General features: G+C 49.9%; 4 protein-coding genes across 12 annotated transcripts in view; 2 read left to right on the forward strand and 2 right to left on the reverse strand.

Annotated features, from left to right (window-relative positions):
• Positions 1-5896: 5896 nt before the first annotated feature.
• On the forward strand, positions 5897-28539 carry RFX1 (regulatory factor X1). Of its 9 annotated transcripts, none has more exons than XM_072149739.1 (22): positions 5897-6288; positions 9809-10006; positions 10085-10191; positions 11781-11864; positions 12074-12160; positions 12265-12330; positions 17621-17716; positions 23113-23382; positions 23501-23595; positions 23698-23788; positions 24091-24272; positions 24653-24772; positions 24945-25060; positions 25696-25814; positions 25901-26001; positions 26286-26437; positions 26825-26922; positions 27007-27156; positions 27280-27488; positions 27575-27728; positions 27842-27887; positions 28182-28539. In XM_072149739.1, the coding sequence occupies exons 2-22, from the start codon at positions 9835-9837 to the stop codon at positions 28349-28351; spliced, it is 2685 nt and encodes an 894-aa protein (XP_072005840.1). In that variant the 5' UTR covers positions 5897-6288; positions 9809-9834; the 3' UTR covers positions 28352-28539. The 9 variants fall into 9 exon arrangements, with proteins under 9 accessions (XP_072005840.1, XP_072005833.1, XP_072005841.1 ...); XM_072149732.1 differs by having other exon boundaries at positions 5898-6288; positions 23698-24010; XM_072149736.1 differs by lacking the exon at positions 5897-6288 and adding an exon at positions 6426-6506 and having other exon boundaries at positions 23698-24010.
• Positions 28540-32480: 3941 nt separating this feature from the next.
• DCAF15 (DDB1 and CUL4 associated factor 15) lies at positions 32481-38753 on the reverse strand. The gene is made up of 13 exons (XM_072149742.1): positions 38580-38753; positions 37227-37324; positions 36972-37107; positions 35144-35250; positions 34729-34850; positions 34494-34652; positions 33981-34406; positions 33757-33848; positions 33550-33678; positions 33306-33391; positions 33127-33231; positions 32927-33042; positions 32481-32833 (listed from the first exon to the last, which is right to left on the reverse strand). Exons 1-13 carry the CDS (start codon positions 38727-38729, stop codon positions 32778-32780), a joined length of 1782 nt encoding a protein of 593 aa, XP_072005843.1. The 5' UTR covers positions 38730-38753; the 3' UTR covers positions 32481-32777.
• A 4514-nt stretch (positions 38754-43267) lies between these two features.
• CC2D1A (coiled-coil and C2 domain containing 1A) lies at positions 43268-55632 on the reverse strand. The gene is made up of 29 exons (XM_072149743.1): positions 55444-55632; positions 51978-52101; positions 51735-51835; positions 51281-51349; positions 50709-50840; positions 50252-50630; positions 50053-50171; positions 49774-49846; positions 49457-49525; positions 49171-49301; positions 48736-48808; positions 48408-48565; positions 48198-48285; positions 47885-48057; positions 47698-47808; positions 47372-47430; positions 46918-47034; positions 46773-46840; positions 46634-46692; positions 46462-46513; positions 46282-46381; positions 46126-46216; positions 44814-44945; positions 44671-44726; positions 44538-44598; positions 44333-44459; positions 43927-44003; positions 43727-43774; positions 43268-43647 (listed from the first exon to the last, which is right to left on the reverse strand). The coding sequence occupies exons 1-29, from the start codon at positions 55504-55506 to the stop codon at positions 43627-43629; spliced, it is 2931 nt and encodes a 976-aa protein (XP_072005844.1). The 5' UTR covers positions 55507-55632; the 3' UTR covers positions 43268-43626.
• Positions 55633-65226: 9594 nt separating this feature from the next.
• LOC140128210 (uncharacterized) overlaps positions 65227-71755 on the forward strand; it is a 7695-nt gene continuing 1166 nt past the window's right edge. Inside the window, exons 1-5 of the mRNA XM_072149744.1 lie at positions 65227-65245; positions 66193-66229; positions 67413-67600; positions 67815-69749; positions 70882-70985. Coding sequence (XP_072005845.1) covers positions 66205-66229; positions 67413-67600; positions 67815-69749; positions 70882-70985 — 2252 coding nt within the window. The 5' untranslated portion in view covers positions 65227-65245; positions 66193-66204. The remainder of the gene's footprint in view (positions 65246-66192; positions 66230-67412; positions 67601-67814; positions 69750-70881; positions 70986-71755) is intronic.

Here is a 71755-nt window from a genome sequence, read left to right on the forward strand (position 1 = left end):
CTTCATCGCCCTGCCCTTCATCGCCCTGCCCTTCATCGCCCTGCCCTTCATCACCCTGCCCTTCATCACCCAGCCCTTCATCACCCTGCCCTACATCGCCCTGCCCTTCATCGCCCTGCCCTTCATCACCCTGCCCTACATCACCCTGCCCTACATCACATCACCCTGCCCTACGTCACATCACCCTGCCCTACATCGCCCTGCCCTTCATCAGCCTGCCCTTCATCAGCCTGGCCTACATCACCCTGGCCTACATCACCCTGCCCTACATCGCCCTGCCCTTCATCACATCACCCTGCCCTACATCACATCACCATGCCCTACATCACCCTGCCCTACATCGCCCTGCCCTTCATCGCCCTGCCCTTCATCGCCCTGCCCTTCATCACCCTGCCCTTCATCACCCTGCCCTTCATCACCCTGCCCTTCATCACCCTGCCCTACATCACCCTGCCCTACATCACATCACCCTGCCCTACGTCACATCGCCCTGCCCTACATCGCCCTGCCCTACATCACCCTGCCCTTCATCAGCCTGCCCTTCATCAGCCTGCCCTACATCACCCTGCCCTTCATCAGCCTGCCCTACATCACCCTGCCCTTCATCAGCCTGCCCTACATCACCCTGCCCTTCATCAGCCTGCCCTACATCACCCTGCCCTACATCACCCTGCCCTACGTCACATCGCCCTGCCCTACGTCACATCGCCCTGCCCTACATCACCCTGCCCTTCATCAGCCTGCCCTTCATCAGCCTGCCCTACATCACCCTGCCCTACATCACCCTGCCCTACATCAGCCTGCCCTTCATCAGCCTGCCCTTCATCAGCCTGCCCTTCATCAGCCTGCCCTTCATCACCTTGCCCTTCATCAGCCTGCCCTTCATCAGCCTGCCCTTCATCAGCCTGCCCTTCATCAGCCTGCCCTTCATCAGCCTGCCCTTCATCAGCCTGCCCTTCATCAGCCTGCCCTGCATCAGCCTGCCCTTCATCAGCCTGCCCTACATCACCCTGCCCTACATCACTCTGCCCTACATCACCCTGCCCTACATCACCCTGCCCTGCATCACTCTGCCCTACATCACATCACCCTGCCCTACATCACATCACCCTACATCACCCTACCCTACATCACATCACCCGTCCCTACATCACATCACCCGTCCCTACATCACATCACCCTGCCCTTCATCAGCCTGCCCTTCATCAGCCTGCCCTTCATCACCCTGCCCTGCATCACCTTGCCCTGCATCACCCTGCCCTACATCACATCACCCTGCCCTACATCACATCACCCTGCCCTACATTCCCCGACCACACTCCATTCCACCTTTCTTTGCTGGTGACCTAGTTCCTTTCTGATAACTGGACTAAAAAGACCTACAGTAGAAAAACAGAAGATTACATACACTATATAAAAACACAAATATGATGGAGATTGGGACAGGCAGAAGGCAGGGGGGAGGCGTGAATGCATGGCACGTCGTGTTTATCAGATACGATCTGGTCTACAAGTCATAAGTTTGTGCCCATATTCACTAAGCCTCTAAGGTGAATACAGGCGCTAGCCTGCAAGGGGGGGGGGGGATTTTAAGACGGGCGTTCAAAATGCCAATCTTAATTAATTCCCTCCCACTGCTCCTTTGTGGAACATCATTTGAAGAAATCAGTCAAGAAGAGAATTGTGGACTTGCTCAAACGTGGTTCATCCTTGGGTGCAATTTCCAGAAAACCTAAAGGTACATCATTGGTCTGTACAAATAATTATACTCATGTACAGACAATATATAGGAATGTCCAGCCATCATACTGCTCAGGAAGGAGACGGGTTCTGTTTTCCAGAAATTAAAATGTGCTTTGGTCCGAAATGTGCACCAACCCAAGAACAAAAGCAAAAGATCTTGTGAAGATCCTGAAGCTGGTAGGAGTCATTATGTGCTGGCACTCTGCCAGGAAGCAGCCAGAGAATCATGAATCAGTTACCCCAGTTCTGTCAGGAGGAATGGGCCCAAATACCAACCATTGTGAGAAGCTTATGGAAGGAGATCCAAAGTGTTTGACCCAAGTCTCAGGGCAATAGTAACAGATGGTAAGAAAATTATGTAAAGTTCCGACTTTGCAGAATATAATAAAAATGTTTTAAAAATTCTCTCTCTGACATTTGGCAAACATAAATAATTTTGGTTCCTTATTAACCTCAGTAACCGGAAAGATTTAGTCTCAGTTCATGTCCAGCTGTATGTTGGGAACCAGGAGGGGGATCATGATGGATACCAATATTTAAAAAACAAAAAAATGACATTATGAGATCTGACACAAGAGGGGAAATCATTCTGACAAGTGCGCTCCCCATGGAATACAGATGACAGAGCCGCTCTTTGTAAATTATCCGTCTCCTAAATCTAATAACCAATATGGCCGAACTTCCTGATGATCAGCAAAACAAAAAAATGTCAGGCCCCCGCAGGTATAGTCATCCTCCTCCATCACACATCAGAAACTCCTATGCAACAGAATGGAAAATCTATAACAAGGACCTCGGCCTATAAAGTATTGTTCTCAGTATTGGCCTCTTTGTATGGGGAAGAGAAACCCCTCATGTCCCCTAAGGCTCCTGAGGTGGGTGCAGCCGCGCGCCCTGGGATACTACGTGAAAGTAACTTTAAGGAATCGGATAATCCCTTATAGCAGTGGTGGCGAACCTATGGCACGGGTGCCAGGGGCGGCACTCAGAGCCCTTTCTGTGGCACCCGGGCCATTGCCCCAGGACACCAGACAGGACTAAGAATCTTCCCGCAGTTCCAAGCAACTTAAAAGATGCTGCTTTCAGTGAAATCTTGATTGGCACCTGGCAATAAATAAGGGGGGGGGTTTTGGGTTGTAGTTTGGGCACTCGGCCGCTAAAAGGTTCGCCATCACTGCCTTATAGTATATACTTATCTCCAGCCCCACAGCCTGGAGGTTATACTATAACACTGACGTAATATCTGGGAAGAAATCCGATTCTTGCTCTTCACCCCCCTCCAGGCTGTTGTGGAATATCAGGTGTCAGCTGAGGGACTGACGGGGGACCTCCAGGAAACATACTCTCCTGTGTATCACCTTTCGTCAGACGTTACCGTTTTGTCTCAGGTTTTATAACTTTCCTTTTAGGTGTTTTCTCCTCTATAGTAAGTGACGTTGTATCTCTAGTGTATCCAGGGAGCTGTGGTATCAGCCGTACACAATGAATGTGGGTAGTCTCTAGACATGGCCGTACAGCCTAACGGACTGCTAGTTACTTAGGGGACATTCAGTCCTAGATCTAGGGAGTATGGGTTGGTGTCTGTGGTGGGACAATCCCTTTAATACCACATATACCCTTTAATTAATAAAATGCCACATTAAAAAGTTGACAAATATCAGTGAAATGAAAACCACACGTGTCACACGCCATCTGCAGAAGTGACACCAAGAGGTTCTGCAGCTATTGAGGAACTTCAATCCCCAGCACGACGAGTCGGCTTCACACAGACCACAAACCCGCAGGCCCCTCTCCCCTATTCTAGGCAAATTTTCAGAGAATTGACAGATGTGAAGCTACATTCGCGCAGAACCCACAAAGTAAACGTTGCCTCGACATTACGGGAAGTAGCGCCGGAGACGAGAGACATGTGACCCCCCCCGAGAGATCCGGGAACGAGGGACCGGAAAGAGGCGGAGGAGGAGGAAATATCTCAATATCGTCAGGAAGTAGCCGAGAGGAGACGCATAGGAAGCCGGAACACTAAAATAATAATACTAAAACTCTGGCCACACAATGCCACCAGTCGCCTGACCTCAGGGGTCCACCCGTCCTGTAAAATGGGGCACAGGATTGGCCTTCTTGCGTTGCAGGGGGACTAGGGCAAGGTATATGTGCAGCTGTATTCCCAGACACAGGCCTTAGGTACACGCAGCCTTGTGGATGTTCTATGCAGAGCTGTAGGGACATCCCTATAAGATACATGACCTTTAAAGGATTCTTCAGAGGAGTCTACGGGTCATGCAGGCATCTGCTGCACACCCCAGGACATAAGTCACTATATACTATACTATAAGTCACTATATACTATACTATAAGTCACTATATACTGTACTATAAGTCACTATATACTATACTATAAGTCACTATATACTGTACTATAAGTCACTATATACTATACTATAAGTCACTATATACTGTACTATAAGTCACTATATACTGTACTATAAGTCACTATATACTGTACTATAAGTCACTATATACTACAAGTCACTATATACTATAAGTCACTATATACTTTACTATAAGTCACTATTTACTATACTATATGTCACTATATACTATACGTCACTATATACTATACTATAAGTCACTATATACTATACTATATGTCACTATATACTATACGTCACTATTTACTATACTATAAGTCACTATATACTATACGTCACTATATACTATACTATAAGTCACTATATACTGTACTATAAGTCACTATATACTATACTATAAGTCACTATATACTGTACTATAAGTCACTATATACTATACTATAAGTCACTATATACTGTACTATAAGTCACTATATACTGTACTATAAGTCACTATATACTACAAGTCACTATATACTATAAGTCACTATATACTTTACTATAAGTCACTATTTACTATACTATATGTCACTATATACTATACGTCACTATATACTATACTATAAGTCACTATATACTATATGTCACTATTTACTATACTATAAGTCACTATATACTATACTATAAGTCACTATATACTATACGTCACTATATACTTTACTATAAGTCACTATATACTATACTATACGTCACTAGATACTATACATCACTATTTACTATACTATAAGTCACTATATACTATACTATACGTCACTAGATACTATAAGTCACTATATACTTTACTATAAGTCACTATATACTATACGTCACTATATACTTTACTATAAGTCACTATATACTATACTATATGTCACTATATACTATATGTCACTATATACTTTAAGTTACTATATACTATACAATACATCACTATATACTATAAGTCACTATATACTATACTATAAGTCACTATATACTACAAGTCACTATATACTACAAGTCACTATATACTATACAATATATCACTATATACTATACAATAAGTCACTTTATACTATACATCACTATATACTATAAGTAACTATATACTATACGTCACTATATACTATAAGTCACTATATACTTTACTATAAGTCACTATATACTATACTATATATCACTATATTCTATACTATAAGTCACTATATACTATACGTCACTATATACTATCCTATAAGTCACTATATACTATACGTCACTATATTCTATACTATAAGTCACTATATACTATACGTCACTATATACTATCCTATAAGTCGCTATATACTATACGTCACTATATACTATCCTATAAGTCACTATATACTATACGTCACTATATACTATCCTATAAGTCACTATATACTATACGACACTATATTCTATACTATAAGTCACTATATACTATACGTCACTATATACTATCCTATAAGTCACTATATACTATACTACAAGTGACTATACTGTATATAAGTCTAGAAGAGTTAGGTAGCAGGAGGTGCGGTTATTAGACTACGTGGACATTGGGAACTACAACTCCCAGAGGCCCTCGCTCTACGCGCCTGCGCCCTGATAACTGACAGCTGTCCCTAGCCATTCACCGCCTGACAGGAATGCGACTGGGGCCTATCAATATCTGAGGAGGCGGTGACAGTTCCCATGGTACCGCGGGAGGATAGCGCACGAGCCAATAACAAGCTGAAGCCTAACTGACTGACAGGAACTTGACGAATCAGAGCTCGTCGTGTCCAAAAGGCACCGCCCCCTAACCTGACTGACATTTGTTTTTCCGTAAGCGGGACGGTGATTGACACATCCTCCAGCCAATCAGAACGCTTTGCGCTTCGCCTTCGTTGACGACGGGGAAAAAGGGGAGGGAAGGTAGCAACAGTTGCCCGGGTGAGGGACGGAGCGGCCATAGCCACGGTAGTCGTGGCGACAAGAACCCCGGCAACAGGAATCAACAACAACCCCCGCCTCGGCCCCGGTGCTCGCCACATCCCGGTGTATCCGGTGCCTGCAGGGCGGGGTCGTGTTATTCTCCACCGGACACTCCCCGGGAGCCCGCACTGGAGACAAGCAGGAAGCGACCGGTGACGTAACTACAGCAGCACCGCGACACAGACACCGCCGCCAGGTACGTGACCCCTGACCCCGGCGGCGGGAACCGCAACGGCCGATAACCGAGGAACACTCGGTCGTTATGACGACGTCAAACGGTTTGGCGGCCCCTCCCCTTTCCAAGATGGCGGCGGCGAGCGGGAGCGGAGGAGCGCGTCACCATGGAAACCCGAGAAGGAGAGGGGCGGAGCTCTGGCCGAGGAGAAATTTTGCGATTACTGATTGGCCAGTATGGTGAATGGGGCGGAGCCTCGGTTGTACCAACTGGATTCATAATGAAGGGGGGTTTGCTGTTACTAGAAATAACGTGTGTATATGTGATACCAGGGGCGGAGCAGGGATAGACCACTGTGCTGGGGCCCGGGGGGAGCAGCACGTACCATATGGTGGTGTCATCAGGGGTGACCTTCCTATGTATAGCTGCCCTGCAGGGGAGGCCGCAGGAGGCTGCTGCACCTCAGGCCTCATTGTAAGGTCATATGTGTTTACAACAGCGCAATCACCATAGCAACAAGCGAGCCCTTAAAGGGGATGTCACACATGAGACTTGTGAGTGAAGTCAAAGGCACTGAACTGTCATGTCTGACCTCCTGCACTCCAGAGACATGTGTAATGAGTAACCTTTACTGTCACTGTCAATCACTGTGTGTGGGTGGGGTGATCAGGACTCCCACTGTGTGACGGCAGGGTAATCAGGACTATCACTGTCAATCACTGTGTGTGGGCGGGGTAATCAGGACTCTCACTGTGTGTGGGCGGGGTAATCAGGACTCTCACTGTGTGTGGGCGGGGTAATCAGGACTCTCACTGTGTGTGGGCGGGGTAATCAGGACTCTCACTGTGTGTGGGCGGGGTAATCAGGACTCTCACTGTCAATCACTGTGTGTGGGTGCGGTAATCAGGACTCTCACTGTCAATCACTGTGTGTGGGCGGGGTAATCAGGACTCACTGTTAATCACTGTGTGACGGCAGGGTAATCAGGACTATCACTGTCAATTACTGTGTGTGGGTGGGGTAATCAGGACTATCACTGTCAATCACTGTGTGGGCGGGGTAATCAGGACTCACTGTTAATCACTGTGTGACGGCAGGGTAATCAGGACTATCACTGTCAATTACTGTGTGTGGGTGGGGTAATCAGGACTATCACTGTCAATCACTGTGTGTGGGTGGAGTAATCAGGACTCTTACTGTCAATCACTGTGTGTGGGTGGAGTAATCAGGACTCTTACTGTCAATCACTGTGTGTGGGCGGGGTAATCAGGACTCTCACTATCAATCACTGTGTGTGGGCGGGGTAATCAGGACTCTCACTATCAATCACTGTGTGTGGGCGGGGTAATCAGGACTATCACTGTTAATCACTGTGTGACGGCAGGGTAATCAGGACTATCACTGTCAATTACTGTGTGTGGGTGGGGTAATCAGGACTATCACTGTCAATCACTGTGTTTTGGCGGGGTAATCAGGACTCTTACTGTCAATCACTGTGTGTGGGTGGAGTAATCAGGACTCTTACTGTCAATCACTGTGTGTGGGTGGAGTAATCAGGACTATCACTGTCAATCACTGTGTGTGGGGTAAACAGGACTCTCACTGTCAATCACTGTGTTTTGGCGGGGTAATCAGGACTCTCACTGTCAATCACTGTGTGTGGGCGGGGTAATCAGGACTCACTGTTAATCACTGTGTGACGGCAGGGTAATCAGGACTCTCACTGTCAATCACTGTGTGTGGGTGGGGTAATCAGGACTATCACTGTCAATCACTGTGTGTGGGCGGGGTAATCAGGACTCTCACTGTCAATCACTGTGTGTGGGTGGAGTAATCAGGACTCTCACTGTCAATCACTGTGTGTGGGGGGGGTAATCAGGACTCTCACTGTCAATCACTGTGTGTGGGGGGGGTAATCAGGACTCTCACTGTCAATCACTGTGTGTGGGGGGGGGTAATCAGGACTATCACTGTCAATCACTGTGTGTGGGTGGGGTAATCAGGACTCTCACTGTCAATCACTGTGTTTTGGCGGGGTAATCAGGACTCTCACTGTCAATCACTGTGTGTGGGCGGGGTAATCAGGACTCTCACTGTGTGTGGGCGGGGTAATCAGGACTCTCACTGTCAATCACTGTGTGTGGGCGGGGTAATCAGGACACTCACTGTCAATCACTGTGTGTGGGCGGGGTAATCAGGACTCTCACTGTCAATCACTGTGTGTGGGCGGGGTAATCAGGACTCTCACTGTCAATCACTGTGTGTGGGTGGAGTAATCAGGACTCTCACTGTCAATCACTGTGTGTGGGCGGGGTAATCAGGACTCTCACTGTCAATCACTGTGTGTGGGCGGGGTAATCAGGACTCTCACTGTCAATCACTGTGTGTGGGTGGGGTAATCAGGACTCTCACTGTCAATCACTGTGTGTGGGCGGGGTAATCAGGACTCTCACTGTCAATCACTGTGTGTGGGTGGGGTAATCAGGACTCTCACTGTCAATCACTGTGTGTGGGCGGGGTAATCAGGACTCTCACTGTCAATCACTGTGTGTGGGGGGGGTAATCGGGACTCTCACTGTCAATCACTGTGTTTTGGCGGGGTAATCAGGACTCTCACTGTCAATCACTGTGTGTGGGCGGGGTAATAAGGACTCACTGTTAATCACTGTGTGTGGGTGGAGTAATCAGGACTCTCACTGTCAATCACTGTGTGTGGGCGGGGTAATCAGGACTCTCACTGTCAATCACTGTGTGTGGGTGGGGTAATCAGGACTCTCACTGTCAATCACTGTGTGTGGGCGGGGTAATCAGGACTCTCACTGTCAATCACTGTGTGTGGGTGGGGTAATCAGGACTCTCACTGTCAATCACTGTGTGTGGGCGGGGTAATCAGGACTCTCACTGTCAATCACTGTGTGTGGGGGGGGTAATCGGGACTCTCACTGTCAATCACTGTGTTTTGGCGGGGTAATCAGGACTCTCACTGTCAATCACTGTGTGTGGGCGGGGTAATAAGGACTCACTGTTAATCACTGTGTGTGGGTGGAGTAATCAGGACTCTCACTGTCAATCACTGTGTGTGGGCGGGGTAATCAGGACTCTCACTGTCAATCACTGTGTGTGGGGGGGGTAATCAGGACTATCACTGTCAATCACTGTGTGTGTGGGCGGGTAATCAGGACTATCACTGTCAATCACTGTGTTTTGGCGGGGTAATCAGGACTCTTACTGTCAATCACTGTGTGTGGGTGGAGTAATCAGGACTCTCACTGTCAATCACTGTGTGTGGGGTAATCAGGACTCTTACTGTCAATCACTGTGTGTGGGTGGAGTAATCAGGACTCTCACTGTCAATCACTGTGTGTGGGCGGGGTAATCAGGACTCTCACTGTCAATCACTGTGTGTGGGTGGGGTAAACAGGACTCTCACTGTCAATCACTGTGTGTGGGCGGGGTAAACAGGACTCTCACTGTCAATCACTGTGTGTGTGTGGGGTAATCATTGTGTGTGACCATTAGTGCCATATGTTTTGTCTTCTAGGGTAAGCGACTGGTTCAGCAGCCACAATGGCTACCCAGGCCTATGGTGCAGAACTACAGGCGACTCCGCCAGCCTCAGCCCAGAGCACCTCCCAGCAGTATGTGGAAGAACTGCAGGTGACCCCTCCAGCACCCACGCCTCAGGCGGCCGGGCCTCAGACCATAGCCCCCCAGCAGTACATAGTGGTCACAGTATCCGGTGAGTTTCTGTAGAAGATAAGTAAAATGACGGGTTCATGTAGGGGAAATTCATGCTTTATCCTTTCCTCTCTTCCAGAAGGTACAATGAGAGCCAGCGATGGGGAACTGAGTCCTGGAGGGTCCGCAACCACTCAGACTGCTGTGCCCACCCAGGTCGTGCAGCAGGTGCAAGCAGCTCAGCAGGTAGTGGCCCGTGTGCAGGGATATATAGAAAATCCTAGAGCTGGGGTTCCTCTTGTGTCACGTCCTCATTATTTTCAGTATCTCTGTTTGCTGCCAGAGAATGGAAACATCCTGGTCACACAGCTGCAGGCTGCTACATTGTAGGTCAGAGCCGGCTGTATTGTGTGCGGGGGCTCTGATCAGAAACACAGACAGCAAGCAGAGATCCTGAGAAGGATGAAGAATGAAAATGTATGAGAAAGGTGCAGCAACTAGACCAATGCTCTCTCCCCCATAGCTCCTGTGTGCCTATTGGGGGTAGTAGTCCTGTGATCTGTCACATAGGAGTCACCACCTCTCAGAACACATCCAGTGACATCTTTCTGCTCCGCCATAATATCTCCTCCACCGCTCCTTTTATTTATTTTTTAATATTTTTCTGAAAATCTCATGTACAAGAATACTAGCAACAACCTCTGTATCTTCTCTTCCTTCTGTCATTCTGCTGTACGTCTCTTCTCTGACTTGAGTTTTCACCTCCCTTTTCTCTATTTTATGCTCCCTTGTGCAATATATTTATCCTGTACGCTATAAATGCCACCTCTCTTCTATACTGTATATCCTACCTTGTCTGTACACTATAATCTCCTCCTCTCTGCTGGAGGATTCACCTGTACACTATAAGCACCGCTCTGCTCCTTCTCGTCACTATAGGCTCCTCCTCTTTACTGTAGCCTCTGCTCCTCCTTGAATTTTCACTCCTCCTTTGCACTATAGGCTCCTCCCCTTCACTGAATGCTCTGCTCCTTCTCTAAGCGATAGGCTCCTCCTCTTTACTGAATAATCCCTTCCTCCTTTGCACTATAGGCTCCTTCACTGAATGATCTGCTCCTCCTCTGCGCTCTAGGCTCCTCCTCTTTACTAAATTCTCCACTCCTCTTCTACGCTATAGGCTCCTTTTCTCTTTCCCTATTCCTTTCCCTCTCTTCACTCTATGCTCCTCCTCGTCAATGAATGCTCCGCTCCTCCTCTGCGCAATGGGCTCCTCCTCCTCTGCGCAATGGGCTCCTCCTCTGAGCGCCGGGCTCTCTTTGTATTCTATTCTCCATCTCTCTCCTCTTCTTCTCTATACTCCAGCTCTGCACTATAAGCTGACTGTATGTCCCACCTCCTCTGCACTATAAGCTGACTGTATGTCCCACCTCCTCTGCACTATAAGCTGATGGTCTGTCCTGTATATCCTACCGCCTCTGCACTATAGGCTGACTGTATGTCCCACCTCCTCTGCACTATAGGCTGACTGTATGTCCCACCTCCTCTGCACTATAAGCTGACTGTATGTCCCACCTCCTCTGCACTATAGGCTGACTGTATGTCCCACCTCCTCTGCACTATAGGCTGACTGTATGTCCCACCTCCTCTGCACTATAAGCTGACTGTATGTCCCACCTCCTCTGCACTATAGGCTGACTGTATGTCCCACCTCCTCTGCACTATAAGCTGATGGTCTGTCCTGTATATCCCACCTCCTCTGCACTATAACTTCCTCTGCTTTCCTATGCTGCACTTTCCATCACACACCTACTAATCCTCTGTATCTCCACTCACAGAGACTGCTGGTACAAGCCAGGGTCCAGCCCAAAGTGACTGCAGTGTCCCCCCTGCAGCTGGCTGGAGCATCTGTACCCCAACAAGTATGTCACTGTGCTCCCACCCCCATGTTATCATCCATCTCGTCCTATGGTGGTCTCACCCCCCAGAGCCTGATATACATACATGTGTGATTTGTGTGCCCCCCTGTAAGCCCCCTCACATCCGTGCTGTGCTGTCCTTCACACCCTCCCATACAATGCAGAAATGTGAATATCAGAGCCCTGCGCCTTCTCTCTCCCCTCTCCTATAGCGCCTGGTGGTGCAGAGTGCTCCAAAGGCGGCTCAGGTCTCTCTGGCAGTACACACGGTGCAGCAGCCGGCACACTCACCACCAGAGGTAAGTGCTCCCCCTGTCTGTAGTGCATGGCCAGTCACTCATGTCTCCCCAGGGATGTAATTCGATTTCTTGGGATAATTCTTTTCTTGTGCTTCCTATTACAGAGTGACAGCTCCGGCCTGAAGAGCGCACAGAGCGCACCCCTGCAGGTGCACGCCACCCCCCAAGAGGTGAGACCACCACCATTCCTACTCTAGTAATAAATCACAATCCCAGGGGACGGGTCTGTATGTTACACCCCCAAGAGGTGAGACCACCATCATTCCTACTCTAGTAATAAATCACAATCCCAGGGGACGGGTCTGTATGTTACACCCCCAAGAGGTGAGACCACCATCATTCCTACTCTAGTAATAAATCACAATCCCAGGGGAGGGGTCTGTATGTTACACCCCCAAGAGGTGAGACCACCACCATTCCTACTCTAGTAATAAATCACAATCCCAGGGAACAGGACGGGTCTGTATGTTACACCCCCAAGAGGTGAGACCACCATCATTCCTACTCTAGTAATAAATCACAATCCCAGGGGACGGGTCTGTATGTTACACCCCCAAGAGGTGAGACCACCATCATTCCTACTCTAGTAATAAATCACAATCCCAGGGGACGGGTCTGTATGTTACACCCCCCAAGAGGTGAGACCACCATCATTCCTACTCTAGTAATAAATCACAATCCCAGGAACGGGTCTGTATGTTACACCCCCCAAGAGGTGAGACCACCACCATTCCTACTCTAGTAATAAATCACAATCCCAGGGGACGGGTCTGTATGTTACACCCCCAAGAGGTGAGACCACCATCATTCCTACTCTAGTAATAAATCACAATCCCAGGGGACGGGACTGTATGTTACACCCCCAAGAGGTGAGACCACCATCATTCCTACTCCAGTAATAAATCACAATCCCAGGGGACGGGTCTGTATGTTACACCCCCAAGAGGTGAGACCACCATCATTCCTACTCCAGTAATAAATCACAATCCCAGGGGACGGGTCTGTATGTTACACCCCCCAAGAGGTGAGACCACCATCATTCCTCCTCTAGTAATAAATCACAATCCCAGGGGACGGGTCTGTATGTTACACCCCCCAAGAGGTGAGACCACCATCATTCCTACTCTAGTAATAAATCACAATCCCAGGGGACGGGTCTGTATGTTACACCCCCCAAGAGGTGAGACCACCATCATTCCTACTCTAGTAATAAATCACAATCCCAGGGGACGGGTCTGTATGTTACACCCCCCAAGAGGTGAGACCACCATCATTCCTACTCCAGTAATAAATCACAATCCCAGGGACGGGTCTGTATGTTACACCCCCAAGAGGTGAGACCACCATCATTCCTACTCTAGTAATAAATCACAATCCCAGGGGACGGGTCTGTATGTTACACCCCCCAAGAGGTGAGACCACCATCATTCCTTTTTTTTGATCAAATAAGTTTTTATTGAACATTTGCACTTTTTACATACATTAAAACAACACCCCCCCATCCCCGGTTACACATATGGTCTCAAAAACACAACATACTACAGTGTACATAATGATCTCTGTACAGAAAGGAATAAGCCTGGTTATCAATATGCATCTTCTATGCATTGTTCAGATACAACAGCACATTTTAATAGCCAATATATCATGACATAGCTCCCGGCCACTCTCCCAAATCTTTTCAAATTTTTTAATAGCCTTCCTCTTAAGATAAACCCCTTTTCCATTTGAATAAGCCTAAGCATTTTGTCCTTATATTTTTTTTTAAAGTAGGCGGGTCTGGGCTCAACCATTTCTGAGCAATCAGCTTCCTCGCCTGGTATAATGATCTTTTGAGCGCTAACCTGAGACTCTCATTACCCGGTAATTCCTCGACATATCCCAGGACACATTGTAGAGGATTCTTGGGGATTGTCAACTGGAATATGCTTTCCAGATATGTGAGCACTCTACTCCAGAAGCGACCCAGGAATGCACAGCCCCAAAACATGTGCATGTGATCAGCTGGGCCCTGGGCACATCTGGGGCAAGTGTCATCCTGCCTAATTCCAATGCGGCATAGGAAGGAAGGGGTTCTATATACCCTGTGAATGAGGTAAACATGTGAGATTATTAGGGCTTCAGATGTGGACACCTGAGGAACAGATGATAAAATTCCTTCCCATTGGTCATCTGAAATGGGACCTAAATCCACCTCCCATTTTTGCTTTAAATTAAGAGGGAAGTTCTTTAGATAAGCTTCCAGCAGATGGCTATACAATAAAGAGATCAGACCAGAAGTCTCCCCCCTAGCGGCTGTTATTGTGATCACTGGAGCAGTGTTGTGGTCACTTGTGTATCCCATGCATGGCGTATCTGTAAAAATTTGTAAAACTGGGTATGAAACTGCTCCTGCAAATCAGAGAAGGCCTTGAATGTGCCCTCTGAACGCAATTAATGGACGAATTTCACGCCTGCCTGTTCCCAGGGAGTGAAATCCTCCAGTCTAAAAAACTCCGGCAATCTTGGATTCTTCCAGATAGGGGTGAAAGGGGTGCAACCATCGACCTCCAACAATTGCTTAATTTTCCCCCAGACCTTAACCATAAGTGTCAGAGTGGGGATCCTATCTCCTCTCTGTCCCGGGAACCCAGCTTCGATGGCTGCCATATCACCGATGGGGTGTCATTTCACCAATTAATGCCGCAACTGTCCCACATCCCTCCTCCGCTCCCCAACCCCTCAGATGTTGTAATTGGGAGGCCAAAAAATAAATCCAGGGGTTTGGGGCCGCCAGAACTCCAGCTTCTTTAGACCTCTGCAACGTCTCATATTTAATCCGCGCTACCCCATTTTTTCCAGATTAGCTCTCTAGACAGGGACTGGTGTTTACGAAAGAATCTGAGTGGAATCCATACAGGAGTGTTGTGTACAAGGTACAACAATTGGGGCATCAATATCATTTTAGTCAAATCTTCTGAGAGGGGATCAATAGGCAATAGTACTGACTTATTCCAGTTTATCCGTAGTCCAGAAAAATCTCCAAACTGTCCTATAGTAGCGATAGCACTCTCTAGCGATGCTCTTGTGCCACCAAGGAAGACAAGTAAGTCGTCTGCATACAGAGCTACTTTCTCCGTATGCAGGTTATACTTGAGCCCTGTAATCGATTGACTGTCCCTCAGCATTTGTGCCAGCGGCTCAATTACCAGAGCAAACAGCAAGGGTGACAGTGAGCACCCCTGCCTTGTCCCCCTGGTTAGATCAAAAGGCTGGGACAGAATCCCGTTGGCCCTCACTCTTGCTTTAGGACTAGTATATAAAAGCTGCACCCATTTCCTAAAGTTGGGGCCCAAACCTACTTTTTCTAGGACCGCCCACAGGTACTCCCACTCGACGCTATCGAAAGCCTTCGCAGCGTCAAGTGAGAGCACCGCCCGGTCCCCCACATTATCCGACTTTGACTGAATATTAAGATAAAGCCTGCGCAAATTAATCGCTGTGGAGCGATTGGGCATAAAACCGGATTGATGACCACCATCATTCCTACTGGAGTAATAAATCACAATCCCAGGGGACGGGACTGTATGTTACACCCCCCAAGAGGTGAGACCACCATCATTCCTACTGGAGTAATAAATCACAATCCCAGGGGACGGGACTGTATGTTACACCCCCCAAGAGGTGAGACCACCATCATTCCTACTGGAGTAATAAATCACAATCCCAGGGGACGGGACTGTATGTTACACCCCCCAAGAGGTGAGACCACCATCATTCCTACTGGAGTAATAAATCACAATCCCAGGGGACGGGACTGTATGTTACACCCCCCAAGAGGTGAGACCACCATCATTCTTACTCTAGTAATAAATCACAATCCCAGGGGACGCGTCTGTATGTTACACCCCCAAGAGGTGAGACCACCATCATTCCTACTCTAGTAATAAATCACAATCCCAGGGGACGGGTCTGTATGTTACACCCCCAAGAGGTGAGACCACCATCATTCCTACTCTAGTAATAAATCACAATCCCAGGGGACGGGTCTGTATGTTACACCCCCCAAGAGGTGAGACCACCATCATTCCTACTCTAGTAATAAATCACAATCCCAGGAACGGGTCTGTATGTTACACCCCCCAAGAGGTGAGACCACCATCATTCCTACTCTAGTAATAAATCACAATCCCAGGGACGGGTCTGTATGTTACACCCCCAAGAGGTGAGACCACCATCATTCCTACTCTAGTAATAAATCACAATCCCAGGGGATGGGTCTGTATGTTACACCCCCAAGAGGTGAGACCACCATCATTCCTACTCTAGTAATAAATCACAATCCCAGGAACGGGTCTGTATGTTACACCCCCCCAAGAGGTGAGACCACCATCATTCCTGCTCTAGTAATAAATCACAATCCCAGGAACGGGTCTGTATGTTACACCCCCAAGAGGTGAGACCACCATCATTCCTACTCTAGGAATAAATCACAATCCCAGGGGACGTGTCTGTATGTTACACCCCCCAAGAGGTGAGACCACCATCATTCCTACTCTAGTTATAAATCACAATCCCAGGGGACGGGTCTGTATGTTACACCCCCCAAGAGGTGAGACCACCATCATTCCTACTCTAGTAATAAATCACAATCCCAGGGGACGGGTCTGTATGTTACACCCCCCAAGAGGTGAGACCACCATCATTCCTACTCTAGTAATAAATCACAATCCCAGGGGACGGGTCTGTATGTTACACCCCCCAAGAGGTGAGACCACCATCATTCCTACTCTAGTAATAAATCACAATCCCAGGGGACAGGTCTGTATGTTACACCCCCAAGAGGTGAGACCACCATCATTCCTACTCTAGTAATAAATCACAATCCCAGGGGACAGGTCTGTATGTTACACCCCCAAGAGGTGAGACCACCATCATTCCTACTCTAGGAATAAATCACAATCCCAGGGGACGGGTCTGTATGTTACACCCCCAAGAGGTGAGACCACCATCATTCCTACTCTAGTAATAAATCACAATCCCAGGGGACGGGTCTGTATGTTACACCCCCAAGAGGTGAGACCACCATCATTCCTACTCTAGTAATAAATCATAATCCCAGGGAACAGGACGGGTCTGTATGTTACACCCCCAAGAGGTGAGACCACCATCATTCCTACTCTAGTAATAAATCACAATCCCAGGGGACAGGACAGGTCCTACATGTAAAGGGCTTGTCTGTACAATATCATTCTTCTATTTGAGATTTCTGTATTATATTTCATATCTGATGATTTGGCACCTATCTGGTCTCCTTGAAGGTGAATACTAGAAATTTCACTATGTCAAAAGTAAATCACTTTCTGGGTCAAAGAGTCCAGAGATCGGATCCATTATCCTGTAACTATGGTGCTCATATTCACCTTTACAGATAATACCTTTTTTTCAGTACATACATTTTTCTCTCATTGTCTTCCCTAGCGCTCCGTTGTCCAGGCCACTCCTCAACCGCAGAAGTCTTCTCCTGTGCATCAGCTGAATGTCCAGGGTCTACAACACGTCCAGGGGACTTCAGAGGTATGTAAGAGATACAAGCATAGCTCTGAATGCTGGGTATGAGCATCTGCTGTGTGATGTGAGATCAGACATATACTATGGAGGGTCCTCTGTGTGATGTGAGATCAGACATATACTATGGAGGGTCCTCTGTGTGATGTGAGATCAGATATGTACTGGTTGAGGGTCCTCTGTGTGGCCTGGGATCAGACATATACTATGGAGGGTCCTCTGTGTGACCTGAGATCAGACATATACTATGGAGGGTCCTCTGTGTGATGTGAGATCAGACATATACTATGGAGGGTCCTCTGTGTGACCTGAGATCAGACATATACTATGGAGGGTCCTCTGTGTGATGTGAGATCAGACATATACTATGGAGGGTCCTCTGTGTGACGTGAGATCAGACATATACTATGGAGGGTCCTCTGTGTGATGTGAGATCAGACATATACTATGGAGGGTCCTCTGTGTGATGTGAGATCAGACATATACTATGGAGGGTCCTCTGTGTGATGTGAGATCAGACATGTACTATGGAGGGTCCTCTGTGTGATGTGAGATCAGACATATACTATGGAGGGTCCTCTGTGTGATGTGAGATCAGACATATACTATGGAGGGTCCTCTGTGTGATGTGAGATCAGACATATACTATGGAGGGTCCTCTGTGTGACCTGAGATCAGACATGTACTATGGAGGGTCCTCTGTGTGATGTGAGATCAGACATGTACTATGGAGGGTCCTCTGTGTGATGTGAGATCAGACATATACTATGGAGGGTCCTCTGTGTGACCTGAGATCAGACATATACTATGGAGGGTCCTCTGTGTGATGTGAGATCAGACATATACTATGGAGGGTCCTCTGTGTGACGTGAGATCAGACATATACTATGGAGGGTCCTCTGTGTGACGTGAGATCAGACATATACTATGGAGGGTCCTCTGTGTGATGTGAGATCAGACATATACTATGGAGGGTCCTCTGTGTGATGTGAGATCAGACATATACTATGGAGGGTCCTCTGTGTGATGTGAGATCAGACATGTACTATGGAGGGTCCTCTGTGTGATGTGAGATCAGACATGTACTATGGAGGGTCCTCTGTGTGATGTGAGATCAGACATATACTATGGAGGGTCCTCTGTGTGATGTGAGATCAGACATATACTATGGAGGGTCCTATGTGTGATGTGAGATCAGACATATACTATGGAGGGTCCTCTGTGTGACCTGAGATCAGACATGTACTATGGAGGGTCCTCTGTGTGATGTGAGATCAGACATATACTATGGAGGGTCCTCTGTGTGATGTGAGATCAGACATATACTATGGAGGGTCCTCTGTGTGATGTGAGATCAGACATATACTATGGAGGGTCCTCTGTGTGATGTGAGATCAGACATATACTATGGAGGGTCCTCTGTGTGATGTGAGATCAGACATATACTATGGAGGGTCCTCTGTGTGACCTGAGATCAGACATATACTATGGAGGGTCCTCTGTGTGATGTGTGATCAGACATATACTATGGAGGGTCCTCTGTGTGATGTGAGATCAGACATATACTATGGAGGGTCCTCTGTGTGATGTGAGATCAGACATGTACTATGGAGGGTCCTCTGTGTGATGTGAGATCAGACATATACTATGGAGGGTCCTCTGTGTGATGTGAGATCAGACATATACTATGGAGGGTCCTCTGTGTGATGTGAGATCAGATATGTACTATGGAGGGTCCTCTGTGTGATGTGAGATCAGACATGTACTATGGAGGGTCCTCTGTGTGATGTGAGATCAGACATATACTATGGAGGGTCCTCTGTGTGATGTGAGATCAGACATATACTATGGAGGGTCCTCTGTGTGACCTGAGATCAGACATATACTATGGAGGGTCCTCTGTGTGATGTGTGATCAGACATATACTATGGAGGGTCCTCTGTGTGACCTGAGATCAGACATATACTATGGAGGGTCCTCTGTGTGATGTGAGATCAGACATATACTATGGAGGGTCCTCTGTGTGATGTGAGATCAGACATATACTATGGAGGGTGCTCTGTGTGATGTGAGATCAGACATATACTATGGAGGGTCCTCTGTGTGATGTGTGATCAGACATATACTATGGAGGGTCCTCTGTGTGATGTGAGATCAGACATATACTATGGAGGGTCCTCTGTGTGATGTGAGATCAGACATATACTATGGAGGGTCCTCTGTGTGACCTGAGATCAGACATATACTATGGAGGGTCCTCTGTGTGATGTGAGATCAGACATATACTATGGAGGGTCCTCTGTGTGATGTGAGATCAGACATGTACTATGGAGGGTCCTCTGTGTGATGTGAGATCAGACATATACTATGGAGGGTCCTCTGTGTGATGTGAGATCAGACATATACTATGGAGGGTCCTCTGTGTGATGTGAGATCAGACATATACTATGGAGGGTCCTCTGTGTGATGTGAGATCAGACATATACTATGGAAGGTCCTCTGTGTGATGTGAGATCAGACATATACTATGGAGGGTCCTCTGTGTGATGTGAGATCAGACATATACTATGGAGGGTCCTCTGTGTGACCTGAGATCAGACATATACTATGGAGGGTCCTCTGTGTGATGTGAGATCAGACATATACTATGGAGGGTCCTCTGTGTGATGTGAGATCAGACATATACTATGGAGGGTCCTCTGTGTGATGTGAGATCAGACATATACTATGGAGGGTCCTCTGTGTGATGTGAGATCAGACATATACTATGGAGGGTCCTCTGTGTGGTGTGAGATCAGACATGTACTATGGAGGGTCCTCTGTGTGATGTGAGATCAGACATATACTATGGAGGGTCCTCTGTGTGATGTGAGATCAGACATATACTATGGAGGGTCCTCTGTGTGATGTGAGATCTACATCTACACAAGGGATTCCCCGACCCGACACATCTACACAAGGGATTCCCCGACCCGACACATCTACACAAGGGATTCCCCGACCCGACACATCTACACAATGGATTCCCCGACCCGACACATCTACACAAGAGATTCCCCGACCCGACACATCTACACAAGGGATTCCCCGACCCGACACATCTACACAAGGGATTCCCCGACCCGACACATCTACTCAAGGGATTCCCCGACCCGACACATCTACACAAGGGATTCCCCGACCCCACACATCTACACAAGGGATTCCCCGACCCGACACATCTACACAAGGGATTCCCCGACCCGACACATCTACACATGGGATTCCCCGACCCGACACATCTACACAAGGGATTCCCCGACCCGACACATCTACACAAGGGATTCCCCGACCCGACACATCTACACAAGGGATTCCCCGACCCGACACATCTACACAAGGGATTCCCCGACCCGACACATCTACACAAGGGATTCCCCGACCCGACACATCTACACAAGGGATTCCCCGACCCGACACATCTACACAAGGGTTTCCCCGACCCGACACATCTACACAAGGGATTCCCCGACCCGACACATCTACACAAGGGATTCCCCGACCCGACACATCTACACAAGGGATTCCCCGACCCGACACATCTACACAAGGGATTCCCCGACCCCACACATCTACACAAGGGATTCCCCGACCCCACACATCTACACAAGGGATTCCCCGACCCCACACATCTACACAAGGGATTCCCCGACCCCACACATCTACACAAGGGATTCCCCGACCCCACACATCTACACAAGGGATTCCCCGACCCCACACATCTACACAAGGGATTCCCCGACCCCACACATCTACACAAGGGATTCCCCGACCCCACACATCTACACAAGGGATTCCCCGACCCCACACATCTACACAAGGGATTCCCCGACCCCACACATCTACACAAGGGATTCCCCGACCCCACACATCTACACAAGGGATTCCCCGACCCCACACATCTACACAAGGGATTCCCCGACCCCACACATCTACACAAGGGATTCCCCGACCCCACACATCTACACAAGGGATTCCCCGACCCCACACATCTACACAAGGGATTCCCCGACCCCACACATCTACACAAGGGATTCCCCGACCCCACACATCTACACAAGGGATTCCCCGACCCCACACATCTACACAAGGGATTCCCCGACCCCACACATCTACACAAGGGATTCCCCGACCCCACACATCTACACAAGGGATTCCCCGACCCCACACATTTACACAAGGGATTCCCCGACCCCACACATCTACACAAGGGATTCCCCGACCCCACACATCTACACAAGGGATTCCCCGACCCCACACATCTACACAAGGGATTCCCCGACCCCACACATCTACACAAGGGATTCCCCGACCCCACACATCTACACAAGGGATTCCCCGACCCCACACATCTACACAAGGGATTCCCCGACCCCACACATCTACACAAGGGATTCCCCGACCCCACACATCTACACAAGGGATTCCCCGACCCCACACATCTACACAAGGGATTCCCCGACCCCACACATCTACACAAGGGATTCCCCGACCCCACACATCTACACAAGGGATTCCCCGACCCCACACATCTACACAAGGGATTCCCCGACCCCACACATCTACACAAGGGATTCCCCGACCCCACACATCTACACAAGGGATTCCCCGACCCCACACATCTACACAAGGGATTCCCCGACCCCACACATCTACACAAGGGATTCCCCGACCCCACACATCTACACAAGGGATTCCCCGACCCCACACATCTACACAAGGGATTCCCCGACCCCACACATCTACACAAGGGATTCCCCGACCCCACACATCTACACAAGGGATTCCCCGACCCCACACATCTACACAAGGGATTCCCCGACCCCACACATCTACACAAGGGATTCCCCGACCCCACACATCTACACAACGCAGCTACTAGGAGTCTGTGGGACACGTCCCGGCTGAGGGCCCTCTGTGGGACACGTCCCGGCTGAGGGCCCTCTGTGGGACACGTCCCGGCTGAGGGCCCTCTGTGGGACACGTCCCGGCTGAGGGCCCTCTGTGGGACACGTCCCGGCTGAGGGCCCTCTGTGGGACACGTCCCGGCTGAGGGCCCTCTGTGGGACACGTCCCGGCTGAGGGCCCTCTGTGGGACACGTCCCGGCTGAGGGCCCTCTGTGGGACACGTCCCGGCTGAGGCCCTCTGTGGGACACGTCCCGGCTGAGGGCCCTCTGTGGGACACGTCCCGGCTGAGGGCCCTCTGTGGGACACGTCCCGGCTGAGGGCCCTCTGTGGGACACGTCCCGGCTGAGGGCCCTGCAGACCATGTAGTACATGACAGCCCTGGTGAGGATGTTCTATGTAACGATGCATCAGTCCGGTTTGTGGTGTCTCCATGTGTAACCCTCTCTTTATTCTCCAGAGCTCAGTCAGGCAGTTTCTGTGTAGTTCAGCCGAGCTTCAGACAGATCAGGAGAAGTTAGAGAGCTCGCCCTATCAGCACCTGAGCAGCCCGACACAGGCCTTCGACTTCATGCCTCCAGGGTCCAGTTCCGAGTGGGTGGATCTGTTCCATTTCTTACCACCTCAGCTACTTTTCTCCACCCCACTCGCAGACCACCCAGAGCAGAGAGTCAAAGTTCAGAGGGTGCCACAAGTTTTGCTGTTTGGCACGGCCCCCACCGCATTGAAAGTAGGTGCCAGGGTAACAAAGGTTTGATTAGGGTCAGAGTGGAGAGAAGAGGCTGAGAGAGGCAGAGCCTGGTCTATATCTGTATATTGTCTGTCTAACATATTGTCCCGTGTACCAGGTGCAGCAGTTACCGCAGGTTCCTGTACAGCACGTGTATCCCGGTCAGGTTCAGTATGTGGAGGGAGGAGATGCCACCTATACAGCAAGCACCATGTAAGTCATCGGGGCACCCTGTGTCCTCTAACACTTCTACAAGAAATGGATTTTATGTTAACTACAAATCTTCTTGTCTTGCTCCTCTCCATGTTGCTGTAGACGTTCAGGATCCTTTCCCTATACAGAGACTCCTCTATACAGTCAGGCCACAGGATCCACCTACTACGAATCTCAGAGTGGCACCGGCCAGGTCAGTTCCCCTACGTCATCCCCTGCGGTGGCCAGCAGCCCCTCCGTCCCCATGTATGTATCGGGAGGACAGATCCTCGCTAACACCACCCCGCCAGGGGCTTCTGGAGGAACCGGAGCGAGCGGAGGGACAGGATCTGGCACCTATGTTATACAGGGTGGATTTATTATGGGCAATGCCGCACAGTCCTACTCTCACACCACACGTGCCTCCCCTGCCACGGTAAGTGTCTCCTCTTATAGATAGATCTGTGATAATAATCTAGGAGCTGTTATAATGCCTGTACCTCGTGTGATTACCAGGTGCAATGGCTGCTGGACAATTACGAGACAGCAGAAGGGGTGAGCCTCCCGCGTAGCACCCTGTACTGCCACTACCTCCTGCACTGCCAGGAGCAGAAGCTGGAGCCCGTAAATGCAGCATCATTCGGGAAGCTGATCCGCTCCGTCTTTATGGGGCTCCGGACCCGTCGGTTGGGGACCAGGTACAGAGGTCTCATTGTTCTGGATTATTCCAAATGTTTCAGGATCAATGGTGATGCCTGGGCCTCAGTACAGAGCCAAACCACACCTCGTGTTACCCACATAACCACATACAGCGACTTGTGTGACCTGGGCCTCGGGCCCTCACTTCTTCTTGCCTTCTTCTAATACTCCGCAGCTGATATAATCAGTTTCTGCTCTCATGTGGTTGTGTAGGGAGGCAGGACCTTGTATGTGAGGTCTCTGTGGAATATCTTCTATGTGATATGTATGGGAAAGTTGGGTCCTATATGTGATAGACAGGATAGCGGGTGTATATGGATGTCTATCCTGAACCCACAATGGATCTTTTAAGTTTTGTCTATTTTGTTTCTACTTGCAGAGGGAACTCCAAATATCACTATTACGGCCTCCGAATCAAAGCCAGCTCCCCCCTACTGCGCCTCATGGAGGATCAGCAGCACCTTGCCATGCGCCAGCAGCCCTTCTCCCAGAAGCAGAGGTGCCCACATACTTCCCACTACCTGCTCACCCTGTATTGCTGGGATGACCTCCTCTCTGTCACTATAGACACGAGTGGCCTTGAGGAGGACCCTTCAGCTTGTTCAGGACAGCACATTGTTTGTGTTCGCCTGTAAGAGTCCTCGTCCTGACAATTGTCTGTAAACTTCCAGGATGAAGCCCATTCAGAAGATGGAGGGAATGAGTAACGGAGTGGGGGGAGCGCAGCAGTCGTCTTCTGGCCTCTCGGACATCAGCTCCCAGGTCCAGCAGTACCAGCAGTTTCTGGGTAAGTGGTCACCATTACTGTATGTTCACCGGATATTCTGGATGTGGGGGCATCAGTTTAGTGATGGTAGATGTGTCCTAGTAAGAAGTTCCTGAGGACTTATTATTATTATTATAGAGTTATAAAAGTTATGCAAATTACCCTGGAGCGCCTCAGGGAGCCTCGTATCTTAATGTATGCACTCCCCTTGTAGCGCTAGCGTCCCCACCTGTCACCTACCTATGTGGTGGGGCAGTGGAGCAGTGTGGGGCCGCTAGGGCTACTGGGGGTGCAAACATTAAAATATGAGGCTTTCTGAGGCACTTTAGGGTAATTTGCATATAGTTATAATCAAAGAAGTTCTGAAGAAAGATGTTCCACAGGAACTTCTTACTAGGACATTTCTTCTGTCACTAAACTCAGTTTTCTGACTCTACTCTGGCTCCCGACATCATGGCATCTCCTGTCCCCCTGCTCTCAGGTCAGTTGTATCTGAGCATCAGTGGGTCCTGGTGACCCCAAATACTTTTGTCCCTTTGGGGAGTGTTGGGGAACAGATGACTATATGAATCTGGACAAAGATAGGTGACAGAGTATGTGTGAGATCCATCGGCCATCTTTACACCTCACTAAGGTTACTGTTGTTTGTCATACAGATGCCTCTCGGACACTCCCGGAGTTTGGTGACATAGATCTGCAGGGAAAGCCTCTTCCAGATGGGATCACGTTGGCCAATATCAAGGCCTTTCAGCTGCTGTACCGTGAGCATTGTGAGGTATCCACGGCTCATCCTCATCCCAAAAATGGAGCAATCAATCATTGAGCAGCTTGTGACATTGCGTTTGTTATTCTGCATCACAGGCCATAGTGGACGTGGTGGTGAATCTTCAGTTTACCTTGGTAGAGACGCTCTGGAAGACCTTCTGGAGGTTCAACCAGGCGCAGCACACAGATAGCACCATGTGAGTAGAGCTGGGTCACCCCTGTCATCTCTTCATCACGTCTTATACACCGGATGGGGAAGGAGCTCAGGATCATCTTATGGAGCGCTGGGGCACACAGGATATGATCTCCTATAGCCCCTTATAGTAGGGTTACGGTCCTTCCTTTCTGATAACTGTCATTCATATTCCCTATCCTGGAAATAATCCCCTATTTACGTTACAATTCCCATTTGCAGTGTGTTCCCTCATCTCTTGTCCTGTTTGTTTCCTCCCCTAATTTCTCTCCTTTCCCTCCTCTCCAGAGACGATGAAGCGGAGAAGCGTTTGCCTAAGGACTGCCTGGTTCTCTTGTCCAAGTATGAGCCCCTGCTAAAGTGGTGCCGGGACTGTGACCACCAGCTGTACCAGGGGCTTGTGGAGACGCTGATCCCCGATGTCCTGCGCCCCATCCCCAGTGAGTGGTGACACAACTTTTCACAGACCTAAAATATTCTCCTAATTCCTTCCTTTACTCTACTGTGGTTCAGAGGGGTGAGGGAGGAGTGGGGCCTCATCCGTCCCTAATAACACACGGATAACTGCTCCAGCAGCTCCTTGTGTCATTCACTTGCATCTAAAATGTCAGAACTGAATGTAACCATTTGCAGACCAGAGCAGATGTCATACATATACCCCCCACCCCCCCGGCCTCCCCATTTGGTTCTTACTAGACTGATATAACATATGGGACATCTGGAAATGCTGCAGATCTGGAGAAGTGTAGATATTTGTGCAGATTGTTCTACTCACTACTGATTCGTGGCGATCCATCGGATGACTGTAGACACTTTGTATTCTGCAGGTGCTTTAACACAAGCCATTCGCAACTTTGCCAAGAGCCTGGAGAGCTGGTTAACAAGTGCAATGATGAACATCCCTGAGGAGATGGTGAGAATTAAGGTGAGAAGATCTGTCTTATAGAAATATATCAAGATGTAGATGGAGCACCCCATAGATTGTCAGCTCTGTGTCCTATCTCGCCAGGTTGGTGCTGCCAGTGCCTTTGCCCAGACTTTGCGCCGCTACACATCACTCAATCACCTGGCTCAAGCGGCTCGGGCTGTGCTGCAGAATACGGCCCAGATCAACCAGATGCTAAGTGACCTCAACCGGGTGGACTTCACCAATGTGCAGGTAAGTAGTGCGGGGAGGGGGGGTAGTGTTGGGCGTTGCTGTTCTTCATTTCTATAACTGCCAATAAGGGATTGTTCATACAGAACGTGGAATGTGACTGGTTGTCATTGCCCTCTTCCGCAGGAGCAGGCCTCATGGGTGTGCCGCTGCGCTGATAGGGTGGTCCAGCGTCTGGAGCAGGACTTTAAGCTGACCCTTCAGCAGCAGAGCTCCCTGGAGCAGTGGGCCGTGTGGCTGGACGGAGTCGTCTCCCAGGTGCTGAAGCCATATCAAGGCAATCCTGGATTTTCGAAAGCTGCAAAACTGTTCTTACTAAAGTGGTCCTTCTACAGGTGGGATCCTGCACCTGGGATGATGGGTGGGCGCAGGGTTAAGGTTCAGGTTTGATTATAACATTCCCCCTTTCCTTCCTCCTCAGCTCAATGGTGATTCGGGACCTCACCCTGCGCAGTGCTGCCAGCTTTGGTTCCTTCCATCTGATTCGCCTCTTATATGATGAATATATGTACTACCTGATAGAGCACCGGGTGGCTCAGGCGCGCGGAGAGACTCCCATTGCTGTCATGGGAGAGGTAAGTTATAGGCTGCGTTCTGTATGTAGACACAGGGTGGAGGGCATATGTCATATATACTCTATCCCCTGTATGGTAAGGAGACCACCTCACTATATCATCTCTTGCTTTAGTTTGCCAATGCTGGAAGCTCATCACATCCTATGGATCAAGACAAAGGTAAGTCCTCACCATCCCCTCATTGTTGTGTCACAATTGACCACAGGAGAAGAGATAAGTGTTTGGGGTTGGTCCATAAATGGAGTATATACTGTGCTGTATAGTGTACAGGATAGTTGTCCCACAATGCATTGGGGTGCTGACAGCCATGCACAGCTGTGCTGTTAAGGGGATTAATGCCCCCCATACTCCCAGGGGCAGCGGTCAAACATTTATCCCTCTTTCTCCGAGATATGGAGTAAACATCTATCATGGCACATTGTACTAATGCTTGTAAAATACCCCCTCCCCCAGATGAAGAAGAGGAAGAGGATGATGAGAGTGATGAGGACATGACCCAGGAGCTGCCCCTCCACTCCAATGACTCCTCTAATGTGCTGGGATCTGACTCTCTGGAACCACCCAGCAAGTTGGCGCGAACGGACGACCAGGGGATCTTTGTTCAAGTTGCCCCAAACACATAATTGCCATGGACTTACCAAAAAATGCTCCAAAACCCCCACATGGCAGCATTGATGGGACAGAGCTGGGGTCACCTGTAATTGTACCCCAATAATGCACTAGATACGAGATCAGCACCAACAGGAAAGGGCTCTTGTAAGTGTGTGTTACACTATTTGTGTATGTCTATGTACACATGATCCTATATCCAGAGGCTGATGTGCTGTGTGTGTCTATATGTATATATATATATTCTATCTATACAGAGGACTGCCCTACTAAAGTTATATAAATGGAGAGCCCCTCCAGTGCCAGCCCGCCAGTTCTCAGTGCCATGACCGTATATATAGAAGCTATATACTTCGCAGTCTATCCTTTATGCTGCCAAATGTGATGTATGTCGCTGGCCAAATTCAGTGGTGACCTACAAATCTGACTTAGGGGTGGACTACAAGCCTCAGCATGCCTGCCTGGCATTGTAGCCCCTCACGGGCTGGACAGCTGCAGGGTGTCTACCTCTGATGTAAATCTGTGACATGTTCTGATTCTACTGCCTTAAGCCCCCGTCGCCCTCCTCCCGGCTTGTATTCCTGTGGATAACACGACTAACGTTAATTCTATTGAATATTGTGATCTTGTGGCAGTGGGACGCGCTCCACCCCACTCCATGGCCTTACATGTCTCTCGTCCGTCAAACCTGTGTAATCCGCCGTCTATATGGGAAGAGGAGGCAATGTATTTTGTATAAGCGATATATATATATCTCTGAATCTTAGTTTTGTGTCGATATAACGAAGGGGAGATGGGAGAGGAACTGAGGGGAGGAAACTGCAAGCAAAACAATTTTCTAACCTTTTGTAGTATTTCTTAAATACACAATAAATTTTTGCTGTGTTCTGTAAGTAACAGAAGACAAGTTATTTAAGGGGATGAAATATTTACAAGGAAATTATGTTCAGCAACATCGTGAAGCAGGAATGTGGAGGGGGGACTCCCCTAAAATGGTCACTGACACCACAGTCGCCCTTTCCCTCTGATCAGAAGCAGAAGAGCTTCACTACTGAGCAAGTACAGTCATGGCTATAAGTTTTGAGAATGACACAAATATTATATTGTCACATAATCTGTTGCCCTCTGGTTTGTCAGATGTTTTATCACATACAGAAATACAAGTGCAATCATATTATGGGGAACAAAAGCTTTTATTGACAGTGAGGAGGAGTTACTGCTGCGAGTCAGTATTTGCAGGACCTCTCCTTCTTCTTCAGGACCTCTGCAATTCTCCCTGGCAGCTCTCAATCACCTCCTAGACCCAATCCTGACTGATCGCCGTCCATTCCTGCACAATCACTGCCGCTTTGTGTCACCATTTGTTGGTTTTTGTTTGTCCTCCCGGCTCTTGATGATTGACAACAAGTTCTCAATGGGATTAAGATCTGGGGAGTTTCCAGGCCATGGACCCAAAATCTCTGTGTTCCCTGAGCCATTTAGTTCTCCCCTTTGCTTTATGGCAGGTGCTCCATCATGCTGGAAAAGGCATTGTTCATCACCAAACTGCTCTTGGACGGTTGGGAGAAGTTGCTCTTGGAGGACATTCTGGTCCCATTCTTTATTCATGGATGTGTATTTAGGTAAGACTGTGAGAGCCGATTCCCTTGGCTGAGAAGCCGCCCCACACATGAATGGCTGCAGGAGGCTTTACAGTTGGCATGAGACAAGACTGGTGGGATCGCTCTCCTTGTCTTCTCCCAACAAGATGTTTTCCAGATGTTCCAAACAATCGGAAAGGGGATTCATCAGAGACAATGACTTTCCCCCAGTCCTCAGCAGTCCACTCTCTGTACCTTTTGCAGAATATCAGTCTGTCCCTGATGTTTTTTCTGGACAGAAGTGGCTTTGCTGCCCTCCTGGACACCAGGCCTTGCTCCAAGAGTCTCCGCAGTCTCACAGTGCATGCAGATGCCTCACACCTGCCTGCTGCCATTCCTGAGCTCTGCACTGCTGGGAGCCCCATCCCCAAGCTGAAACACTTGTAAGAGACGCTCCTGGCGCTTGCTGGTCCTTCTTGGGTGCCCTGGAGCCTTTTTGGCAACAATGGAGCCTCTCTCCTTGAATTCCTTGATGATGTGATAGATTGATGACTGAGGTGACATCTTTCTAGCTGCGATACTCTTCCCTGTTACGGCAGTTTTGTGCAGTACAATGATGACTGCACACGTTTCTTTAGAGATCACCATGGTTAACAGAAGAGAAACAATGATGCCAAGCAGCAGCCTCCTTGTAAAGTGTCCAGTGGTGTGATGACAGATTGATGTCCAGCCCTGTCCTCATCAGCACCCACACCTGTGTTACTGGAGCCATCACTGACACCATGGCAGCTGCTCCTTTCAAGGCGCCTGCAATGAAGTTGAAATGAACTTTTTCCCCCAAAACACAATTTCTAGGCAAATATTGACTTTGCAATGAATTGCTCTTTATAACATCCTGGAGTATATGCAAATTGCCATTATAAAACCTGGTGCAGTAGACTTTGTAAAAATTAACATTTGTATCATTCTCAAAACTTATGGCCAGGACAGTACATAAAGTGCAGCCATATTCATGTCAACTAAAAGCCTGGATCTGGGTGCAGAAGCCACAGCTGATGTGACACATGCAGGCGGCTCCTCCATAACTGATAGCAGCGTTCATTGGGGCAGGAGGCTGGGTAGTGGTGAGTGCAGCGGAGAAGTCATCACTGCTCCCGTGTCCCTGGGAGTGGCAAGTACTTGTACTGCTCCGGGTCAAGGTGCCAGCGCATACAACTAGCAGGTACGCAGAGTGGTGCATGGAGGAGAGAAGAAACTGCAGGAAAGGAGAGGTCTCTATTATCATCATTGATTAGGAGACCCCTACCACTCTAGGGTCTCCACTATTATCTGCTCTATTTATTGCTGTACTGTGGTATTTGTAGTTTCTGCGGTGAGATTTTGTGCCATATGTTGGTTGTTGGTGCAGTCCCTTAATGTTGAGCAGTGAGACAATGCAGCCATTGGGCTAATAATAGTGAATCTCCACACACCCAAATCCATAGATCAGGAACAAAGACATTTAAAGGAAATTTTATAACTTTTTAATCATTTATTATATATTTGTGGAGTCCATTTTATCACAACTCCACAGTCCCTTTCTTGTAGTGATTATGCCAGTCCACATCATCAGGGTTTATTCACACATCCACGTGCTTGCCGGAGCGGGAAGGGTGAGCGCTCCTCTCCTCCCTCCATAGAAAGACATGTCCTATATTTTGCAGCACACCCGCCAAATTCGGTCGCTATCCATAGGGATACCGTGTGCTCACTGCAACGTACGTGACTGGGAGCCATAGACTTGTATTGTGGCCATGATCTACCCGTAGTCTGTGCAGCATGATGACAGCCGGCAGTGAGGCCTCCGCATGTAAATGGAGAGAGGAAGGGAGCACATGTCCTCCAGGCACAAAGCTTCACCTCCTGTGACTGATGTGTAACAGGAGCGCTCCCTGCTGGACAGTGTGCATCACTGCAGGCATGATTTGGATTCTAGAAATGTCTGCCCTGTGACATTTCACAGACAATAGGGAGAAGAAACCAAAAACGGCAAATAACGGAGAATTCTAAGGAAGCAAAATGAGAGACGCGAACAGAGCGCAGCTCCAAGGCCTCTCAATCACACAGCATACAGGATGGTACACAGAGGGGTCATTGCTCCGTATGGCGCCAGAATCAAACCCAGCTGAAATATCCGGAGATGTTTTCCAATGTCCTAGCGTGGAGACCCCATAAATGTTTATTAGGGGGTTCACTTAATGGCAGTGACCACATCTTCCACACTCACGGGTAGGGATAGATGTGTCAAATGTCATTTTATCTACTGGTTTTAGAGTTTAGGAACCTGAAGTCTAAATTATACAGTGTAATGCCCCCCCTTGCCGGTGCTAGATAGTGTCAGCACATGGGCTAGGGAGGTATTTGCACCCATGGTTCCTGGTAATTCCAGTAAAGCTCCTGCTGTTCTGTCTGGCCCCCAGCGAGTCAGTAAATGGAGATTCCCATCACACAAGTGATATGAGGATTACTACCACCACTACAGTAAGTGCAGGCACCCCAATAACAGAAGTCTAGGCTTCCAGAATGACACGTGTCAACAGAAATAATGAAATTTATTTCACAGAAAGAGACAAACATAACAAAAATGGATACATCATATATACACATATACATAGACATGCCGGTAATAAAACCACCTCTGCTCCTTTCTGGACTGACAATGTGGGAGGAAAACTAATAAAATGTGATCAGAGCAGCTCAGATCCTGACACATTGCTGTGGCCTTCCAGGAGCAGTCACTAGATGGCAGCATACAATTAATACAAAGGTCCGGGTGCAGCGATGGTGCTGAGGTAGAGGTCACTGCTCCAGGTGAGCGGGGTCACAGCACAATCCAGGTGTACCGCACGCTGTCAGCCAAGACCTTCAGAGAACAACCTGCAGGGGGCGAGAGAGACACATGAGAGACCAAATGTCACTGCTGGGGTCTCTATACGATGACCCCTCCCGAGTGATGTCCTGCTGCTTTACCTTTATGTAGCGCCTCATTTGTCATACGATTCACGTATCTGACGCTGCTTTCCGGAACCAACCACTTCATGACTGTGTCCACGCAGCTTTTCCGGTACGAGCTCCATACACTTCCACTGAGGAAAGATAGAAAAGCTGAATAAGAGACACAATAACTGAAGGGAAATTATGTGGGTTACTGAGGTCAAAGGGTTATTTACCTAGTCTGGCCTTTGACCTCAGTGAGGTCGTCCACGCTCAGGGTACTGAAGACTCCGGTGTGCAGGTTCCAGGCTACTTTTAAGCTGGTGTGATAAGTCTTAGGCCTGTAGGATGGACAGGAGAGGGGTGAGCGAGGATCAGCGGACAGCACAGGGCACAGCCGCCGCATGTCACCCACCTGAACTGAGAATCCCCTTGTGGATCAGGAAACGCGAGCAGCAGGAGGCCGATGTTCATTATCACCTGGTTTGTCTCTGGACACATCTGTGAAGACAACAGGTGCAGATTAGGGTCAGTGCAGCCTTTATGTCGTCAGGTCAGCAGTGATTGAGGGCTACGATGCTGGGAGTCCTGGTCTCAGACAGAGAAAGACTGCAGGCTCCCCATGAGGTCCACAATCCCGCTCATCACAGGCCACTCACCTCCAGGATAACTATATCATAGTCACTGAAGGAGCAGAACTGCCGGGACCAGGAGGCATCGTGTCGAATCACTTCATTGATAACGTACTCAAAGTCCAGGGTCAGCTGCTCCACGATGAGATGTTGGCCCTGGGGACACCAGATGGGGAGGTCAAACATGGTGGGTGATAAGCACAGAAGACACAAGATGAGGGGAAGGGTCTGCACCTGGAAGGAAGCCTTGTCATTCAATGGTTTCAGATGTTGTCCCTTCAGATCGGTGACCAGGAAAGGCAGCGAGATCTTGTCATCTTCATATTCTGCCGAGACTGAAAATGTTAATCTACAAGAAATCTCCGTGCACATTATCTCCAACAGACGGCAGCCCCCCAAATGCATCAGCAGGACGACCTCGCCCTCCCCTGTTCATAGTCCACACCCCATGCTCTCACCGCTTTCTCGGTCGGTCTCAGTCACCTCCCCCAGGACATATCGGAGCTGAGTGTAGTTGACGTAGCTGGGCTCCTCTGTGTGGCTGCTGGACCTCGCGGGCCCCTCGCTGATTGGTCGGTGCCATGTAGGGGATTCTGGGTCAGCGGGCCGGGAAGGACTTTGCTTGCTTGGTCCAGGTCGCTCTCCTTTGTCTTCAGTCTCCAGTCCGTTGGCCTCTCTGGCTCGTCGGAATATACCCGCCACAAATTCCCGAGCGCGGGTGACGGATGGGGGAGTCCCCAGATTAGTTGGGGAGCAGGGCTCAAAGGGAATAGGAGAGAGGCTCCTGGAAGAAGAGAGGCAAGGGCTGGATGCGGAGGAGCTGGGGGACCGGCCATGGGGTTGGCTCTGCTTGCTGTACAAGATCCGGCTGGATTCTTTGTCCCCTAATAGAAGACACAATAGAACATGAACTCCCCCCAAAATCAAGAGTGAAGAACAGGAACATCGCCTAAAAGTAGCCGACTGCTTACCTGCGGGGCGCACAGATATGGCACAGGCCACTAGGGAGAAGCTGGTGTTTAGTAGCACCACATGGTCCTTCTTCAGCTGGAACGCCGGCTGGAACGTGGGGAAAGGGTAAACCACCTGATACTTGGTGTGGAGCATGAAGCTGTGCAGCAGACATGGGCCTGGGGACAAACACTGCGTTACATCCAGCACAGGACTGCGCCAGCGATAGCATCACCACAGCTCCGCGTCTCCTACCTTGTGGGGACTCTCTGCAGTCTGTGCAGGGGGAGGTCGGGGGCGCAGACACCGCACTGATATAGATATCTCTATGGTTCTCATCGCTCATCATATTCATTAGCATCCCATTACCAGATGTGCTGAGGAAGACGACGCAAGAGAATTACCCTTCACTGCCCAATGAATAGTAACTGATCAGTGAGGCTGCAGGGACCCCCATGATCACAAGAAGGGGCCATTCATTTCTATGGAGGGCTAGTGTTCGGCCATTGCTGGCAATCCCATAGACAGTAAGTGCAGCCTCCCAATACACTCATTTAGGGGCCCCCCTCTGATCAACAGATTATTCGGTGCCGACCCCTTTAATAGTCGTGTTATAAATCAGAATATAACCCAATGTTATGTTTAGTTTTCCTTTAACAACGAGACTTACTTGAAGCCAAACACAATGACTTTGGAGCTGTCGCTCGGCCACTCACATACAGTCAGGTACAGGTCACTATAAATCTCCTCATCCTGGAAGAGGCGCACCTGCCGCACCTATAGGGGAGACAGGGCAGAGGTGGTGGGTACAGAACAGCGAGGAGGTGCCATACACATGGGCAGATATTATGTTAGGGCAGCGAGGAGGTGGCATACACGCGGGCAGAGGGGGGCAGCGAGGAGGCGACATACACACGGGCAGAGATGATGTTAGGGCAGCGAGGAGGCGGCATACACACGGGCAGAGATGATGTTAGGGAAGCGAGGAGGCGGCATACACATGGGCAGAGATGATGTTAGGGAAGCGAGGAGGCGGCATACACATGGGCAGAGGGGGGCAGCGAGGAGGCGGCATACACATGGGCAGAGGGGGGCAGCGAGGAGGCGGCATACACATGGGCAGAGATGGCGGCGAGGAGGCGGCATACACATGGGCAGAGATGGCGGCATACACATGGGCAGAGATGGCGGCGAGGAGGCGGCATACACATGGGCAGAGATGGCGGCGAGGAGGCGGCATACACATGGGCAGAGATGGCGGCGAGGAGGCGGCATACACATGGGCAGAGATGGCGGCGAGGAGGCGGCATACACATGGGCAGAGATGGCGGCGAGGAGGCGGCATACACATGGGCAGAGATGGCGGCGAGGAGGCGGCATACACATGGGCAGAGATGGCGGCGAGGAGGCGGCATACACATGGGCAGAGATGGCGGCGAGGAGGCGGCATACACATGGGCAGAGATGGCGGCGAGGAGGCGGCATACACATGGGCAGAGATGGCGGCGAGGAGGCGGCATACACATGGGCAGAGATGGCGGCGAGGTGGCGGCATACACATGGGCAGAGATGGCGGCGAGGTGGCGGCATACACATGGGCAGAGATGGCGGCGAGGTGGCGGCATACACATGGGCAGAGATGGCGGCATACACATGGGCAGAGATGGCGGCGAGGTGGCGGCATACACATGGGCAGAGATGGCGGCATACACATGGGCAGAGATGGCAGCGAGGTGGGGGCATACACATAGGCAGAGATGGCAGCGAGGTGGCGGCATACACATAGGCAAAGATGGCAGCGAGGTGGCGACATACACATAGGCAAAGATGGCAGCGAGGTGGCGGCATACACATGGGCAGAGATGATGTTAGGGCAGCGAGGAGGCGGCACGCACATGGGCAGAGGGGGGCAGCGAGGAGGCGGCATACACATGGGCAGAGGGGGGCAGCGAGGAGGCGGCATACACATGGGCAGAGGGGGGCAGCGAGGAGGCGGCATACACATGGGCAGAGGTGGCAGCGAGGAGGCGGCATACACATGGGCAGAGGTGGCAGCGAGGAGGCGGCATACACATGGGCAGAGGTGGCAGCGAGGAGGCGGCATACACATGGGCAGAGGGGGGCAGCGAGGAGGCGGCATACACATGGGCAGAGGTGGCAGCGAGGAGGCGGCATACACATGGGCAGAGGGGGGCAGCGAGGTGGCGGCATACACATGGGCAGAGGGGGGCAGCGAGGAGGCGGCATACACATGGGCAGAGGTGGCAGCGAGGAGGCGGCATACACATGGGCAGAGATGATGTTAGGGCAGCGAGGAGGCGGCATACACATGGGCAGAGGTGGCAGCGAGGAGGCGGCACAAACAGGGGGAGAGGTGGCAGCGAGGAGGCGGCACACACAGGGGCAGAGGTGGCAGCGAGGAGGCGGCACACACAGGGGCAGAGGTGGCAGCGAGGAGGCGGCACATACACGGGCAGAGGGGGGCATCCAGTACTCACCAGGCGCAGTTTTCTGTGCACTTGGAACTGCCACCAGTACAGGTGATAAGAGTAAAAGGAGAAGTCGTCATCCAGGACGTCGCTGGTGTACGATAACACAAAGCGGCCGCACTTGGAGAAGCCCAAGAAGACGTGACTGCAGGAGGACACAGACAGCAAATAACAAACCCACCTCCACCCCACCAAGAAATGCTTTACACTGCAGCAGCGCTTACTCCTAAGGCTCCCATGTCACACTCTGCAAATATCACTTACCCCTTCCGCAGGAACTCCTCATCCACAATATTGCGCAGAGACACACAGAGGCGCGGGGGAAGCTTCCGGAACAACCGAGGGGAGAGCTGTCCTGTGATCTGGAGACAACAAAGTGTTACTGTTACTTGCCATAACCTAAAATGCATAAGAGGAGATATAAGGGGGCACCCGGCATGGACATTACAGAGAGGGGGGATATAAGGGGGCACCCGGCATGGACATTACAGAGGGGGGGATATAAGGGGGCACCCGGCATGGACATTACAGAGAGGGGGGATATAAGGGGGCACCCGGCATGGACATTACAGAGGGGGGGATATAAGGGGGCACCCGGCATGGACATTACAGAGAGGGGGGATATAAGGGGGCACCCGGCATGGACATTACAGAGAGGGGGGATATAAGGGGGCACCCGGCATGGACATTACAGAGAGGGGGGGATATAAGGGGGCACCCGGCATGGACATTACAGAGAGGAGGGGATATAAGGGGGCACCCGGCATGGACATTACAGAGAGGGGGGGATATAAGGGGGCACCCAGCATGGACATTACAGAGAGGGGGGATATAAGGGGGCACCCGGCATGGACATTACAGAGAGGGGGGATATAAGGGGGCACACGGCATGGACATTACAGAGAGGGGGGATATAAGGGGGCACGCAGCATGGACATTACAGAGAGAGGGGGGGATATAAGGGGGCACCCGGCATGGACATTACAGAGAGGGGGGATATAAGGGGGCACCCAGCATGGACATTACAGAGAGAGGGGGGGATATAAGGGGGCACCCAGCATGGACATTACAGAGAGGGGGGATATAAGGGGGCACCCAGCATGGACATTACAGAGAGGGGGGATATAAGGGGGCACCCAGCATGGACATTACAGAGAGGGGGGATATAAGGGGGCACCCAGCATGGACATTACAGAGAGGGGGGATATAAGGGGGCACCCAGCATGGACATTACAGAGAGGGGGGATATAAGGGGGCACCCGGCATGGACATTACAGAGAGGGGGGGATATAAGGGGGCACCCAGCATGGACATTACAGAGAGGGGGGATATAAGGGGGCACCCGGCATGGACATTACAGAGAGGGGGGGATATAAGGGGGCACCCAGCATGGACATTACAGAGAGGGGGGATATAAGGGGGCACCCGGCATGGACATTACAGAGAGGGGGGATATAAGGGGGCACCCGGCATGGACATTACAGAGAGGGGGGGGATATAAGGGGGCACCCAGCATGGACATATCACTGACCCCCGGGGACACTGCTGCGCTGTGTGATCCTCTGTACATACGGGATATCTCTCAGGTTCTCACACATCTTCCGGTCCGTCACTCACCTTCACCCGGTCCAGTTGCCGGATAATATGATCCCTCGGGCCCCACTTCCGGCTCCCGCCGCTCCGGTCAGATTTCGAGCTCGGCGCCATTTCCCCGCCGGTTCTTTCGCTTCCGGCAACAAACTCCGCCCGACTTTCCGGTGATGTCATGACGCAGATCACACAGCCGCTGATTGGCTGGAAGAGAAGTTTGAGTGTGATTGGTTTAGCAGCACGTACTGCAGAAACACTGGCCAATCCGTGTGGGGGGAGGGAGCAGTCTCCATGGTGACAGACCAGACGCGGAGAACTGGTGCAGTGATAATGTTCTATGGTAGCCAGCAAGGCCCACAACACACACACCACCAGAGGGCGCTGCCCCCTCCGCACACACCACCAGAGAGCGCTGCCCCTCCACACGCACACCACCAGAGGGCGCTGCCCCCACCGCACACACCACCAGAGGGCGCTGCTCCTCCACCCGCACCACCAGAGGGCGCTGCCCCTCCACACACACCACCAGAGGGCGCTGCCCCTCCATACGGACCACCAGAGAGCGCTGCCCCTCCACACACACCACCAGAGGGCGCTGCCCTCTCCGCACACACCACCAGAGGGCGCTGCCCCCACCGCACACACCACCAGAGGGCGCTGCCCCCACCGCACACACCACCAGAGGGCGCTGCCTCCTCCACACACACCACCAGAGAGCGCTGCCCCTCCACACACACTACCAGAGGGCGCTGCCCCTCCACACCCACCACCAGAGGGCGCTGCCCCCTCCACACGCACCACCAGAGGGCGCTGCCCCTCCACACACCCCACCAGAGGGCGCTGCCCCCTCCACACGCACCACCAGAGGGCGCTGCCTCCTCCACACGCACCACCAGAGGGCGCTGCCTCCTCCACACGCACCACCAGAGGGCGCTGCCTCCTCCACACACACCACCAGAGAGCGCTGCCCCTCCACACGCACACCACCAGAGGGCGCTGCCCCCACCGCACACACCACCAGAGGGCGCTGCCCTCTCCGCACACACACCACCAGAGGGCGCTGCCCCCTCCGCACACACCACCAGAGGGCGCTGCCCCCTCCACACACCACCAGAGGGCGCTGCCCTCTCCGCACACACACCACCAGAGGGCGCTGCCCCCTCCGCACACACCACCAGAGAGCGCTGCCCCTCCACACGCACACCACCAGAGGGCGCTGCCCCCTCCACACACACCACCAGAGGGCACTGCCCCTCCACACGCACCACCAGAGGGCGCTGCCCCCTCCACACACACCACCAGAGGGCGCTGCCCCCTACACACACACCACCAGAGGGCGCTGCCCCTCCACACGCACACCACCAGAGGGCGCTGCCCCCTCCACACGCACCACCAGAGAGCGCTGCCCCTCCACACGCACCACCAGAGGGTGCTTCCCCCTCCGCACACACCACCAGAGGGCGCTGCCCCCACCGCACACACACCACCAGAGGGCGCTGCCCCCTCCGCACGCACCACCAGAGGGCGCTGCCCCCACCGCACACACACCACCAGAGGGCGCTGCCCCCTCCACACGCGCCACCAGAGGGCGCTTCCCCCTCCACACGCGCCACCAGAGGGCGCTGCCGCGCCACCAGAGGGCGCTGCCCCCTCCACACACACCACCAGAGGGCGCTGCCCCCTCCACACACGCCACCAGAGGGCGCTGCCCCCTCCACACCCGCCACCAGAGGGCGCTGCCCCCTCCACACACCCCACCAGAGGGCGCTGCCCCCTCCACACACGCCACCAGAGGGCGCTGCCCCCTCCACACACGCCACCAGAGGGCGCTGCCCCCTCCACACACGCCACCAGAGGGTGCTGCCCCCTCCACACACGCCACCAGAGGGCGCTTCCCCCTCCACACGCGCCACCAGAGGGCGCTGCCGCGCCACCAGAGGGCGCTGCCCCCTCCACACACGCCACCAGAGGGCGCTGCCCCCTCCACACACGCCACCAGAGGGCGCTGCCCCCTCCACACCCGCCACCAGAGGGCGCTGCCCCCTCCACACACCCCACCAGAGGGCGCTGCCCCCTCCACACGCACCACGAGGGCGCTGCCCCCTCCACACACGCCACCAGAGGGCGCTGCCCCCTCCACACACGCCACCAGAGGGCGCTGCCCCCTCCACACACGCCACCAGAGGGCGCTGCCCCCTCCACACACGCCACCAGAGGGCGCTGCCCCTCCACACGCGCACCACCAGAGGGCGCTGCCCCCTCCGCACGCACCACCAGAGGGCGCTGCCCCCTCCGCACGCACCACCAGAGGGCGCTGCCCCCTCCGCACGCACCACCAGAGGGCGCTGCCCCCTCCACACGCACCACCAGAGGGCGCTGCCCCTCCACACGCACCAGCAGAGGGCGCTGCCCCTCCACTCGCACCAGCAGAGGGCGCTGCCCCTCCACTCGCACCAGCAGAGGGCGCTGCCCCTCCACACGCACCACCAGTGGGCGCTGCCCCCTCCACACGCACCACCAGTGGGCGCTGCCCCCTCCACACGCACACCACCAGAGGGCGCTGCCCCCTCCACACACACCACCAGAGGGCGCTGCCCCTCCACACACACCACCAGAGGGCGCTGCCCCCTCCACACACACCACCAGGGGGCGCTGCCCCTCCACACACACCACCAGAGGGCGCTGCCCCTCCACACCCACCACCAGAGGGCGCTGCCCCCTCCACACCCGCCACCAGAGGGCGCTGCCCCTCCACACACCCCACCAGAGGGTGCTGCCCCCTCCACACCCGCCCCAGAGGGCACTGCCCCTCCACACGCACACCACCAGAGGGCGCTGCCCCCTCCGCATACACCACCAGAGGGCGCTGCCCTCTCCGCACACACACCACCAGAGGGCGCTGCCCCCTCCGCACACACCACCAGAGGGCGCTGCCCCCTCCACACACCCCACCAGAGGGCGCTGCCCCCTCCACACACGCACCACCAGAGGGCGCTGCCTCCTCCACACGTTAAAGTGAGCACACCAGAAATAAACTGGTGCACGGAGTTGATGCATTTTCTTCTTGCTGCAGATAGGTGGCGTTCATCAGTGACCGCCACATTTTGTTTTTCTATAATAAAGGTTTGATGTAGACCCTCTAGTGACCCGGTGACCCCTCACACAAGGTTCTTCAATGGTTGATCTATGGAGATTACATTATTTCTGACTATACATTGTTCTCCCCCAGAGCTCCCATAGACATGATACAGACATGCAGGACGCCCCGTCATCCTGTGCAGTGTGCCCGAGACGCCCGACACATACACAGACGATGCCTAATACATTATATTTATTGAAAAGTGGACAATCCCTTTAAGGGAATTAAACTCTCGACACATATTATAGAAGGTGAAGGTCCGTGTGCTCCGTGCAGTGCCTCCACCTGTCCTAATGGCGGATGTGAACAGTCCAGACATTGACTCGTATATAGAGTATTTATTCTCCATCATGGCATATACAGTATGTGCACAATGCATAGTATTCAGTAACATAGCAGCCGCGGGGGGGGGGGGGGGGGGGGGGGGGGGGGTTGGGGGGGGGGTGAGTTGGGGGGGGGGGTGAGATGGGGGGGGGGGCAGCCATGTGGACTCACTGGGGATTTTGTTTGATATAGAAGACGGACGCCCGTTAGTAAGTGATACGAGTGTGGAGTCTGCCTACATCTCTACAAGTCACTTAGGCACAGACAAGCCCTATGTACTATCAGCCTGTAAGGCGGTGCCCTGCCCTTTAAGGGGCCCTTCATGCAAGTCTCCAGGCTCTTCACAGGCTCTTAGCATTCATTGCTCTGTATCTTTGCTGGATCTCCAGGAGGGTCACAGAAGGGAATAATGATGCACTGGGGAATACAGACCGGTGTCCACCAGCAATATGGCCGCCCTGTGAGTATAATGCTGGATATTTACTATGTACACACTGCTGCCATAGGGTGCGCTGCCATAGGGTGCGCTGCCATAGGGTGCGCTGCCATAGGGTGCGCTATTATGTGACTATGTGCACTCAGCAGAGGTAATTGTGTCCCCATTACACATCACATCCCATTCATTCTCCGGGTAAAGGGTTTCCCAACTTAGTGATATCAGACGTCATCAGACTCCAGTGCCAGAATCAACAGCTCCATTTTCTGTGTAGTGGCTGAGCCATGTTACTACAGCTGCTATTCATTTGAGCTGCAGTTGCCGGGAGTGGCCACTAAACAGAGAATGGAGCTGTACGACCTCCCTGTTCTTTGTAAGAATCACTGGGAGTCATGAGTTCTGGATCCTTATTGATCTCATATTGATGATCCATCCTATGGATTTATGATTTCGGAATAGGCCATTAATGGTTAATTTGGTGGGACAACAACAACAAAACCCCCCACCGATCAGTTATACAAGGTAATGGAAGCCACGGGCTGAGGGCATGTAAATCAAGGGTTACACAGCGGATGGACCTGTTAGCAGAATGTTATTGGGCTGTTATGTGCTGGGATTTCCTGCTGGGGATGAGGCAGAGAGAGCTGCCTGATCCAGAGTCTCCCATCAAACAATAATCCTGATGATTTAGCAATGGTGTAAGTCGTGCGCTTCTGTCTGCAGCGTTTTATACGTTAACAATCCAGTTACCACCAGTAATGAGGGAGGTGCAGCACCGCAGGGCACCGGTACATAAAGGGTGCGGCCCACACATGATGATGGGGAGCATGGAGCTGCCATGTTGTTTGTAGGTCTTTATTACTGTTCCATGATCATCTACAGTATAATCATATAATTTACACATAAAATCTCATACAATCACACAATGATAATGTGGAGTGGAGGATGGGATGAGAACACACTCACACTCGCTGCTGGTTCACTGCTAGTGCATTAGTGTAGCCGAGTGTTAACAAAGTGCTGGAAAGGTCTGATTGTCACCGGAGAGGATGGCATGCCAATGTAGTGTGCTCCAAGGGATAAGGCACTGGTCCCCTATTTCTATGGGAGTCTATGGAGAGGGAGGGGGATTCATGTAAACATCTGGAAGAGCCTCCTGGGGTTGGATCTCATCTTCACCTGGACATTTTCTGCAGCTGGTAAGAGAATAGCAGAGGGGTCAGAAGTGATGTCATCCCACCCCCCAGCGCTGCACCACTCCTCCTGTGTACCTACCTCATTGCTCACAAGGTTCCTCTTGTATAAAGCCTCCTTGGCTGCTTCCTATGAGACAGTGAAGACATCATCAATACATTGATCCCCTGCAGAGCTGTAGTGCGGTATACAGGGGTATATAATACAGTACAAATAATACAGACACAGCAGAGGATTACACTATGGATCTGCACAACACCACCAGGGCCATGGCCACTTACCCTGTTCCCCTCTTGGCCCAAACGCCGGGCAGAATCAGAGTAAAGCTGCAAGTAACGTTCTAGCTGACGGACATATTCTGAAAATGAGAGAGAACCTCTGTCACATACAAGCGCTTATAAAAGGGATCTGTCTGCATTGATAGATTAAGGTATTGTCCCTGGAGAGAGGTGTAATCATACTGGTGTATATTGTTAGTAACAGCAGGACTATGAAAAATAATTTACATTCCAGGATTGTAGCTTCTCTGGAGGAATGTCCATACAGTGCTGTGCTCTTAGCTCTCTGCATGGCCTGCTCCACAGCCGCTCCGCTCCATTGAGTGAAAGCAGCAGCGGGCTGCTGGAGAATCCATTTTCACAGTCCTGCTTCTACTAACAATATGGTACATAAATGATTATGTCTCACCAGTGCGGATGGCAGGTCCTCCCTGGCGGAGCAGCTGCACCTGTTGCTGGCTGCGCTGAGTGACATCATTAAGCAGAGTGATGAGGTCATCAGGAGGGGAGCGGTGCTGCTGTCTGTACACAAGGATCTAGAGAAGAAGAGGAAGAGATTGTCATTAGAGGATACAGAAGACAGCGAGGTCTGTAGATGGATATAATGTACCTACCTTCTTCTCAAGCTTCTCCTTCTCAAAGGCCAAAACGCTCAGGCAGTGCAGGGTCTGGGGGCTGAAATATAGATAGAGGGGTAAATAGTAAAATATCACAGGCCATACAAACCCTCTAACACTGTGCACCCACCTACTGGATGGGGATTTCAAGGGGGTTGGTGGTTTGGATGGTTTTGAAGCCGGAGCCTGTAAAAGTCATGAAAAGGGATGTGTCAGTGAGTGGCACCAGGGTGGTGAGGCTGGCACTGGCTGGCGCCCTGAGAAGGGCATTACCGGAGGGAGGCTGATAGGCTCAATCACCAGCCACTTCTCTGTGCTGCTGCTCAGCTGCTGGGATGTGAAGGGCTCACGTATTCGCACGCACACCTCTAGTTTACCCCCTGTGGGTCTGCGGCCCTCCAACACCTGGAAGAGAAGAAGCCATGTTATCTGAGATGAGGAGGGAATAAGGTCAATTACAGGATATCAGTTATATGGAGGGGAGGGCAACGCATACAGAGGGCGGGCGTGGAGGGGCAACGCATGCAGAGGGCGGCGTGGAGGGGCAACCCATGCAGAGGGCGGGCGTGGAGGGGCAACCCATGCAGAGGGCGGGCGTGGAGGGGCAACCCATGCAGAGGGCGGGCGTGGAGGGGCAACCCATGCAGAGGGCGGGCGTGGAGGGGCAACCCATGCAGAGGGCGGGCGTGGAGGGGCAAGCCATGCAGAGGGCGGGCGTGGAGGGGCAAGCCATGCAGAGGGCGGGCGTGGAGGGGCAACCCATGCAGAGGGCGGGCGTGGAGGGGCAACCCATGCAGAGGGCGGGCGTGGAGGGGCAACGCATGCAGAGGGCGGGCGTGGAGGGGCAACGCATGCAGAGGGCGGGCGTGGAGGGGCAACGCATGCAGAGGGCGGGCGTGGAGGGGCAACGCATGCAGAGGGCGGGCGTGGAGGGGCAACGCATGCAGAGGACGGGCGTGGAGGGGCAACGCATGCAGAGGGCGGGCGTGGAGGGGCAACGCATGCAGAGGGCGGGCGTGGAGGGGCAACGCATGCAGAGGGCGGGCGTGGAGGGGCAACGCATGCAGAGGGCGGGCGTGGAGGGGCAACGCATGCAGAGGGCGGGCGTGGAGGGGCAACGCATGCAGAGGGCGGGCGTGGAGGGGCAACGCATGCAGAGGGCGGGCGTGGAGGGGCAACGCATGCAGAGGGCGGGCGTGGAGGGGCAACGCATGCAGAGGGCGGGCGTGGAGGGGCAACGCATGCAGAGGGCGGGCGTGGAGGGGCAACGCATGCAGAGGGCGGGCGTGGAGGGGCAACGCATGCAGAGGGCGGGCGTGGAGGGGCAACGCATGCAGAGGGCGGGCGTGGAGGGGCAACGCATGCGTGGAGGGGCAACGCATGCAGAGGGCGGGCGTGGAGGGGCAACGCATGCAGAGAGCGGGCATGGAGGGGCAACGCATGCAGAGGGCTGGCGTGGAGGGGCAACGCATGCAGAGGGCGGGCGTGGAGGGGCAACGCATGCAGAGGGCGGGCGTGGAGGGGCAACGCATGCAGGAGAGATGTGTAAAGGTAATAAATAAAGGGATGATATTGAGGAACTTACCTCAAGAATATCCCGGACCTCACAACTGCTCTCTAAAGCCTCCAGCTTGAGGTGCGCTGATCCTAGCACCCGATCTGACTTGAAGAGTCCCCTACAGACGTAGCACAGAGTTAATACTGACCATGTATATCCTGCCCACTGTCACCCATCACTTACCCCTTCTGGATGACTTCAAATTTGATCCCCTTGGATTGTATCGCCCTCTTCAGGCCACGGTGATTCCGATTTATCTGCAGATTGAACTTCTCTTTATAGACTGGAGACATAGGGGCACAGTGAGATGTGGGTATACACATGGTTAAAGGGAACAGTAAGAATCCCCAACACCCAACAAACCTGGAGAGTTAGTCCCCTTTATGACACTGGTTTTATCTCTCTGCGCTTCCTCCTACAAGGATAAAACAAAATATCAGATGGTACGGCCTATGATTGCAGATTCCCTTTCAGGTCCAAGCTATAATAATCTTTTATTAGCTGTACACCTCTATGGCTGCACAGCTCCTCTTACCGTACTGGGATAAGCAAATTCAAAGCGCACAAAGGTATCCATGTCACTGGGGGATGACCCTGGAACAAACAGAAAATGGATTAGCAGAAAGCAGAAGCATAAGAAATCCAGAGAGATGTGAGAGCTGGACTTGTGATACCTGTGGGTAAATTGACCGCTTTGCTCACGTATAACACAAGATCCGAACTGTTCAGTTCTGGAAATATCCTGTAGGGGGCAGACAAGAGTGAGACAGTGCCTAGGACACCCTGACACATATCCAGGAGTGAATGTCATAGACTTACTTCACAACACTGATGGTCCTCTCCTCGTAGTGACAGCGCGGCACCGGAAGCCCCCGAGCATGGGCCTGCTTCACTATCTCTATGTACTTCATACACTCCTCCGCCAGCTTCTCATATCTGGAGATAAAGCAAAGTGTTAAAGGGGATGTCCCAGTATGCAATGTTATCCTCTATATAAGATATGCTGATAGGTGACACCCTCACTGGTCACTAGAATGGGGTCCAGTTTATCCTAATAAATGGAGCAGCAGGTTAAGCATGCACAATGCCGCTCCATTCAGCGTCTATTGTACACTGCAGTACCATTGATTAAAGGGAATGCGTTAGGGTGTCCAGTGTTAGGACCTCCAATCCTGTAATAACTAGGGGATAAGAGAGTAAAATAAGTGAGGGGAGAAGGACGGCACAGCTGCCATGAAAATTAGTGGAAGGTAACAGATCGGGACGTACTTACTTTGCGATCTCTGTGATGTTACCCAGATGAGTGAATTGCTGAGAATATGACATACACATCTGCAGGAGAAACAGTACAGGAGAGACGTCAGCTATCACCGGTGGCTCCCTGATGTAGGTTTAGTAGTGCCCTGTATGGAAGTAACTGAGAAACCTCATGAGTTGTTATAGCAGAGGAGAGCAGCCAGTTCTTGCTTCAGTTGGTGTCCTCACACTGCTGTGCTCTTAGATCTGCACTGGGCATTAGCACAGAGGCAGGACAGCTGCTGCTCTCCCCTACTATCCTCAACACAAGAGAGAAAAGACAAGGAGGTTAGATGGCCCCACCTCATGCTGCTTCTTCAGCTGCTCCATCAGCTTGGTGTACTTCTCGCTGCTCTGGCCTCTGCCCTGACGCTCCAGGGTGAAGTCGTCCTGGTTTACTGGAGCCGGTGGCACCTGAGGAAGACAAAGCCAACTCAGACCCTGTGTAAGTGCTAGGGGTAGTCAGAGCGCGGCCAGCGCAGGTCTTTACCTTGGAGATATCTACAGGCAGGCCTCCCCGTGCGGCCTCCAGCATGGGCTCCAGGCCCTTGGATTGGCGCAGGTACATTTTGGCCCCCTCCATGTCTTTGTGCTGCTTGGAACGGAGGGCGGCAGTCAGGAGCTGCTTCTTTCTTCCTTCCAAAAAGTGGAGCTGCTGCTGAGCTGCAAGAGAAGGAGGAGAGGGGTGTAATATGGATGTAGGAACAGTCCCTTAATCAAGCATCAATGGAGTGAATAGGTGCAGGATTATCACACAGTCATACACAAGTATACAGAGCTGTATAAATCACTGTAGGACTCACCTTTTCCAGACAATTTTGGACTCTTAGGGGGAGAAGGTTTGGGTGCAGCTGGCTGCAGACTAGACCCAGGCCCGGGCCGGACGACCGGCTGTAAGGACAAGGAAAGAGGAATTACAACCAATCCAGCACCAACATACTCCACTTTTCCATATGCAGATTGGACTTATGGTGTGTACTGGTAGAGAATCCCTTTAAGCATGTTTGATTAACCTTTTGAGCTCCAGAATGCGCTGTCTGTTCCTCGTCATCGTCATCATCATCATCGCCATCTCCCTCCTGCTGATTGGCCAGCTTCATAGCCGTCTCCAGCACACCCACCAGGCTTTGCTCCTGGGGTACCGCCTCAGATCCCTGAATTGGTGGGAATCCTAAAAAAACAAGTAAAAGAAAGCAATTAGTTGAAGGCAACAATGGAGGACAAGCTATGGAGTGCTTTGACGTGACAAATACACTGATGTTAGAGATAAGCTGTCGTGCAGCAAGGTTCATAGTGAGTGGTATATTCTGTGGTGTCCCTCCTCATGTTCTTCATACAGACCTGGTGGCACTGGCAGCTCGGATAGGTTGACTTGTCTTCCCGCCTTGTGGCTTCTTATGGCGTCTTGGTATTGCTGGAAGGAGGAGGAGACAAAACATTCTTCTTTATTTACATGGGATAAAAAAAATTAAAGACCAAATATATTTCAAAGCTAAGTATTGGTTACAACTGTATTCAGTCCAAACAATACTCTTAGCAGTAAAAGTTTCTCCTGTGCAGGGTTTGCTTCAATGTATCAGTACAGACTATATAGATTTTCCTGGGGAACATTGTGTTTATACCGGGGACTAGATATTTGGACAGGATATGATTGTAACAAAATTTCAACTGTGAGCTATACAAAGCCTGTACAGTTAATGTAATTAATCAATTTTTCACGTACACTGAGAGCAAGCAGAGATCTTGAAAATGTTGTAAATAAATCCCCGCTCTCACCTTCACTATGCGCTCATGCATCCGTCCCTTGCGATCGTCTCCCTTGGCTTTTGCCTGCTCTGCGGCGCTGCGGTAGCGCTCCATCCTCTGCTGCAGGGCTTCCATGGTGTCTTTGGGGGGTGGAGGTAATCCTGGAATGTCACATGTACAATCACATGAATAACCTCCCTGATCACCGGCTCTGTATACCCTTCGTATACCCACATTGCTATTATCAATTCCGGATGATTGGATACCACATGAAAAGAATATGTATATTATTACAAAGCAGAAGTGTATAACTCACCTGAGGATGGGGAAGGATCTGTGCTCACTGGAGACTCAGGGGCCACCGGCTTACTGGGGGCCAATTGATCTATTCAGAGAGAAATTCATTAGTAATCCATAAATACAATGGCCATATCATCCTGTACTATATCTCTGGTATTAATCAGTAAAGGTTTGGCCAAAATGTAGGACCTCCAAAATTGGGGTTCAGGTTGCTGGAGAAAGACATAAGCAATGCCATAAAAGGCAGTGAACATGTTCTCCTGACCTAAAACCCAACTGGATCTAGCCACAGCCGAAAGTTGGGAACAGTCTTTGTAATTCTATGTAACTCACTTGGTGAAGGGGGGAGATTAACCAAATCCACCGGCTGTCCAGAATCTAATGCAGACAACACAGGATCCAGCGACTGTAAGAAGGAGAGTAGAGTAGTGCAGCAGAGAAGAGTCATATTTCATTACAACCAATAAGGCTAACAAAACAGCTTTTATACATACGCTTAGCTATGACTTTAGGAAAGTTGGGTGACTGTACAGAGGATATTATCTGCACCCAGCTTTCCCAGTAATGGATATAATGCTTAAAGTCTCAATACATGATGGGTGAGATGTTCACCTTTGCGACGCGGAAATACTTTGTGGCCAGCTCTATGTCCCCCTGCTGCTTGCTCTGAACAGCCGCCAGTTTATATTCCTTCTGGAGATCCATCACTCGGCTCTTGTTCTCATCTGATGCTGCAGGGAAAGAGCGACAAGTGAGTAACCTCCAAGTAACCGCAGTCACATCTGATGTCAGCATAGTACAACATACTGACCTGGGCTGGGAGTGGCTGGAGCAGATGACATGATGGGGGCTGCCATGGTCACAGGCTGTGGAAGGCTTTGGGGCTTCATGGGCACTGGAAGAGGGGTCTTAGTGGGTACCGGAGGAGGGCTTTTGGCAGGTACTGAAGGAGGGGTCTTGGTGGGTACCAGTGGAGGGGTCTTAGTGGGTACCAGTGGAGGGGTCTTGGTGGGTACCAGTGGAGGCGTCTGTGCTGGGACTCCGTTTACCGCAGGGGGGTCTGGTGTGACCAGAATGGCAGGTGGGGATGCAGGACCACTTGCAGCTTTCCCTGTTGCCACTGGTGGAGGGATATCTTCTGTGGGCACAGAGCCACCCTTCTTGACAGTACGAAGCATGCCCTCCAGAGTCTGGGGGGGATATGGAGAGATGGGTGAGGAAATAGGGGAGAGATACACGGCAGAGACATCACTCTCAGGACACTGTACCTTTATGCCGCGCTCGTATCTCCTGGCTTTGCTTCCTTCCCCGGTCTGTTTGGCGTTAATCAGGGCTTCCTTGTACATGGCCAGACGCTCCTGCAGTGTGCCCTCCATACCCCCAGCTGAAGCGGGCATAGCCTGAGGTAACCAGTATGAGTAAGCAAGTGGCACAATTATGCTGGGCACCAGGAAAGAGAAGCAGCCGCACCAGTTACCAGCCCCACTACTACACTAATGGGGGGGGGGGCAGAATTTGCCCCTAACTGCCCCTATCCACAGGGGCCGCCCGGTTCCAGCAGCAGCTCTCCAGATATTCAGGTCTCATCGGATGAGATGTGTATTGGTCATTCCAGAATGAATGGTGTGTGACTGCTGGATAGTAGTGATTTTGGAGGAAGCCATTAATATAATGTTTATGGTGATGTCATCACTCTCCCCTAATCAGGGCGTTAAGTATTGAGCATGTCCTGTGTGCATATGTATCTATATAGTCAGGGGGATGAGCTGTCAGCTCACTGAGTGCATCGTGACCTTTCATCCTAAAGAGATATTTAGGGAATTAGGGGTATGGTGCATACCTGTGCAGGTGGAGGGGTCACTTTTGGCTCTTCCTCTTCTTCTTCGGCCAGTACATCATTCAGTTCTGCCTGTAAATGACACCAAGAGCTGACAATCTGACCGCAAAAGGTCAAATTTATACCCCAAATAATTTGTCAGGGTGAAAAATCCCTGAACTACTCCCATCTCTGGCCAGACGATGGCATTCTGTTCTTCCACTTGCCCTGAACTATATGCATATAATGGTCTCACTCATTAATGAGGGTGGGTGCCTAGGATAGGGGTCCTACCCCAAATAACATAACTTGCCCTGAACTGCCAGTAGGGGGCGCTCCGCTGCAGATGATTGGTGGAGGTAGACCATACGCCTGAGCTTTATCTGTATACAGCAAATGTGCAGAAACCTTGTACCAAGGCTGCATGTGGGCACCTGATGGGGGGCACATACTTTAGGACAAGCCAGTCCATACTCACCATCAAGTCTTCATCGTCTTCCACGTCGTCATCCACATCCTCGTCGAGGTCCTGCATGCACAGCGCTGCCATCCGCTCTATGTGCTCCATGGGGAGGGGGGCTGGAGGGACACATTAATAGCACTTGGGGTCACATGATCAGATCTGAGGTCACATGACCAGCCACCACTAACAGGTAAGTCCCCGGGTACATACGGAAACAGTAGATATTGTTAATGGAAGTGAGAAACCGCCACTACTCACTTTTCCCTTTGGGCTTCTCTTTCCTTGCAGCCTTATTAGCCCCAGTGATGGCCATGAGCTCGGCCTCCAGACTCCCATCATCATCCGAGTCTTCTGCTTCAGGAAAACCAAGAAGGAAGGGAGCCTGGAGGAGCGGATACAACATTACATACAGTAGTGGCAGGTAGGTGTGTTATATATATATACGGTAATGACAGGTAGGTGTGTTATATATAGGGTAATGACAGGTAGATGTGTTATATATAGGGTAATGACAGGTAGATGTGTTATATATAGGGTAATGACAGGTAGGTGTGTTATATATAGGGTAATGACAGGTAGGCGTGTTATATATATATACGGTAATGACAGGTAGGTGTGTTATATATATATAGGGTAATGACAGGTAGGTGTGTTATATATAGGGTAATGACAGGTAGATGTGTTATATATAGGGTAATGACAGGTAGGCGTGTTATATATAGGGTAATGACAGGTAGGCGTGTTATATATAGGGTAATGACAGGTAGGCGTGTTATATATAGGGTAATGACAGGTAGGCGTGTTATATATAGGGTAATGACAGGTAGGCGTGTTATATATAGGGTAATGACAGGTAGATGTGTTATATATAGGGTAATGACAGGTAGGTGTGTTATATATAGGGTAATGACAGTTAAGTGTGTTATATATAGGGTAATGACAGGTAGGCGTGTTATATATAGGGTAATGACAGGTAGGCGTGTTATATATAGGGTAATGACAGGTAGGCGTGTTATATATAGGGTAATGACAGGTAGATGTGTTATATATAGGGTAATGACAGGTAGGTGTGTTATATATAGGGTAATGACAGGTAGGTGTGTTATATATAGGGTAATGACAGGTAGATGTGTTATATATAGGGTAATGACAGGTAGATGTGTTATATATAGGGTAATGACAGGTAGGCGTGTTATATATAGGGTAATGACAGGTAAGTGTGTTATATATAGGGTAATGACAGGTAGGCGTGTTATATATAGGGTAATGACAGGTAGGCGTGTTATATATAGGGTAATGACAGGTAGGCGTGTTATATATAGGGTAATGACAGGTAGGCGTGTTATATATAGGGTAATGACAGGTAGATGTGTTATATATAGGGTAATGACAGGTAGGTGTGTTATATATAGGGTAATGACAGGTAGATGTGTTATATATAGGGTAATGACAGGTAGATGTGTTATATATAGGGTAATGACAGGTAGGCGTGTTATATATAGGGTAATGACAGGTAAGTGTGTTATATATAGGGTAATGACAGGTAGATGTGTTATATATAGGGTAATGACAGGTAGATGTGTTATATATAGGGTAATGACAGGTAGGTGTGTTATATATAGGGTAATGACAGGTAGGTGTGTTATATATAGGGTAATGACAGGTAGGTGTGTTATATATAGGGTAATGACAGGTAGGTGTGTTATATATAGGGTAATGACAGGTTGGTGTGTTATATATAGGGTAATGACAGGTTGGTGTGTTATATATAGGGTAATGACAGGTTGGTGTGTTATATATATATACGGTAATGACAGGTAGGTGTGTTATATATAGGGTAATGACAGGTTGGTGTGTTATATATAGGGTAATGACAGGTTGGTGTGTTATATATAGGGTAATGACAGGTAGGAGTGTTATATATAGGGTAATGACAGGTAGGTGTGTTATATATAGGGTAATGACAGGTAGGCGTGTTATATATAGGGTAATGACAGGTAAGTGTGTTATATATAGGGTAATGACAGGTAGGAGTGTTATATATAGGGTAATGACAGGTAGGCGTGTTATATATAGGGTAATGACAGGTAGGTGTGTTATATATAGGGTAATGACAGTTAAGTGTGTTATATATACGGTGATGACAGGTAGACGTGTTATATATAGGGTAATGACAGGTAGGCGTGTTATATATAGGGTAATGACAGGTAGGTGTGTTATATATAGGGTAATGACAGGTAGACGTGTTATATATAGGGTAATGACAGGTAGGTGTGTTATATATAGGGTAATGACAGGTAAGTGTGTTATATATAGGGTAATGACAGGTAGGAGTGTTATATATAGGGTAATGACAGGTAGGTGTGTTATATATAGGGTAATGACAGGTAGGTGTGTTATATATAGGGTAATGACAGGTAGACGTGTTATATATAGGGTAATGACAGGTAGGTGTGTTATATATAGGGTAATGACAGGTAGGCGTGTTATATATAGGGTAATGACAGGTAAGTGTGTTATATATAGGGTAATGACAGGTAGGAGTGTTATATATAGGGTAATGACAGGTAGGCGTGTTATATATAGGGTAATGACAGTTAAGTGTGTTATATATACGGTGATGACAGGTAGATGTGTTATATATAGGGTGATGACAGGTAGATGTGTTATATATAGGGTAATGACAGGTAGGTGTGTTATATATACGGTAATGACAGGTAGGTGTGTTATATATAGGGTAATGACAGGTAGGAGTGTTATATATAGGGTAATGACAGGTAGGTGTGTTATATATACAGCAGCGACAGGTAGGTGTGTTATATATAGGGTAATGACAGGTAGGTGTGTTATATATACAGCAGTGACAGGTAGGCATGTTATATATACGGTAATGACAGGTAAGTGTGTTATATACACAGTAATGACAGGTAGGTAGGTAGGTATGTATATATACGGTAATGACAGGTAAGTATGTATATATATGGTAATGACAGGTAGGTAGGTAGGTATGTATGTATATATATGGTAATGACAGGTAAGTGTGTTATATACACAGTAATGACAGGTAGGTAGGTAGGTATGTATATATACGGTAATGACAGGTAAGTATGTATATATATGGTAATGACAGGTAGGTAGGTATGTATGTATATATATGGTAATGACAGGTAAGTGTGTTATATACACAGTAATGACAGGTAGGTAGGTATGTATGTATATATACGGTAATGACAGGTAAGTATGTATATATATGGTAATGACAGGTAAGTATGTATATATACAATAATGACAGGCAAGTATGTATATAGATGGTAATGACAGGTAAGTATTTATGTATGGTAATGACAGGTATGTATGTATATATACGGTAATGACAGGTAGGTAGGTATGTATATATACGGTAATGACAGGTAAGTAGGTATATATACAGTAATGACAGGCAAGTATGTATATATACGGTAATGACAGGTAAGTATTTATGTATGGTAATGACAGGTATGTGTATATATATATATGGTAATGACAGGTAGGTATGTATATATATATGGTAATGACAGGTATGTATGTATATATATATATGGTAATGACAGGTATATATATATATGTGTTAATGACAGGTAGGTATGTATATACACGGTAATGACAGGTAGGTATGTATATATATGGTAATGACAGGTATATAGGTGTGGGTAGACGGTAATAAAAGGTCGGTAAATGAGCTCACCGCTCTGCCCGGTTGCCCAGGCCTCCCTTTTCCTCCTCCCCGCTCTTCTCTCCGGCCGCTCATATTACTCACTACCGTAAAAACAAGTAAGGATAACCGGGGACCACTTCCGTGTCTGGCGTCACGTGACTGGGACGGGACTACAACTCCCGGCGAGCACCGCGGCTTCCTGAGCTTAACGCATCACGTGATCAGTACGTGGTCAAGGCGGGAAGGACAGTGCGGCGCCTGAGCGGAGCGGCCGAATCTGTGTACAATCCTCATACACAGCGGACCTGCCGTCACTGACTGACCACTGTAAGGGCCCTAATATACAGTATATACTGCTCCCGCCACTATAGAGAATAACTGTGTATATCAGGAGCCTATCCAGGCTGTGTACTCATGTCATATATATACAGTGTATACTACTCCCACCTTATACTTATGTCATATATATATATATACAGTATATACTACTCCCACCCTATACTCATGTCATATACAGTATATACTGCTCCTGCCTTATACTAATGTCATATATATACAGTATACACTCACCGGCCACTTTATTAGGTCCACCATGCTAGTAACGGGTTGGACCCCTTTTGCCTTCAGAACTCCCTCAATTCTTCGTGGCATAGATACAACAAGGTGCTGGAAGCTCCTCAGAGATTTTGCTCCATATTGACATGATGGCATCACACAGTTGCCGCAGATTTGTCGGCTGCACATCCATGATGCGAATCTCCCGTTCCACCACATCCCAAAGATGCTCTATTGGATTGAGATCTGGTGACTGTGGAGGCCATTTGTGTCCAGTGACCTCATTGTCATGTTCAAGAAACCAGTCTGAGATGATTCCAGCTTTATGACATTATCCTGCTGAAAGTAGCCATCAGATGTTACAGGGGACATTGTGGTCATAAAGGGATGGACATGGTCAGCAACAATACTCAGGTAGGCTGTGGCGTTGTACCAAGGGGCCCAAAGACACCATGACACCACCACCACCAGCCTGACCCGCTGATACAAGGCAGGATGGATCCATGACACCACCACCACCAGCCTGAGCTGCTGATACAAGGCAGGATGGATCCATGACACCACCACCACCAGCCTGACCCGCTGATACAAGGCAGGATGGATCCATGCTTTCATGTTGTTGACGCCAAATTCTGACCCTACCATCCGAATGTCGCAGCAGAAATCGAGACTCATCAGACCAGGCAACGTTTTTCCAATCTTCTACTGTCCAATTTCGATGAGCTTGTGCAAATCGTAGCCTCAGTTTCCTGTTCTTAGCTGAAAGGAGTGGCACCCGGTGTGGTCTTCTGCTGCTGTAGCCCATCTGCCTCAGAGTTCGACGTACTGTGCGTTCAGAGATGCTCTTCTGCCTACCTTGGTTGTAACGGGTGGCGATTTGAGTCACTGTTGCCTTTCTATCAGCTCGAACCAGTCTGCCCATTCTCCTCTGACCTCTGGCATCAACAAGGCATTTCCGCCCACAGAACTGCCGCTCACTGGATGTTTTTTCTTTTTCGGACCATTCTCTGTAAACCCTAGAGATGGTTGTGCGTGAAAATCCCAGTAGATCAGCAGTTTCTGAAATACTCAGACCAGCCCTTCTGGAACCAACAACCATGCCACGTTCAAAGGCCACAAATCACCTTTCTTCCCCATACTGATGCTCGGGAGAACTGCAGGAGATTGTCTTGACCATGTCTACATGCCTAAATGCACTGAGTTGTCGCCATGTGATTGGCTGATTAGAAATTAAGTGTTAACGAGCAGTTGGACAGGTGTACCTAATAAAGTGGCCGGTGAGTATATACTGCTCTATCCTTATACTGCTATCATATATATACAGTATATACTGCTCCCGCCTTATACTGATGTCATATTTGTACAGTATATACATATATAGATGTATGGCGCCATAGGTTACCTGGTCATGTGACCACATATATAAATGTATGGCGCTTTAGGTTTCTTCTTCTGCTCTATCCACAAGTGTGGGATTGGGTTCAGGTTTGTGGGTTGTGGGGACAAATCCACTCACTACTTCATTGTCATGGAGCCATTTCTTCATCTCATAAGCATCAAGTCATTGTCCTACTGGAGCAGCATGTCCTCCTTCTCATACCCTCAGTACTGGATCCAGTATATCCAGTCATTGTCCTACTGGAGCAGCATGTCCTCCTTCTCATACCCTCAGTACTGGATCCAGTATATCCAGTCATTGTCCTACTGGAGCAGCATGTCCTCCTTCTCATACCCTCAGTACTGGATCCGGTATATCCAGTCATTGTCCTACTGGAGCAGCATGTTCTCCTTCTCATACCCTCAGTACTGGATCCAGTATATCCAGTCATTGTCCTACTGGAGCAGCATGTCCTCCCTCTCATACCCTCAGTACTGGATCCGGTATATCCAGTCATTGTGCTACTGGAGCAGCATGTCCTCCTCATACCCTCAGTACTGGATCCGGTATATCCAGTCATTGTCCTACTGGAGCAGCATGTCCTCCTTCTCATACCCTCAGTACTGGATCCAGTATATCCAGTCATTGTCCTACTGGAGCAGCATGTCCTCCTTCTCATACCCTCAGTACTGGATCCAGTATATCCAGTCATTGTCCTACTGGAGCAGCATGTCCTCCTTCTCATACCCTCAGTACTGGATCCAGTATATCCAGTCATTGTCCTACTGGAGCAGCATGTCCTCCTTCTCATACCCTCAGTACTGGATCCAGTATATCCAGTCATTGTCCTACTGGTGCAGCATGTCCTCCTTCTCATACCCTCAGTACTGGATCCGGTATATCCAGTCATTGTCCTACTGGAGCAGCATGTCCTCCTTCTCATACCCTCAGTACTGGATCCGGTATATCCAGTCATTGTCCTACTGGAGCAGCATGTCCTCCTTCTCATACCCTCAGTACTGGATCCAGTATATCCAGTCATTGTCCTACTGGAGCAGCATGTCCTCCTTCTCATACCCTCAGTACTGGATCCGGTATATCCAGTCATTGTCCTACTGGAGCAGCATGTCCTCCTTCTCATACCCTCAGTACTGGATCCAGTATATCCAGTCATTGTCCTACTGGAGGAGCATGTCCTCCTTCTCATACCCTCAGTACCGGATCCGGTATATCCAGTCATTGTCCTACTGGAGGAGCATGTCCTCCTCATACCCTCAGTACTGGATCCGGTATATCCAGTCATTGTCCTACTGGAGCAGAATGTCCTCCTTCTCATACCCTCAGTAGTGGATCCAGTATATCCAGTCATTGTCCTACTGGAGGAGCATGTCCTCCTTCTCATACCCTCAGTACTGGATCCAGTATATCCAGTCACTGTCCTACTGGAGCAGCATGTCCTCCTTCTCATACCCTCAGTACTGGATCCAGTATATCCAGTCATTGTCCTACTGGAGCAGCATGTCCTCCTTCTCATACCCTCAGTACTGGATCCGGTATATCCAGTCATTGTCCTACTGGAGCAGCATGTCCTCCTTCTCATACCCTCAGTATTGGATCCGGTATATCCAGCCATTGTCCTACTGGTGCAGCATGTCCTCCTTCTCATACCCTCAGTACTGGATCCGGTATATCCAGTCATTGTCCTACTGGAGGAGCATGTCCTCCTCATACCCTCAGTACTGGATCCGGTATATCCAGTCATTGTCCTACTGGAGCAGCATGTCCTCCTTCTCATACCCTCAGTACTGGATCCAGTATATCCAGTCATTGTCCTACTGGAGCAGCATGTCCTCCTTCTCATACCCTCAGTACTGGATCCAGTATATCCAGTCATTGTCCTACTGGAGCAGCATGTCCTCCTTCTCATACCCTCAATACTGGATCCGGTATATCCAGTCATTGTCCTCCTGGATCAGCATGTCCTCCTTCTCATACCCTCAGTACTGGATCCAGTATATCCAGTCATTGTCCTACTGGAGCAGCATGTCCTCCTTCTCATACCCTCAATACCGGATCCGGTATATCCAGTCATTGTCCTACTGGAGCAGCATGTCCTCCTTCTCATACCCTCAGTACTGGATCCGGTATATCCAGTCATTGTCCTACTGGAGCAGCATGTCCTCCTTCTCATACCCTCAGTACTGGATCCGGTATATCCAGTCATTGTCCTACTGGTGCAGCATGTCCTCCTTCTCATACCCTCAGTACTGGATCCGGTATATCCAGTCATTGTCCTACTGGAGCAGCATGTCCTCCTTCTCATACCCTCAGTACTGGATCCGGTATATCCAGTCATTGTCCTACTGGTGCAGCATGTCCTCCTTCTCATACCCTCAGTACTGGATCCAGTATATCCAGTCATTGTCCTACTGGAGCAGCATGTCCTCCTTCTCATACCCTCAGTACTGGATCCAGTATATCCAGTCATTGTCCTACTGGAGCAGCATGCCCTCCTTCTCATACCCTCAGTACTGGATCCGGTATATCCAGTCATTGTCCTACTGGTGCAGCATGTCCTCCTTCTCATACCCTCAGTACTGGATCCGGTATATCCAGTCATTGTCCTACTGGAGCAGCATGTCCTCCTTCTCATACCCTCAGTAGTGGATCCAGTATATCCAGTCATTGTCCTACTGGAGGAGCATGTCCTCCTTCTCATACCCTCAGTACTGGATCCAGTATATCCAGTCACTGTCCTACTGGAGCAGCATGTCCTCCTTCTCATACCCTCAGTACTGGATCCAGTATATCCAGTCATTGTCCTACTGGAGCAGCATGTCCTCCTTCTCATACCCTCAGTACTGGATCCGGTATATCCAGTCATTGTCCTACTGGAGCAGCATGTCCTCCTTCTCATACCCTCAGTATTGGATCCGGTATATCCAGCCATTGTCCTACTGGTGCAGCATGTCCTCCTTCTCATACCCTCAGTACTGGATCCGGTATATCCAGTCATTGTCCTACTGGAGGAGCATGTCCTCCTCATACCCTCAGTACTGGATCCGGTATATCCAGTCATTGTCCTACTGGAGCAGCATGTCCTCCTTCTCATACCCTCAGTACTGGATCCAGTATATCCAGTCATTGTCCTACTGGAGCAGCATGTCCTCCTTCTCATACCCTCAGTACTGGATCCAGTATATCCAGTCATTGTCCTACTGGAGCAGCATGTCCTCCTTCTCATACCCTCAATACTGGATCCGGTATATCCAGTCATTGTCCTCCTGGATCAGCATGTCCTCCTTCTCATACCCTCAGTACTGGATCCAGTATATCCAGTCATTGTCCTACTGGAGCAGCATGTCCTCCTTCTCATACCCTCAATACCGGATCCGGTATATCCAGTCATTGTCCTACTGGAGCAGCATGTCCTCCTTCTCATACCCTCAGTACTGGATCCGGTATATCCAGTCATTGTCCTACTGGAGCAGCATGTCCTCCTTCTCATACCCTCAGTACTGGATCCGGTATATCCAGTCATTGTCCTACTGGAGCAGCATGTCCTCCTTCTCATACCCTCAGTACTGGATCCGGTATATCCAGTCATTGTCCTACTGGTGCAGCATGTCCTCCTTCTCATACCCTCAGTACTGGATCCGGTATATCCAGTCATTGTCCTACTGGAGCAGCATGTCCTCCTTCTCATACCCTCAGTACTGGATCCGGTATATCCAGTCATTGTCCTACTGGTGCAGCATGTCCTCCTTCTCATACCCTCAGTACTGGATCCAGTATATCCAGTCATTGTCCTACTGGAGCAGCATGTCCTCCTTCTCATACCCTCAATACCGGATCCGGTATATCCAGTCATTGTCCTACTGGAGCAGCATGTCCTCCTTCTCATACCCTCAGTACTGGATCCGGTATATCCAGTCATTGTCCTACTGGAGCAGCATGTCCTCCTTCTCATACCCTCAGTACTGGATCCGGTATATCCAGTCATTGTCCTACTGGAGCAGCATGTCCTCCTTCTCATACCCTCAGTACTGGATCCGGTATATCCAGTCATTGTCCTACTGGTGCAGCATGTCCTCCTTCTCATACCCTCAGTACTGGATCCGGTATATCCAGTCATTGTCCTACTGGAGCAGCATGTCCTCCTTCTCATACCCTCAGTACTGGATCCAGTATATCCAGTCATTGTCCTACTGGTGCAGCATGTCCTCCTTCTCATACCCTCAGTACTGGATCCAGTATATCCAGTCATTGTCCTACTGGAGCAGCATGTCCTCCTTCTCATACCCTCAGTACTGGATCCAGTATATCCAGTCATTGTCCTACTGGAGCAGCATGTCCTCCTTCTCATACCCTCAGCACTGGATCCGGTATATCCAGTCATTGTCCTACTGGAGCAGCATGTCCTCCTTCTCATACCCTCAGTACTGGATCCAGTATATCCAGTCATTGTCCTACTGGAGCAGCATGCCCTCCTTCTCATACCCTCAGTAGTGGATCCAGTATATCCAGTCATTGTCCTACTGGAGCAGCATGTCCTCCTTCTCATACCCTCAGTACTGGATCCAGTATATCCAGTCATTGTCCTACTGGAGCAGCATGCCCTCCTTCTCATACCCTCAGTAGTGGATCCAGTATATCCAGTCATTGTCCTACTGGAGCAGCATGTCCTCCTTCTCATACCCTCAGTACTGGATCCGGTATATCCAGTCATTGTCCTACTGGAGCAGCATGTCCTCCTTCTCATACCCTCAGTACTGGATCCAGTATATCCAGTCATTGTCCTACTGGAGCAGCATGTCCTCCTTCTCATACCCTCAGTACTGGATCCGGTATATCCAGTCATTATCCTACTGGAGCAGCATGTCCTCCTTCTCATACCCTCAGTACTGGATCCAGTATATCCAGTCATTGTCCTACTGGAGCAGCATGTCCTCCTTCTCATACCCTCAGTACTGGATCCAGTATATCCAGTCACTGTCCTACTGGAGCAGCATGTCCTCCTTCTCATACCCTCAGTACTGGATCCAGTATATCCAGTCATTGTCCTACTGGAGCAGCATGTCCTCCTTCTCATACCCTCAGTACTGGATCCGGTATATCCAGTCATTGTCCTACTGGAGCAGCATGTCCTCCTTCTCATACCCTCAGTACTGGATCCGGTATATCCAGTCATTGTCCTACTGGAGCAGCATGTCCTCCTTCTCATACCCTCAGTACTGGATCCGGTATATCCAGTCATTGTCCTACTGGAGCAGCATGTCCTCCTTCTCATACCCTCAGTACTGGATCCGGTATATCCAGTCATTGTCCTACTGGAGCAGCATGTCCTCCTTCTCATACCCTCAGTACTGGATCCAGTATATCCAGTCATTGTCCTACTGGAGCAGCATGTCCTCCTTCTCATACCCTCAGTACTGGATCCGGTATATCCAGTCATTGTCCTACTGGAGCAGAATGTCCTCCTTCTCATACCCTCAGTACTGGATCCGGTATATTCAGTCATTGTCCTACTGGAGCAGCATGTCCTCCTTCTCATACCCTCAGTACTGGATCCGGTATATCCAGTCATTGTCCTACTGGAGCAGCATGTCCTCCTTCTCATACCCTCAGTACTGGATCCAGTATATCCAGTCATTGTCCTACTGGAGCAGCATGTCCTCCTTCTCATACCCTCAGTACTGGATCCGGTATATTCAGTCATTGTCCTACTGGAGCAGCATGTCCTCCTTCTCATACCCTCAGTACTGGATCCGGTATATCCAGTCATTGTCCTACTGGAGCAGCATGTCCTCCTTCTCATACCCTCAGTACTGGATCCAGTATATTCAGTCATTGTCCTACTGGAGCAGCATGTCCTCCTTCTCATACCCTCAGTACTGGATCCAGTATATCCAGTCATTGTCCTACTGGAGCAGCATGTCCTCCTTCTCATACCCTCAGTACTGGATCCGGTATATCCAGTCATTGTCCTACTGGAGCAGCATGTCCTCCTTCTCATACCCTCAGTACTGGATCCGGTATATCCAGTCATTGTCCTACTGGAGCAGCATGTCCTCCTTCTCATACCCTCAGTACTGGATCCGGTATATCCAGTCATTGTCCTACTGGAGCAGCATGCCCTCCTTCTCATACCCTCAGTACCGGATCCGGTATATCCAGTCATTGTCCTACTGGAGCAGCATGTTCTCCTTCTCATACCCTCAGTAGTGGATCCAGTATATCCAGTCATTGTCCTACTGGAGCAGCATGCCCTCCTTCTCATACCCTCAGTACTGGAGTGTATGAGGGGACTCATCCTGTAGTATCCTCACATATCACTCACCATCCATCCTCATCCAGTATCCATCACCTTCGTCTGTGAGACCTTGGAGCCTTTGCTTGTATTACACTAGGTCATGTAGCCTGCATGTCTGTTTTGTACCTGTAGTAGTGGAAGATCAGTATTCTATAAAGCCAGGGACCCCCTCCTATCAGATTCACTGATAGCCAGCATACAAATACAGGCGGCACAGTGAGACAAAAGGATTGTAATCCCGTGTGGGTGCAGGCTCCATGGATTCGACTCAAAAACCCCAACGGATATCCAAAAGTTGTAGACAGAAGAGCAGCACTCCTTGGTATTCACAAGTGGAAAATACAGTGCAACGTTTCGGCTGGCTCAATGCAGCCATCTTCAAGCAATGTGAACAAGGTTACATGCCGGGTTTAAATAGCCCCGCAGGATGTGACATCATCAATGATCATGTGATACAAACATTCAATGTAAACAACAGAAGTGCATAATGCAAATCTAAATAACACCATAATATTGTGTAAAATACATCAGATTCAAGTGTACAATGGTGTACAAGTATTTGGAGGAGACATTCACCATATTGCGCTCAAAATAACTACTAAGATCATGTTCAGTGGTTGCCGGGCAACCCGTCACAACGGGTATAGTAACGATCAGCTCGGCACGGCTGCGTCTAATATCCTCCACTAATCCGGGCTATACCTGTCTGCAGTGGTGACTCTTGATGGAGAAGGCACCGTAGGTCGATCATGGCCAGAACGCAGCTTGAGGGTCAAGCCGCGGGACACCTTGTCCGTAGTGTCGGCGCTAACTCCGTAGTGTCACTGCAAGTATCGCGAGACCAACTCTCATGTCAGGGCGGCCATCTTTGTGTGGGGAAAGCGCCGTATGTACCAGTAAGCTAGGGGGACACTGTTCGGTGGGTATCCAAAGTTGTGTCTGGGTACAGTGAGTGTACAGGTCAATTATGGGTTGGCTTGTGTCTCCCAGGACAGTAAGTCCGGTGCAGGTAGGACCCGGGCATTGTGCGATTGGATTACCAAGGGCGTTACCGTGGCTACCGCATGGAGGCACATCTGGCCACCCGGAACAAATACACTGTACCGTATGCACAGGATCCCTCCATGTTTAGCGTACACCCCAAAAAAATGGTCAGCCTTTAGAACATGGCCAAAAGACAAAAGAAAAATTGTAACAAACGCATAGTCCAATATATATACAACGGGCGTTTTTCTGGTGAGTGTCTCTCCGTATGGTGCAGGGAGTGATCTAGGTAAGAAAAAAAGAAAAGAAGTATTAGTCAATTGACAATATAAGAAAAGGTTATACAACCTTACTCTAGGAGGACATTAATGCATATATTGGGCAGATAACAATAGGGCAAACTTAGTTCAGGGTGTTCAGATTAAAATCGACATTTAACCCTACTGGTTGTAATGAGCTGAGTTTATGAATCCATTCGGTCTCACGTCGTTTCAACAACTTCTGTCGGTCACCTCCTTTCCTCGGAGGTGGGACAAAATCAATAATACAAAACCCTAATTGGTGTAACTTGTGGCCAAATTCAGAGAAGTGGCGAGGAACCGGTAAGTCTAATTTAGATGTATTGATCGAAGATCGATGGTTATTCAATCTTATTGTACACTCGGTAGTCGTCTCACCTACATAGATCCTAGGGCACGGACATGTTAATACATATATTACATAGTCAGATTTACATGTGAGATGATGTTTGATTCGATATGTCACATTGGACATGTATTTTACACAATATTATGGTGTTATTTAGATTTGCATTATGCACTTCTGTTGTTTACATTGAATGTTTGTATCACATGATCATTGATGATGTCACATCCTGCGGGGCTATTTAAACCCGGCATGTAACCTTGTTCACATTGCCTGAAGATGGCTGCATTGAGCCAGCCGAAACGTTGCACTGTATTTTCCACTTGTGAATAAATTTTGAATACCAAGGAGTGCTGCTCTTCTGTCTACAACTTTTGGAGATTCACTGATAGGAAATCTACTATCCAAATCCATCATGATAAACCAGGTGCACTTCCTCATAGGTGTAATCTTCTTATATTTGTGATCCATGACCTCCTTTCTCATGCTAATGAGCCACAAGTGCTCTGGGAGGCGTTACCAGAGCCCCTCCATGCTGCAGCTCCATAAGTTGTCAGACCACCTCTACCTATGCCCCTTAGCACTTCCCCCACCTGATGTGATCTCACAGCAGCAGAGAAAGCTTCAGCGCACAGTGGGAGGGGGGGGAGGGCTCCTGCACAGTGTAACATCATGAGAAACTGCAACACAGAGGGGCTCTGGTGAACCCCAAGTCCTTGTGGTCCATTAGCATGATTTTAGATGGAAGGAGGTAATGGATAACAAACAAGATTACCACAGCCCTGGTGCCTGGATCTATAAGTAAGTGTCCCTGGTTTATCAGGATGGATAATGATGGGAGATTTCCTTAAGAAAATTAAGAAAGGAGATTTTCAACTAAATATTTTCCTTTATTTTTTTTTAGGTATGTGAAGCAATGAAGAGGAAAAGGAAGGTGACAAGTGAGGACGTAGACTTAGTGCTGACATTTTGAATAAGTTTATTCCCATCAAATAATAATATATGAGCCCTCCCCCACTGACTGCAATGTAGTCAGGCAGCCGATGCAAACAAAGCAGATTGTCCCCTAAGGAATATCACAATAGCCACATCCCGGCTCTGACCTGAGGAATTCCACTTTCCACATAAGTCGTCTTCTAAAGTCACTTCTCTGACAGCAGGGCGTGGTGGGGACTCCCATATCAGTCATCCAGCTCCAAGGTCACACGTCTGACAGTAGGGAACGAGATGAATCCTTGTTTTCAAGGGCAACCAGTGTAATGTTGATAGTAGCCATTTATCTAGACTGTAAATTCTGTTACAGGTAGACTTCCCTTTTAGTTCTGTGGTATTAGTCTATATCCTGTGTTAGTGTAACCTGTGGATGGAGATGTCCTTTTTAGGGAACTTTTCACCAGGGATCTCATTTTCACTAACAACAGGTTGCAGAAGCCCATCACACCTGCAGTGCACATCTGCCTTTTTGCTCTCTCTAAGCATTTGCATTACATTATAATTGTGTGTTATAACTTACCTTGTGTAGTCCCAGGGGTTGGGCTTTGGTTTGGATGCATTTCAAAAAACAACATGTGACTTGTCTGAGCTGCAGACTGCTCAACTCTCAGCCCCCACCTTTGTGCTCCTGTACAGATCCTTCCTCCCCCTCTGATGTCAGGGTGCAAGGTAAGTAAAAACACACGATTATATTGTATTGCAAATGCTTAGAAAAGGCAGAAAGAAATATTTGCAATGCGGCTGTGATGGGCTTCTGTAACCTGTCTTTAGTGAAAATGAGGTTCCTGGTGACAGGTTCCCTTTATAGGGGTTATCCACAGAACAGGGCCTAACTTGCTGGTCAGTGAAAACGAGGGGTCCGATGGGGTCCCAGTTACCTCAGTCGGATTCCTTGTCGCTCCCAGATAGTAATGGAGCAGATGGTCGCACATGTTCTGCTCCATACATCTCAATGTAGATGTCGGAAATTTTTGAGTGCTGTGTGACGAGGGGTCGGACTGGGGTAACTGGGACCCGATCGAGCCCCTCGTTTTTGTGATCTGTGGGGGTCTCATCACTGAGACCCCCACTAATTAGCAGGGTAGGCCCTTTCCTGTGGATATGGCCTAACTTTGATCTGTATTTCTACAGATGCCAGTGCTGGTCCAGGAAACAAGTTAGAAATCAGCACCATGGCCCCGGTGCCAGCCTCCGCTCAGCCCGACCTCGAGAGTAAGGAGGCTGCAGAGCAATGTGTGCAGCCAGAGCCAGACACAAAGCTGGAAGCTCCTCACCAGAACATGGATGAGACTGGAGGCCACCATACCGGACCCTGCCGGGCAAGTATCTCAGTATCTGAGCACAGGGTATACAGCTGGTTGTAATGGGCAGAGGGTTGTGGTGCCACAATGGTGTCATCCATGAGAACATCCTACCAGAAGTGGATTCTATTTTCAGAGAGACCATTTTATGTAATGTGAAGCATTAGAGCCTTCCTTTATACATTGTTTTTCTATACTTTGTCCTCAATATTCACTATAACATTTAATTTAGGATTCTGGTGACATTCAGCGATGTGTGATCGACCCAGAAGTTTCTTCTTCATCATTTCCACCTGCAGTACTCCCTGTCTGCCACCAGGCCATGAATCCAGAAGTGTCTCTATTGTCTCTCCCTGCAGTACTCCCAACCTGCCACCAGGGAGACCACCCAGACTTGAATCCAGAAGTGTCTACATTGTCTCTCCCTGCAGTACTCCCAACCTGCCACCAGGGAGACCACCCAGACTTGAATCCAGAAGTGTCTACATTGTCTCTCCCTGCAGTACTCCCAACCTGCCACCAGGAAGACCACCCGGACTTGAATCCAGAGGGGTCTCCATTGTCTCTCTCTGCAGTACTCCCCGCCTGCCACCAGGGAGACCACCCAGACTTGAATCCAGAAGTGTCTACATTGTCTCTCCCTGCAGTACTCCCAACCTGCCACCAGGAAGACCACCCGGACTTGAATCCAGAAGTGTCTACATTGTCTCTCCCTGCAGTTCTCCCAGCCTGCCACCAGGGAGACCACCCAGACTTGAATCCAGAGGGGTCTTCATTGTCTCTCCCTGCAGTACTCTCCGCCTGCCACCAGGGAGACCACCAGGACATGAATCCAGAAGTGTCTACATTGTCTCTCCCTGCAGTACTCCCAGCCTGCCACCAGGGAGACCACCCAGACTTGAATCCAGAGGTGTCTCCATTGTCTCTCTCTGCAGTACTCTCCGCCTGCCACCAGGGAGACCACCCGGACTTGAATCCAGAGGTGTCTCCATTGTCTCTCTCTGCAGTACTCTCCGCCTGCCACCAGGGAGACCACCCGGACTTGAATCCAGAGGGGTCTCCATTGTCTCTCTCTGCAGTACTCCCCGCCTGCCACCAGGGAGACCACCCAGACTTGAATCCAGAAGTGTCTACATTGTCTCTCCCTGCAGTACTCCCAACCTGCCACCAGGAAGACCACCCGGACTTGAATCCAGAAGTGTCTACATTGTCTCTCCCTGCAGTTCTCCCAGCCTGCCACCAGGGAGACCACCCAGACTTGAATCCAGAGGGGTCTCCATTGTCTCTCCCTGCAGTACTCTCCGCCTGCCACCAGGGAGACCACCAGGACATGAATCCAGAAGTGTCTACATTGTCTCTCCCTGCAGTTCTCCCAGCCTGCCACCAGGGAGACCACCCAGACTTGAATCCAGAGGTGTCTCCATTGTCTCTCCCTGCATTTCTCCCAGCCTGCCACCAGGGGAATCACCAGTACACGAATGGTGTAGACACCGCAGTCCTATTAGAGACATTCAGAACAAATATTACAGAACACGTTAGTGAAGGGGTAACTGGTAATCTCTGCCCCATGCCCATAGAACCGTCTGAGAACAGCATCAAGTGCCCTGATGAGACAGATGTGGTGCCAACAGGTGTCACAGAGATCCTGGAGACGGGCAGGCAAGTGAATGGAGCCCATCTGCCTGGTGACTGCCCCATCATATTCCCGGAGGGGAGGCTTGTGGTTGGTAATGGCTGTGCGGCAGGAGATGTCTCTGAGGTGCAGCTCGTAGACACTTGTATGGACGTCTCAGCTCTCTTGTTAGATCTGGAACCACAATTGGATTTACAAAAAGCACAGAAAACCCCAGACTTGCCAAAGACACCCAATATTCCAGAGATGGTCCCCCAGGTATCGCCCAGTATCTCCCAGTCAGACCTGCAGGATTCCCCAACAATAAAAGCCGCACCCTATATACCAAACTATGATCTGAAGGTACAGGAAAGAGATGGGGAACCCAGAGAAGACCCCAAATCACTGCCACAAGTTATAATATCAGCAGAAGAGACCATCCCCCCACAGCTGCCCGACGCCCCCTCTGAAGACCCCATAGGACTGAGCAATGGCCTGGACGTGCCGGACAGCCAGCTGCTGGGAGCATTGGAGGAGAGCTGTGAGCCTGGACGGGTATGTCATACATCTTACAGGGTATTATCAGGGAAGGGGTGACCAAAGATAATAATGAGTAAGAAGTGTTGCCCCTCAAGGCCTGCACCCCACATATCACTTCATAGGAATTGTTTCTCCACAGCCTGAGGCTGCACTACTGAGACATCCTGAGGACTATATCGTGAGTAGACAGTGTTATTGTGGGGACTTATCCGAACTGAAATCACCACCTACATCCTATCTGACTGGAGTCTTGGCCTATTATTACATGTGGGCATTGATGTGGACGTATCATCACACAGTTATCCTGGCTATGGGTCTTACATGATCACAGGCAGATGTCGCTCCCTCTTCACATATCCACACGTCACATCCCAGCTGCAATACCAAGCACAGTCACTATACATCTATGGCGCTGTTATGTAAAGCAGCTGCTCATGGTGGGTGCTGAGGGTTGGAGCGCCCCCTATCTAGTGATTGATCCCCTATTATAAACATAAATCATCTTGAAGACTAAGACCAAGACTCCTCCTTGACCAGGAATGTCTGCGAGAAGTCACATTTATATCTGACCCTGAACTATCAATCTGAAATTCTAACAACTATCCAAACAATCCTGTGTCATTCTCCTTTATCTATGTCCGGGAACTGTTACAGATGGTCTTCTATAGAGAGACGCCATGTTCTGCAGCTCCTTACACATTGCAGGACTTTATGTCTCCGCTGGCTCACAGATAGGGCAAACATTTTATATGATAAAACAAGGGCTGAGGGCCCCAGACTGACCTCAGGGGCACCGCAGGGGAGTAAATGACGCTCTGCTCTTCTATTTGGAGTGGAGCAATGCATTATAACATTTCTTGTGGCACCAAAAAAACCCTAATCTGCCCCTGATTATAGAATTAGACGTTACAGTAATCTGTGTGATCTCCCATAGAAGAAAAAACTACAAATCTCCACAAAATGACATTGTCTACTGAAGTGTGTGATTAATACAAATCCAACTACATCTGTTCTACTGCCAGCCTCAGGCCGTAGCTTTGTCCTTCCTCCATGCTTTACACTACAGCTGCTCTACTTCTTCATACAGAGATGGGAGTCTTACCTTCCAGTCGGTGATTGTATTGATCTGCTGTCTATGTCTTTGCAGAGCGATGAAAACCACATCAGCGACTACAGGCAGGAGACACCACTGACCACTACCTCACTGCCAAGACTACCAGTGACTGCAGCTCTGGCACAGGGCACAGCTGGGTGAGGAATAAGTTCTGCACAATATTCGTGGGACACTCTTAACCTCCATGTTTGCGTGTTATCCAGTATCTACAGGATAGAAGATAACTTGCTACTCAGAGGAGGTCTGACAATTACTCCTAGTAATTACGAGAACGGGTTGGGGTCTCGTAGTACTCATGTTACATGTCCCCGTCCCCCCCATCCCATTCATAATGGGGAAAGGGATCCCTGTTCTCATGCTTGGCGCTTATCTTCTATGCTGTGGATAAGCAATAACATTCATACCTGAGACCACATTATTATTAAGTATTTTTCAATAAACAATAAAGTACAATACAAACTCCTCTCCCCCATCTGTGCAAACCTCTGGCCATGGGTGATACATGGGTGCACATGCAATAAAACCCCCAATGATGTCCAATTGGGCAGCGGTAGAAAAGCCGTAACCACCCATAGAGAATCAGTTCCCCAGAGACTAAACCGGAGGAATCAGTCCACAAAGTCCATAACTTTTCAAATGTGGACATTGAAACCCTACAGAGTCCCAACATCTTTCCATATTTACCAACCAATTAATCTTAACGATATATTCCGATCTGGAGGGGCTCTATCATGTAACCAGTGCCGAGCCATCCGTTTTCTGCCCTTTGGTACCCCCTGCAACAGCCAGAGACGGGAATGTCCTCTACACAATGTACAGAGAAAGGGTAACTGGGACCAAGTACACGGCAGAGACCGTCCAAACCTCCCCCAGCTCTGGGCAGGACCACATCATATCTGTGGCGGGG

Source organism: Engystomops pustulosus, chromosome 4, assembly GCF_040894005.1.
Source record: "Engystomops pustulosus chromosome 4, aEngPut4.maternal, whole genome shotgun sequence".
Classification (NCBI taxonomy): Eukaryota; Metazoa; Chordata; class Amphibia; order Anura; family Leptodactylidae; genus Engystomops; species Engystomops pustulosus.

Bases quoted from the DNA above. Each gene is read 5' to 3' on its own strand.
- RFX1 (XM_072149732.1), top strand. From the start codon at position 9,835: ATGGCTACCCAGGCCTATGGTGCAGAACTACAGGCGACTCCGCCAGCC. The intron at 10,007-10,084 runs GTGAGTTTCTGT...CCTCTCTTCCAG, and splicing joins CATAGTGGTCACAGTATCCG to AAGGTACAATGAGAGCCAGC. The intron at 12,331-17,620 runs GTGAGACCACCA...TGTCTTCCCTAG, and splicing joins TGCACGCCACCCCCCAAGAG to CGCTCCGTTGTCCAGGCCAC.
- DCAF15 (XM_072149742.1), bottom strand. From the start codon at position 38,729: ATGACATCACCGGAAAGTCGGGCGGAGTTTGTTGCCGGAAGCGAAAGA. The intron at 35,251-36,971 runs GTGAGTACTGGA...TCTCCCCTATAG, and splicing joins TGCACAGAAAACTGCGCCTG to GTGCGGCAGGTGCGCCTCTT. The intron at 33,043-33,126 runs GTAAATAACCCT...ATCTTTCCTCAG, and splicing joins GAGGTCAAAGGCCAGACTAG to TGGAAGTGTATGGAGCTCGT.
- CC2D1A (XM_072149743.1), bottom strand. From the start codon at position 55,506: ATGAGCGGCCGGAGAGAAGAGCGGGGAGGAGGAAAAGGGAGGCCTGGG. The intron at 49,526-49,773 runs GTGAGTTACATA...CTCTCTGAATAG, and splicing joins TAATCTCCCCCCTTCACCAA to ATCAATTGGCCCCCAGTAAG. The intron at 48,286-48,407 runs GTTAATCAAACA...TTGTCCTTACAG, and splicing joins CGCATTCTGGAGCTCAAAAG to CCGGTCGTCCGGCCCGGGCC.